The 72,089-nt window shown below is 37.1% G+C and overlaps 1 long non-coding RNA gene across 2 annotated transcripts; it reads right to left on the reverse strand.

Annotated features, from left to right (window-relative positions):
- Positions 1-13,884: 13,884 nt before the first annotated feature.
- LOC106899015 lies at positions 13,885-38,811 on the reverse strand. 2 transcript variants are annotated; one of them, XR_001414006.1, is made up of 7 exons: positions 38,678-38,811; positions 32,117-32,230; positions 26,472-26,650; positions 21,475-21,615; positions 20,320-20,366; positions 19,881-19,972; positions 13,885-15,005 (listed from the first exon to the last, which is right to left on the reverse strand). It is a non-coding gene; the product is annotated as an uncharacterized LOC106899015 (long non-coding RNA). The 2 variants fall into 2 exon arrangements; XR_001414005.1 differs by lacking the exon at positions 13,885-15,005 and having other exon boundaries at positions 19,536-19,972.
- Between the last annotated feature and the right edge of the window lie 33,278 nt (positions 38,812-72,089).

Here is a 72,089-nt window from a genome sequence, read left to right on the forward strand (position 1 = left end):
ATTTACAGGATAATTTAATAATCTAGAAGTCATATATCTTACATGTAAAGTTGATAAACACTAAAACTGTGATAAGAAGTGTCTTCAAATCTAACATTAGCTCACAGACAGAGCTAAGCATGAGTAATGTCTTTCCCCTTCCCCCCCCAAAAAAGGGAAAGTTGTTACAGAAAGAAAGAAATAATATTATATTTTCATTTCTTCTTCTGCATTTTTAAGAAATTAGGTGTCGCCATACTGGACAGAAAGCAGAAAAGTTGCTTTTTTTGGGAATACCTGCACAAGGTATGTAAAGAATTAACACATATGTAAAGATTTAGCAGGAAGTTATGCAAGTATGTGGAGGATTCTACTAATTTTTTTGAGCATGTCATATGGCTTCCAGTGCACCAGGCTTTACAGGGAGCCCTTGAGATTCTAATTTTTTTGAGCATGTCATATGGCTGCCAGTGCACCAGGCTTTACAGGGAGCCCTTGCCAAAAAACGTGGAAAAGCAGAAACATTTTATTTCTGTTCTCACTGTCAAAATTTAGTGGAGTTGAACCCTCCACAAAAGGGTCCTGACAGCTTCCAGGGTCACGCTCCAAGTTCTGCAGTACCCCTGAACACGCAGTGATTGATAAGCACCATCACAAGCCTCCCCCGTGACGTTGCCTTCCCATGGAGAGTCTGCTTTCTGTACGCTCGCTGTCTTACAGCAGCTGCATCTCCCTGCTACTGGGGTGCTGAGAACCAGTTGTTCTGTGCTCATGACATTTGTGCTTAGGTAAAAAGAGGGAATTTGCTTTTCAGGGAGAAAAGATGTATGCTGTGTTTGTAGTCAGAGACTGGGCTGTAAATCCGGTCACTAATACAGGTGCTTTTTGCCTCAGAGTGTTAGAAAGCTATAAAATGCTCATATAATGAGTTGCACAAACAATGCAATATACAAACTTCTCTCAATACAGATATTCATTTATTCATAAATGTCACTGAAAATGGGATAGCAAGAGCATTTGAATGGTGGTGGGGTTTTTTTATGCAGCACTGTATTACAGCATCTTTTCTTCTTTTGCTTCGTGTAGTTTAGCTAAAAAATGTTTAAAGACTACTTTAGAAAAAGAAATGCAATGTTAGAAGAAGAAATGAAGGCAAGGTCTGCCCTCGCTTACAAACCTAACTGACACTACAAACTGTACCAGGTACCTGTTGCTATAAGCTGTTTAATATTTGTTGTGTTTATTTTATTTTTTAATACCAGAGACAAAAGTGCAGCTCCATTTTATAATAAATCAGAAATATTCTTCTCACAGTTTAAATGTGAGTATTGCAAAGGATGACCTGCAGTCTTCTTCCCAACTCCCAGATCCTTTCATGTGTTACATTCATGGAAAGGTGAATGTTTCTTCCTCCTGTGTCTGAAGAGGAGAATTTAATAAGAAATCTATTCTCCATTTTAAAAAGTTGGTTCAGGTTCCTACCTTTCAGTAGAGGAAGGAGAAATGTCATTCGTGTCTGCCCCCCCCAAAAAATATCACTAGAGGGAATATTGTGTTCTCTGCATCCTGCTAGATCCATTATCATTAGTTAGAGCAGGTGAGCAGATGTGCAGGTTGCATAAATGCAGGACAACATTTGTAAAGGAAAATACAGAATAGAATATGCCATTCTTATTAATTTGCACACATGCTAGACTTGTCCAAACACATTAGGTGTAATAGTCTCCCTTCCCAGAGATCTCTGAAGCATACTGTGGTAGACCATAAGGTCAGGAGAAGGGGTAATTGCCAAAGCAGCTGTCATCGAGCAAATGACTTAGCTGAAAAGTTGTACAAAGGCTTCCTACTTTTTCTAATAGCCCTCTACAAACTGTAGCATTTCTTAGCTCAATGTTCCAATTGCTGATATAGGGTAAGCTACAAACATCGCCCAGTTGTGATTAATTTTTTACATTGAGCAGTGGCTAAACATCCTTGGCTATTGTATTTCTGTTCAATAATACCACATTTATTTTAAATAGCTGATGAGCTAGCACTAAGCTTCCCATAGCCCAACAATGTAAAAGGCCATTCTTTAGCTCTCAGTGATGGTTAAATCCAGAACAGCTGGATTGCCAAATCTGGGCAACCACAATCAGTTTAAACTGCAAGGCAGCTTGCAATCAAGCCTTAGGTCTAGAGAAAGGGTTCTTATATGCCTTTAAGCACTGATTTGAAAATAGACGTGTCAATTTTCATTTCCAGAATTCTATCATCTCTGAAGTATCTTAGAAATAGACAATAAGGGCATTATTTAGTCAGATGAGGTGGGGTTGACATTAGAAATTTAACCAGTTTTTCCACATTCAGGACAACCTGTTGCTAATGACATAAAACCAAAAGGCTCTGTAAACATTTGCTTTGGCTGTCCCTAGCTCTGTTGTCTCTTGAGCCACATCAGTCATTTGGATTAGATCTCTTTCAGCTGTGTTACAGGCCAAAATTTCAATGTGTCCTAAAGGTCTGGAAATTAAGTGGTGCAGAAGTGGAGCCTTCTAGTCTACGGGGGCATTGGAAATGCCTGTGAATGGAAAGTCTTAAGATCAATAATCACAGCCTCCAGTGGGCAGATCCAAGGTCACTAAACCAGTAGGGAAGTAGAAGAGTAACTTCTGCATGATCAGAAAGCCATCTCAACGTGAAACAGCAGCACTAGCCTAAGTTTCAGAAACAAACTAACCCTATTGGTATGTGGTTAGATCATAAGTCCCATCCCTGGATTGTATGGAATAACTGCATTTGTTTAGTGTTTGGCTATGAGACTTCCATGAAACTGTTACCTGACAGAATAAATGCATACCCATATGTACTGTGTGTTAGGGTTAAAATGGTTTGTGGTGTGAAGTAAGATGTCTTGTGACGTAAAGGCTTTGTAAAGCATGTGGGAAGGTGACGCTCCCTCCCTGGAATTGCCTGTCATTGAGTGAATACAGAGAGGGCTCCTCAAGGCCTTTGGTATATAATTACTTTTTGTCAGAACCTTTATGTCGCTCTTTAGTCTTCTACTTGAGAAAACTAGAGGATATGGAAAATGATGTTGTTAATTGTGTTTGAATCTCAGTCAAAGGCTTTCATATCTGCACTGTTTGGGGAAATATGTCATGCAGAATTTTGTGGCTGCTTTTTAACACTTCAATCCCATTGGTTTTTACAGTGGTGTCTTCTGCTTCCTTCACCTGGCAGCCAAAATTTTTGTGACCTGTTTCATCAGTCATTTCCGTCTCTGGGAGCAGAAAAGAGCATCTCCTCGAGTGTTTGAGCCAAGATCAGATCAAGAGAAACCAACTGTTGCAAACTGCTATCGGCTGGATAAACCTTAGACCTGTAGAGTTGAGATGCTTACAAACTTCACGAACTAAAGGTATTCAATAATTTAATATTCTCAGGAGTCATGTAATAATGTTTCAATCTTTCTTCTTTTAAGGAATTCCTTTTTATTTAGTTGTTTTATTACATTACCAACCTCAGCAGCATAAGTTGTTATTTAGGCTGGTGTAAAGACAGAAGTCCTAAACTGATGTAATCTACTAGAAGGATTATTTTTTCAGTGCGATAATGCTCAGCCAGGAAGCTGCCAGCACCATAGTTTGATCTGTACATTCCCCGCCCCCCCGGCCCTCACGTTCTCCCCTCAGCCCCCAATCCTTTCTTTGCTTGCTGCTGCTTCCTTTTCTTTTGGAGGTCTAGAGGTGGAATAATTTCTGTGTGTTTTCTCACCAAAGACTAGCATGACACAGATGATTGCTCGCCATGAATCTCTTCATGGTTTTTTGTTTGTTTCTCACCAATAAAACACAATTATCTATCTGAAGCGCAGATTAGTTACTCATTGTGAGAAAAATATCTGTATCAAGAGTGTCCCAAATGTTTTAGACATAACAGCTGTTTGATTTTATAAATGCACAACTGAAAAAGGCTTATTTTTAGTCTGGAAACCTCTGTTGTCCTAAAATCAGTAGGGACTTCTGTCTTAAAACACATATAACATAGTACTATTTTAGAGTGAGTTACTTTCATGCTTTTATCAAAAGTTTCACAATATTTGGTATTTTTCCTCAAGTCCCATTTCCTTGGGTAATGTGATTATGTGAGACTCTTGGGTGTCATTTTAAAAAATTAATTTCTTTTTCTTTTAGCTGAACAGAAAAGTGTCAAAACGTGACCCAAGTGCACGCTAAAAGCGTGAAAGCCAAAGGCAAATTAAAAGAACTCAAAGTTTATGATTTAAAAAATAAATTTCTGTAAATGTGATATTCATGATTTTTGGCAGGACAAGATCTGTTTTTTCAACATCTGTGACAATCAGTTCTACATAGCTATGTCTTACAGTACATATATGTAGAAATAGATTTTAAATTAGCAGAGAGTGTCCTTTCATGTTTGTCTGTTTTCTTAGCTTCCTCTAGAAGAAATTGGTTATTTCTGCTTTTTCAGGGACATGATGCAATTGCTTTTCTCTCATAAAATTTAAACCTTTGTAAGTAATACTGAGCTTTTTCTACTATTAGCAAACTCTTTCTAAATTATGAGATACTAAGCTGGCAGGAAATAAGTCAAAATTAGCAATTAAATTAACATAAATTTTTTAAACTTTCTTTAAATTCATAGGCAAAATAATTATCAGTATTCATTAATATTCTTACTGTATCTACCCTTTCAAGGGTATCTGTCTTTTCAAGGCAGATAACGCCTGCCCACAGACTTTTTTCCCACATGTGTATACCAAAGACAATTCATGAAAGTAGCATGAAAATGGAATTCTCCAGAGTCTTGTGGACTGCTTTAGCAACAGATATTTTTAACTGAATCTGTAGACAGTGTCTTCAAATAAATGCAGATATCAGATTGAGATAGCTATAGCTACAGTAAGTTCAGGATGCAATAATTCATTTTTTTTTTAAAAAAAGCAGCTTATCTTAATTCCTTTATAAAGTGCCAAAACATCAATTCTAATTATTTGTGGTCAAAGTTGTTATCTTTATTTCAGTAATATATGAAAGTAGTCAAATATTCAGTTTCATACGCATGTCAAAGTGCCGACTTCACTCCTAACTTAAACCATCATGGCCATCTGCAATAAAAATCATTCTCGCTTTGGTTTGCAGAACCACTGTTAAGCTCGTAGACTAAACATCTAACTGTTGCAAGCAGTCAGCAGCTTTATTACTTCTCCTGCTCTTGTACAGGCATCCTGGATTCAATTTGCCTAAGTACATCAAAGTATTTTAATTTCAAAGTTCCCCAAGCATTTTCGAAAGTTTAAAGACTATTTGTCTTCTGAAATGCTTGAATGTAAACTAAAATGAAAATTGTCTTGATGATTTTTTTTCTGTTTTAAATGACTGTCACATTTCTGTTCTGAAAAAGACCCTAAGGCTCAGATGTACAATTCCCCCTGCCTCCCAAGTAATTGTAAGTAACCCGGTTTCAAGTTATGTAGGCAGCTTGGCTTCCTTCATTCTGGGAGTCCTCTCTTCCCATACAGTTCAATGAATTAAACACTTACAATGCTATCAATTTGTCTCAACTTCTCTCTAAGCATCTTTTTGGTTTCTAGCACTAGATTGCAAATAATTGATCCATCAGGCTAAGATAACACACAGCTAGAAATGACATGAAGGTCTGCACCGGTTAAACGGTATTCAGCAACCACAAAACTAGATGAAATATGGTTATCTGGCCTGCCAAAGCAGCCACACAATCATTTTTTTTTGAAAATACATGAATTACTTTGAAATATTTGAAAAATTATGGAAGTAAATATTTGGTAATATGGTAGTAATTCACTAACACCTTTAGTTGCTTTTTAAGCTTTGAAACTTGTGTGTAATACATATATATGCATAACCAAAGGTTTATTTTGGTCATTATGTACAGTATTAAGTCAACCGCTGGACAAGCCTCCTGATAGCACCTTAGTCCATTCAAAACTCCTCTGAAGTCATAAAATTCTCATGATACAGACACATATTTTTCCAACCAGGTGAGTGATCTGGATATTATAAATATGTATGCATTCAACCTTACTTATAAAATCATAAGGCTGGAAAGCCATTGTGAGGTCAGCTCAGTTGATTCCCCATGCCCAGGACAGAATCAACTGTGCTCATGTCAATCCTACCAGACATTTGTCAAAACTGTTTTTTAAGAGACATTGGCAGCATCAGAAGGTCACCATCCTGGCTGTCCCGGTGAGTCCCTCTCTCTAACATTTGCAATTTTTTCTCCTGAAATGTAAGCCCTGTCATTTTTCGTTCTGTTCATTAACACATACATAACAAGCTATAAACTTCCTTTCCCCAATAACTTTCTGTGTACTTGAAGATCTTTTTTTTATTGCCAGTCCTTTATTTATGTCTCGCAACCTGTTTTTTTCTTGCTCTTGCTCCTCTTTTTGTCCTTTTTCTCCTCACTTACGGATCATTTTTTACAGTACTTTGAACTCATTGTTCTCCTCTGGACCTCTTTCCACCTGGTTTGTCTTTCTCGAGCATAACACTAGAGCTGAGGCTCAAGGGGAAGGGCACAAGGATCTATCTGCAGATTGCACAAACTGATTTCTCCTTGGCTTTTCTCTTTGGCCTATGAGGGATATATCAGCAGTATGGATAATATATTGCAGCCTACAGTCATTTAAACAAATGGAAATATCTAAATATATCAGTCCTAATTAATTAGAGACAAAGAACCTGATTCACTAGAAAATCCACCCTGCTTCAGCAATCAGAACAGCCACAGAAGCCTTATAAACTTCTGTTTTATGTGCCTTAGAATGAAAAGTTCTATAATCACGAAGTCTCATTTGTGTAATTATTTTTCTTTTAAAAGAAGAAAAGGACAGGCTATTTAAAATTGTTGTGCCATATCCCCTTCCAGGCCGGTAACCTGTATGTCTGCATACCGCTTCAGCCCCACAGCATTAGCTACCACAAAATTACAGACTTGTGAGAAGAAAAATGTAGCAGAATAAGTTAAAGAATGTTTAAATATAGTCCTTATTTTATAACTTGGGCACGATATTCCCATTTTAAACTGTCAATGAAGCACTGGGAATTTTCTTTTTCTTGTTGATCCTCTTTAAGACCTCTATGAATACCACAGAAAACAACTCCACTGTAGTAAAAATGGGGTTTTGTTTTCCTTTTTCAAAATTGAGGCATTGGGTAAAATAAAGGTCATTGCAACAACCTTAGAAAGAGTAATTTTCCCCCTTCTGCCTTTTTACTGGTCTTCAATGCAATGTGAAAAATCATTTTTAAGTTTGCACATCTGTTTTACATAAAACCTTAGCTGACCTTACACAAAGTGAAACAAATGCACAAAAAGCTTTGCTGTTGGGTTCTTGCCAGTAAGACAGAGGAAAAAAAAAAAAAAGAGTATGTAAAGTCAGATCCTGCTCTGGTGTAAATTAGCCCAGCTCCAGCGGGGACTTATGCTGATTTATACCAGCAGAGGCTGAGGCTTGTAGCTCTTATGAAAGCCAGACTTGTTACACCTGGTCCTGTTACTATTGAAATCACCTGAAGTTTTGCTATTGATTTTTGTGGAGAAAGGACACTCACTGGAGGAGCCATGTTTGCCACAGATTAACAGTAAGTATCCATATATGCAGTGTGTGTTACTCAGCACACTGAGCAGAAAGAAAGGTGGCAGTGTAAGTAACTGAGATTTGTGGACTTGCAGGTGTGAAGTGAGGCTGGAGTTGTACCTGACTTTGTACTGGGGTGAGCTCGAGCGCTGTCGAACCAAGCGAAGGAGACGCTTTGACATCAGACTTGAAGCAAAGAAATTCTCAGCAGATGGAGGTAAGGCTCATGTCATGCTGCTTTTCTCTTGTTAGTGCAACGCCTCTCGTGCAGTGTTATCATACAGGCTGAAAGTGAACCCTGAGGAAGGGAGGTTGTGCCATGGAAGTAGGTGAGGCACGCGGGAGCAGAGCACACCGGGAGAAAAAGTATCATCTTTAAATCCTCACACATCTTACCCTGCACTTCAATAAAACTTACATTAGTGTGTCTGAGGGGTGAACCATGCCCATTATATCAACACTCCAATCTAATATGATTAATGGGTATAAAGTAAGGTTCAAGCTTTTAATTAAAAAGGCAATCATAAGTTACTGAACAGTGAAGGTCTAGCTAAGTTTCTCAGAAGTAGGTTATTTAATAGAATGAGATGCCCCAAAGAGGCAGTGGGCCAAAAAATTTCGCCTGACTTACATTTTGTAGACAGGCATGACTTTGATTTATAGCAGAGAGCAGGATTGGGTGTATATAGAAATGAGCACATGTATGTTTGTATTACAATGTGCACATACGGTGGTTCCAACATTTAGAGATTGCCTCAATTTTCCATTAAGAGCTAAAGTTTTTCCCATTGTTTGTTAATTTGCCATACTTCTGAGAATGAAAATTCTTTGTAGGATATCTGACACGTTTTAAAAAATTTTGCTTGTGCCCAAAAAAAGTTATTTTTATATGGTCAAGAAAAGCCTTTAGGAAAGACTCTCTGCGGACTATAGATTTCTAAGTGAGTTTCAACATTTGGATTGAAAGTGGTTGCTTTGTACTTACCAGAGATCTGCTGCTTTTCTCCTTCCTAGTGAAAATTGTCCAAATTTGACCATGTCATGGGTTCACCCATGTCCAATACAGGCTTGACAGAGGTTGACATATTCTGTAATTTTATCACTTTATGTTTCAATTAACTTAAAATGAAATTTACAGTATGGCTTATTCCATAAGTTTTTCTCTGGCCTCCGAACAGAGGAAAATGTCTATCTTTGCAATGATGGAATATTTGCAATGAATGGCCAGTGCTTTTTTGGAAAAAAAAAATCTGACTATAATCATCTACATTCTTAAACACGGTTAATATACCATCAGACATATGTATAAAATGCTTGTAAGAATTGTCATATCTGAATCAACAGTCCATTAAATACAGTGCCTTGTTTACTGAGGATGGCAAGAAAGGTTGCAAAACACCCAAACAATAATTATAAAGTAATCAGACTCCTGGAGAAGCTCAATTTTGAGGGCAATTAATAGATCCCTTCTCTATGAACTTGGAGGTTTGATATTCTTATCTATTTCTATTCTATCTAAAATAGTTATATCCATGATTAAAAGGGAAAACAACTGACATCCAATGCCTTTCACTTAGTTAGTTTTGAGACTCATTTACAGACAGATCTTCTCTTTCAAAATAGAGTGGAATGTTTAGCTTCCTTTTTCTTTTGTGCTATCATGGTGCTACTTAAAGTGGAAGCAAACTCACTAATTTCCATATTCAAAACGTTGAAGCAATCAGAAAACAGTGGGCTGGAGTAGGGGTGAATTCATGGCAAGAGTGAGAGTTGAAATCACTTCCATTTAGGACAGTTTTTCATGTATGAACACAGTTTTCCAGAGAGGTTTCTGTCAAGCAAAATAATTATTCACCTAGAAAAAAGTCACATATGGTAGAAGCAATTAATATAAGGAGGGAGAAAATGCAAAGGGTTTCTGTCACCTGCCAGACTCTGGGTTCAGAGTCACCTAGTTCAGCAGAAGGTTCTTCATTCTTTTAGAGAAAGGAATAAAAATTTGAGGTAAGAACGGGTTTATAGAACCATAGAATGGTCAGCCTCTCTTTCTAATCTGCCTGAGGCTGCTGATGGCAACCTGAGGAGCTGGGGCTTCTAGAGACACATTTAATGCCGTGTGTCGGCATGCTTCTGAAGGTATTATCCCTTCTCTCTCAAATTAGAGGACAAACTTGCAACAGCTACCCGTAACAGTAGTTACAGGGCTGCCAATAGTAAATTGACCAGCCAGGAAATGCTGTTTCTCAACAAGACAAGCTGTTATGGAGAAGCTGATGTTAGCTGCTGCCCCACTGTGGGGTAAAGATTTTTGTCTCCTGCTAAATTTGTGCCCCAATGTGAGCTGGGACTTATAGTTTCACACAGAATTTTTTTTGTGAGCTGATACAGCTCTGCCCAGATGATACCCTTGGAAGTGATTCCTGCTGGGCCCTTCTGGCTGACTTCCAAACCCTGCTCCTCTGGCTGTCTGTCTGAAAGCTTTGGGAGTGACTCTTGCAATTCTGCTTCCGCAGCTTGTCCTAGATTTTCCTGTTGTGCTCCAGACAGCAGAGCACCCTTGTTTAGTTCGCCTTTAGCAGACTGCCTCTAGGCTGTGTCAGTAGTGCTCATGATCAAGTCACCCTGAGTGACCCCTCTTTCAAAGTGTTTGGTCTATGTTGTGTCATCTGTTTCCTCATTGCTATCCTAGTTCTTCTGGTCAATCTACTTCCCTAAATCAATTGAATTCTCCTATAAATACATGAGTGATCATATTCTTAAGGAAGGATTGTTCCAAGTAGGTAGGTCTTGTGGCAGATATCAAAATAAATACACAGTTCACACAAATGGTGAATACTGCACTAAATCAGAACGTTATGCACACATGCTGTCGCTGAATGGAAACATTATGCAGTGACAGGTATTCCCTGTCAGTTCTCAGGTAAATGTAATTCACAAATTCACTCACTGGCTGAATGTGAAAAAAGTCTTAAAGGGTAATTTGCAAATTTGAAAAAAGCAATTAATGGCAATAGAGTTTTCCTGTTATTTTAATCCATATTTATGATAAAGAGCTGAGAATTCTCACTAAGTAACTTTGTCCACAACTGTAGGAATTACCGCTTTCACGTACTTGAAAATAACACCAAGGTAGAGCTTAACCTTGAACAAGTATATATAGAAGATTCTCTTGACAGGACCAACATCTAGAGATTGGGAGGACTGGACGTGGCCCTAGAATATCTGTATGGTTATTGACAAATTCTGTCCCAAATTCCAGTACAGCTGTGGCCATTCAGGGCTGGGATCCTGAGCTCTTTAGAACACCTCATCTCCAGTCAGTGCCCTTCTCCCTTCCACCGGAATGAAAGTGTTAATGGTCCTTCTCTCTCACCTTTAATCTGTCTTTTTGCCTGTTGGCACTGTGTGATCTTCAGGGAAAAGCCCGTTTTATATTTGGTGTTTGAAGAACTCCCAGCCTCAGACAGCCCTGATCTCAGCTGTAAAATGTAGGTCTACTGGAATACAGACAATAAAGAGCTGACTGCTAAAGTATGCAGATGAGTTGAATCCCTGTGGTCTCTACAGGTGTCCCTGTGAGGCAGGTGAATCTGACTGAAGATGAAATAACAGGAAAATCAGAAATCTAGTGTCTATTTGTTTTGCCAAGACTTGCTTAAATTGTAAGTTGCAGTGCTTTGAAAGCATGCTGAGTGGAGCAACGTGCTATTTTTTAAGTGCTGTAGGGCATTCTTCTAACCGTTTGAGGAGAAAGCACTACATATTCTAAAAAAAATATTGTATCCATTCTTGTAATGTAGGTTCATTAGGCATCAGATTGATTTATTGTATTGTTTCCTTTATAAATTATTTTCATTATGTTTTATCACAGTACATGACTACTGCCCTAAGGGAATATGCAGGAATGAGCTGAGCGGCAAGCGTAATAGACTGCTTTAATTAAAATAGTGTAATGCATATTTCAGCGCTATTAACAAAAACAAAATTGATTTTGTTTTCTGGGTAATTGAATATATTAAAGCCCAGGTGCTGTACTTCTATTGTTTAACCCTCTGAGTTCAGCTTCATTTGATGCTTTGAGCAGGAAATTCACTTGTTATCAAGAATTTCATAAGGGGAATTTTCTTCTCTGCCAATTGCATTTCCTTCCTTCTTTCCCCCATCTAGTCCCCTCGGACTGAGGAACAGGAAAGCACAAACATGAATTTCAATAGTGAAAACCCTTGATAATTTCCAGTGGCTTCGAGTGAGCTACAGACAGTGAGGACACTGATCCATGATAAAGAAAAGTCCATTATTCCTCTGCACTTTTTAACCTGGTGTTCTGTGGAGACAGCAGCAGTCTGCCACCAAATTCCATTAGTTAATGAACACTTCAGGAATTTGTCCATCATAAGAAAGACCCTTTAAAATTACAGTCAATCAATGACACCTACGCTTCTAAGTGTCTTCCTTTTCTCCTTTTTCTCTTGATTTATATCAGCTATGAGTCTTTTTTATTTCCTTTACCCTCCAGATACCGAAAGTTTACCTTTTATCAAGAAGATGCATTATATTAGTGACATGATGGACACGGGCAAAATCAGGTTAATGATTTCTGAGTAGAGCAGTCAAATGGAAGGAAGCAACCAACCAAGCTAGAAAATGAACAGTGTCAGGGAGCTGGGCTGCATGACCCATCTGTCTGTGAAAAGATCCATTTTGCCTAACTGTTGTCACCTGCCATAGCCTAAATACCAGAGCCTCCTTCACTTTCATCTGTGGAGTTTTCACTGGAAATTACTGCTTTGCAAGGAATATTGTAAAAAGCAGGGTGTTTCTGGTTCTGCTCTCATGATTCCCTGGCTTTTTATCACTTGTTAGGATAGCATGTTGTATTTCAAATTAAAGGGTTCCTAAATATCTGGTCCCTGAGTCTCTCCCACTTTCACCCTTGCTCTCTATGTCAAGGAAGACACCCATCCTCAGGAGTCTTGCTGGTGCAGTCACTACAGGTAGTTGCAGCTGGGAAAAGGAAAAGAGGAACATTGTCAGACACACATCTTTTCTAGTCTCCACAAAGCCAATTGTAAAAGGGTCGTGGCAAGTGGACAATGTTGGCAGGACTGAAACATCATTACATTCCTCTGGGGGGATCACTGAGGAATAGTTTCTGTTTGTTGCAGCCCAGGGTACTGGGAATCAAAACTGAGAAGAAAGATTCTCCTCAGCAGCTGTCATCAGATCTGAGGTGCGTACTACTTATGGCAGAGATGCAGTATACCTGGAAGATCTTTTTTCCCACTTTATGAGGTGAAAGATTGTGGTTTTCCAAAGGTAAGATTCCCATTGACAGCAACAGGAGGTAGCGCTCTATTTTATAAAGCCTGCCCTATTTTCCCCTATTTTCCAGCCATATGCAACTTGCTGAAAGGGAATGGTATTGTGAAACTAAGAGATAGTAACTGTAATTTTAGTTATTTCTTTTTAAAGAAAAAAACCCAACAAAGCAAAACACAAAACCCCACTCCAACCATACTGAAGCAGCATGAACTATGGTAATGTCTGTCTGGGATATATATAATTTAGGAATAAATCAAATGGCTGAACTGGAAAAAAAAGAAAAAAGTAAAAAACTCAGAAATTCAAAATAAGTAAAAGCCAGACTGCACAAAATCAGTTTCTGCTGATTCATCCAGTTACTCTGGGACACTCAGACAACACTAATTATTGTGGTAGATGGAAGACCTTCTCTATAAATCCTGTACCCCTTAAAATAAAATATGGGTATCTTCTTTTCCCTATCAAAGATTTTCTGTTCAAACTCATTTACTCAACAAGAGCCTTTTAAAAATGATTGTCCTGCTTTTATAACAGAAGAGTAGGCCATAATTAAACTGGTGAGTCATCAGTCCACTGGGTTTCATAGGAAATCCCTTATTACTTTAAAGCACCTGCTGTAGCTCTTTGACTCATTTCCCATAGAAGAGTTGCAGATGCAGATTGATTCCAAATAGTTCCCATAAAAGAACAGACCAGTGAACTGGTTTTACATAAATTTCAGTCTTTATAGTTTCTATTCCTATGCAATTAATGATATCTGGCTGAATCCCCAGTTACTTCTGGGTTGTGATTTATAAAGAACAAGTCTAGATTCAGACATTTCAAAAATGATTTCCCACATTTTAATGTTATTAGCTCACTTCTTACAGTGTATCTCTCCATGTTTCTTCTTCTTGGAACAGGTCAGCTTTAATCAGTTACAAGATGTGTTTAATTATTAACAGGAATGTGCTGAATTGTAGTGAAAAGTATTTAAATACTAAAACATGACAAATGACATGTATGTTGGCTATTTTTCTATTTGGATAAATGGTTATTAACTAATTAACTTCTCCATATTGAATTTAGTCAATACATTAAAACAATCTCTTAACATTCTAATATCAACATATGGACTGTAGATACCAGCATTAGACAGATAAAAATTACTGCTTGCTCATTTGCTCTATGAACTTTTCAGAGAAAAGATTTGTAGGAAACAAGAGAAATGACAACAATTAATTCAGATTTAGTGAATAGTTTACATCAGAAAAAAATAGGGACAGTATTCGGAAATATGCCCAAATATTACCAATACGTCAGCAGTTTTCAAAACTGGTTTTTAGGTGCTGCTCGAAATAAACAATAGTGATCAAATAATCCTAAACAAGATGTGATAATTTAAGTATCTTAAAAATATTTCGGAATAATGAAAATGATATTTTCACTTATAAGAACATTATAAAGCCAGGATGAAGACAGTTTAGCATTGGCAGAAGAAACAGGTCTTCATAATTCATGAACAAACACAATTTGTACCATACCCTCATTTAGATTGCAGTATTTGTGTTCATTATAAATACTTTGAAATAAAGGTGTAAGTGCCAAACTTTAAAGCAATTGCTTAGAAAATAGGTGTTCTTACTGTGAAAAGAGGTGCAAGTAAAAATGGGATCAAAAGGGTTGCATGAAAAGAGGTTTATTAGTTAATTAGTTATTAGAAAAATTAGTTTAGAATTGATAAAAACCCAAACGGTGAGCAACTGCCAGGGGTAATGCATTAGATTTACAAAATGCAGGGTTAAAGACAGTCATTTTTTACATTTAGAGTTTAACATTTCACTTCATTTTGGATGTAAAATAGAAGGGCTTTTTTTAAGGAATATCATAAAATAGTTTAACTCAAAGATGTGGTCTTGGAGCTAAACTTCTGCACTTTTTTTACCAACCCATGTTTGAGAAGTGTAAAAGATAATTCAGTTTGTTCAGAAACACGCTCAAACCTTTCTGGGTCAGCTCTTCACCTTTGCCAGGGAACATTCCCATTGAAGTCAACCTTTCATGGTTTCTCTTCTCTGCTACCCAGCTCCGGTGTATTCTATAAGAAAAAAAGTCCTCAGAAGTCTGTCTGCGGTGTGTTCTATGAACAATAGCTACAAGGAATCAAAAAAGGAAGCAAATATATGAGCATCCCAGGTTGCTTTAGCAGGCTCACAGCTTCTGTCACCACTGAAAGGGAACTGGAATTTGCTCTGAAGCAGCAGCCAGCCTTTAATGTTATGCTTCACTAGAAATAAATCATATAACAAACCCGCATATTTACCTTAGCTTTTTTGATTTGAAATGGTACATTCTTGCCATTTATCTTTTGTTTGCATTTTTTTTAGGTGTCAGTCTTGGAAAATGTTGTCCATTGGCAAAGTTCACACAGGAGTAATCCTGCTAATCACACAGTCCCAAAGGAAGAATATGGACAGTGGCCAACAGACAACGTATACTATTAGGTATGTGTTCAAATCTTTGCAGTCCCCTTAGCCAGTAAAGTCTTCATATTTTTTTTTTAAATTGTATTTGCACAGGTTGTTAAGTGCCCAACACAATGGGTACCACTCCTTGTGGAATCATTACTGCTATCGCGATACGTTACGTTTCCATTACAAAGACCTGTAATCAAGGATTAATAATGTGATCGTTAAGGGTTCTCCTACCAGATGAGACATATTTTCTACTATTCTGTGCCATTACTGAACCTTGGCCTGCCTTTCTGTCAGCCAGCCTTGCTTCTCCCAAGTCAAAATGAAATGGCAAACAGAAAGTGTCTGCTACTCACAGACAAGCTACTAATGTAACTTAATTTTCCATAAATAGAGTCTGCATCATCTACGTTCAGCTATTTCTGTCTGCTATTAAGTCGCACATACTGGCTTGCTCATATATAGCTTCTCTGAAGTTAAATCCACTCCAGCTAAATATGATTTTGAAAGTTGAGGTTTATGTAGTAGTTTTGGCTCTGAGCCAGAGAAGGAACTGGACAGCTGGAACAAGAACTGATCTTGCCATGTATTCAGATATAACTTCTGTGAAAACCTATAAGATTTTTCTGGATCAAATGCAGAGAGAACTGAAAAATAATCACAAAAAACTGTCTCTCAGAAAACTGAATGAAAAATACTGATTTTTTTCTTATTAGCCCTCTCAGTCAGTCAAGGATGAATATTCTTCCCCTCCCCTTCTATTTTTTTAAGGAGAGTGAATTCCAATCTTGACTCTACCATTATGGATCAGGCCCTTATGAAATTAGACCATTAAAATAAATTTACTCAATATTTTAAGAATCCAGTGAATCTCTGGTCCTTAGCATAGTGGTACTTATGAAGGAAATTAGGACACAGCTAGATCCTATGACCTTGTGTTACATTTTAAAGGTCAATTTAAATCTTAGGCTACGAGTCTAGAAAAGATGTGGTGGATTTATCCCGTTCATGTCTAGGCTAAAGTTGAGATCAACCCTATGAATATAATTTCTGACACATTTATTAATCTGTTCTTAAAGCCATGGTGCTCCTACAATCTTTTTAGAGTAGTTGATTATCTATTAGCCTTTCAGGTGAAATATTTTCCCAGGCTAGCCTGCATCTTGTTTATTGAAGAGGTTGTTATTATTTTTTATCTCATTCCCAATACAGTATTATCTTCTCCACTGAAGCAAAACTTCTATGTATGTATGTGAACTCTTATGATTGTCCCTTCTTTTAGACGAGCTCAATTCTTTAACTCTTGTACCTGTTTGTATTTTTTGCTTTGCTTTGAAGTCTCTTTGCTTGCTTCACATTTCCTTTTAATACTCCCATGAGATAGCTTGTGCTCCCTGTCAAGAAATCAGAATCTGTCCAGAGCTTTTATCACACCACCTTTGCAAACATCCATTTTATGTCTGGAAATATATAAAAACAAAAGATGCAAAGCTGAATGAAGAGCAAAAGTAATAAGAAATAAAATCCTGCATTCCTTTCTTCCTCAAACAATTCAAGGTATGTTACATATAAATGGGGGTGAAAAATTATTCTGATTATGTCTTAATCTCTTTTTACTTGCTTTTATATTTTTCATCATTGTTGTGAGACTTTTACCCCCTTTTCAGGCTTTTTAGTAAATAAAAAGGCCTGCAGCAGTATAAAGCAGTCCTAAATACCAAGATGAAACCAGTAAACCAAAGTATTTTTGAGAAACAAAGTAGGAGACAACTGTGTGACACAAGTCTTCTTATAGTTGCATCAGGAAGCCTTATGGATTCAGGCTACTGTCTGAATGGTGGTGTGACAACTATTCCCCTGATGACCAGAAGCTGTCAGGGAAGAAAGGATGTGTAAATCTGTCCACTCTTCATTATCTTGGCTCTTAGTTCTCTCATTGCTTTTAAGAAATACAGTCCAACATGTCAGCTACGGTATTCTAATACATAGACAAAAAAATAAATGATTCAGTTCAGGAATATGAACCATAAGGCTTATCCCTCATCCCGTCTAGAAATTCATATGGAAATACATCATTATTTTAGCTAATACTTAGTTGATTAAATTAAATTCTTAGTAGTATAACATACAGAAAGTATGTTTATTTGTTCATACATTTGGAATAATTCTATCTGTTTTATCTGATTGTGTTCTCACAAAAAGCAATTTGCACTGTCCTTAATCAAAAAAGTAAAGAAAATTAGCTGCGTTAACATAATTTCTAAAAGAAGCTCCTTTTTTTTGCATATTTTTAGGTGTTGGGTATTTTTTTGTGTTTAGCTTTTAGTTTTTGTACAATGTATGTATTTTTTGGAGTGTGGTGGAACAAGTAACTGCTCTACAACTGAAAAAGAAGGAGGTATTTAAAAATGGAAAGGTATGTCCTAGCAATGTATTATCTAGAGGTTTAGAAAACTGATTCAATTTAAATGAAATGACAGAAAGCAAATCTGTCAACATATCTGCGCTCTAGTGCTTTTCTGAGTCATGAAACTCCCAAGCTATAAAGAAAAGTTACAAATGAGACACAAAGAGAAGAAAAAACATTGAGCAATTCTTTAGAGACACAGATTCAAATTTTACTTCTTGATAAAATATGATTCATTGCAGGCAAATTACTACCCATCACGATTATCTATATTGTGACCAATCATAGGGAAATAGCACAGGGAGAGCGTTGTAGTTCAGATTACACCCACTCCTTCTGTATTTAATGTACAAATATATGAAAACAATTACGCACTAATGACATATAAAATATTGAATTGAACCCAGTCATACATAATCCAAGATAAGATACCAGGCATGTGAAGAAATTTGATGAACCAGTAAGTACTTCTATCTACAGCTAATGCCCGTTTATCTGTAAGCCCAACATGACGTGACACGATTCCTAAGACCACTTGCTTTGTTACATCAATTTTCTCAGCTTGACCTTCAGCAGATTAACACATTCATTCTAAGAAAGATGAAGGAATGTAAAGAAGAGTTGCGTGTGTGCATTAGAGAAAAATAACACATTGTACAAGGATTAAAAGCAATAGATTCCCCTTAAGTGTATAATACACGATATTTTATCATTTCTTGCAGGGCTGGAACATTCACAGATTTTTATCTTTTTGGTTTGGACCATGTCATTACAAAGAATATGCATTTCACCTGAGATTAATCAGGTTTGTGCTAATTTACCTGCCCAGTCTTAGACCATCTCACCCACATTCAAAACCAGATGCGTCTTAGAAAGGAGAAAAACACAGTAGAAATTATTTCCTTAAACTGTGATGTTCCTTCTGTTTTCAGATTCAAGTTGTTTTGTACTTGTACAAGGAAACACAGCCTTTTGCTCCTGTCTTACCCCCGTATTTCTGTGGCTTCCAGCTGTAAACTTGTCCCATGTTTGTGTCCCAGATTCTTATAAATGTGTACACATATCATGTAAAACACAGTCTTTATGTCACAGTCTTGCAAAATGTGTTGCTTCGATTAAGATAGATGTGGAACCTTACAATCAGAAAGACAGAACTTGCCCTATACCCTACCAATGTGTATAATATCCTGTTTTTTAATTAGAGAGGGATGGTTTCCTCTAACATCTCACTGACAAGGATAACAAGCCTACAACTCCCTCCCTTGCAGCTCAGAGAGATAAGTATCACTGAATAGCATGGTTCTACATGACTAAAAGCAAGCTTACCAGGACTGGGGATTTAAGAAGTGGATTCCTGTCCCCTGGAACAAATTTACATCAAAATTTTGTTCAGAGCACAATGAAAACCATCTTGATATCATGAGATCTCTTCTGTACACGCTTCTAGACATAGGAAGCTTCCCAAGTGTTTGAACAGTTTTGGAGGTGGTGGCATATTTTATATTATGAGGGATAGTTCAGCTACTTTTGCAGGGCACACGTCTGTCTGGCACTTTTAACAAGTTCATCTCCATAAGGCACAAATTAACAGACAACTTAATTCTTCATCAATGGCAAGGACTGCAATTCTGGCTTGATGATACAGAAGTCATGCAGCTGGACGGGAATTCTTCTACCTGTCCTAATCTCCCGTGTATTTGAAAATAAGGGTCTCAATATTGTCCAGAAAGGTATGGAAATTGGTAGCTTTCACCTCTAAACCCCTGGAGCTTAAAGACTAAGTTTTTAGTTTTTTGCTTGAATGACAACTGAATTCCCCTACAAGCTTATTGTACTATTGTAGACAGAGTATTTATTCTAAGATGCAAAATAACTACTGAATCATTTTATGCAATGGTAGGAAAAAAAAGAAGGTAAATTGTATTCAAAGCACATAAAACACAATTAGAGATGCAGATTAGCCTTGAGGAACAAGCTCAACGAGAAACCGAATGAATCAACTTCAGACAAGTTTCACTAAGGGCTTTATGATATTCAGACTTGAGCAGCATTGCTCTTCAAGACCGACAATTAAAGAATTAAGTCATGGTACCTATTTGCCAGCTCACTCTGGCACTTCTTGGTCTTCTGGTATCATGTTTGTCCCATTTCTGTCCCAAGGATGTCAGCCAATTTTTCAATTCTCTGAAGAAGAGGAGGTGAATCATGGAGTAGGTATAAATGTAACACATGAATCTTGCAGAAACAGTTTCTATCACTTGGTAGAAATAGTCATATCCTAAATTGCTATCTATGATCTGCACTAAAACCGCAATGATTTACTCCAGATTAAGGATTCTGGTCTTTCCTTGTAAATGTATCCCTTCCTCGTGTGACCAGGTTGAGCTGCTGCTACAAGGCAGACAAGAGGGTAGAAGATTACTGCGTTCACTTTTAAAATTGTTCAAAATAAAAGTGGAAGGAACCAACAGCTTTTTCATCAACACCTGATATTTTGTTACATGGAAATTCCATTTCAGGATAAAGCGTACCTGAATGAGCCAGGTCATCCATCTATCTGATCTTCCTTGATATTTTGCTGTGAACAAAAATAAGATACCAGAATGAGCGAAATCAAAACCAGGCACAATGAAAGTTACATCATTTTGAATACAAAAAAAAAAGAAAAAAAAAAGAAGGCACAGTTAGACAGACATCACAAACTGAAACCTTTAAATTCAATTTAACAGTGCATTTTAATAAGCGACAATGCAGGAAGATAAAGAATATACTGGCTTTGCAGACCTGTTGCCTGGAAGTATCGATAACTACTACTACTTGGCTTCACAATCTGTCATATTCTGTGACAAGAGAAGCTGGCTTCGGACCACTAGAATTCACGATAACCCTAGATGATTTGGAACAACCCTTAGCTTTTCAGCCCTATTATGTTTGAAGTGGCTGATGCCTTTTGTCTTATAGCAGACTCATGTGGTTGTAAGTAGATCCTAAATTGAAAAATGTGGGTTTGAATCTGAAGTTTTCCTTGGTGTCTCTCTTTAATTTTGTTAGCAATATATTTAACAAGCTAATCTCATGGTTCCCCTCAGTTGTTAGAAAGTTTCTTTGACTTTCAACGGAAGCCTGATCAGTGACGTTAAAGGAAGTGAGTATCTGTCAACATGCTGCACATGAAAGATCTTCCCTAAAAAGATGTAGAAAAAGATCATTTGAATTCAGAAATTGGTGTCTGAATTAAATTAACAATGATTCTCACACTTAATTTGGTAGGATGGCTTCCAAAACTAAATCACATTAATGCTGAAGGTCTCCCTATTCATTTTGTTGCCTAACATCTATGCTTATAATTTTAAGACCATATAGACTGAAAGGAGAAAGACTCTACAACAAGTGCTTATAATAAACCAACAAAACATCACAAAAATGTGATGATTTCAATATTTACAACTAAATTCTGAATTCTCATGCATTCACTAATTTCAGAATAGACTGACTATCAGTCTAGACCTGAAGGGGATCTTTGAGAAACATGTACTCTTTGGGAAATTTCAAAATGCAGATGAGACACTACGGAGGGATCAAGCGTTGGGTAAATGTATGTGGCATGATAAGAAATAGAAATAGGGGCAACATTTAAAGGAGGAACACCAAATGACAAATACTTTCTGAAGTGATGAGAAACAGACCTGGACTTGCAAAATTTCTTCTGTGCCGTAAGATTTGGAGGAAGGTGTAGGCCAAAGGTTCTTGGGAGGTCTTGCTGGTAGGCATCTTAAAACTCTCATTCAAGGTCAACGCTGAAATGCTGGTATCAGAATCAGGGATGCCTGAAAACAAGAACGACACAGGACTCCGAAAACTAGAATACAAAGCAAAATAGTGAATGCTTTTTAATTTGATCTTATCAAGAAAGCAGACTGCAAAAGAAGAGCTTCCCATGGGAAGTGTATGTTTTGTCACAAGGAGATAAAGTGAGATATTTTGAAATATTAGTGCAGAGGAACTACGTCATGAACTAGCCGTAATAAAAGCCATCATGCATGTTCTGACCTTGAAAATTCCAGTGTCCACAATTGATTTCACTGCAGTACGGCTGTAATACCTCTAAAGGCTTTTACTTAAAGAATTCAAATGTAGTCTCACTTAAAGATGTTTCAACATCATCTTTATGTTTAGTTTGCTGTTCCAAATCCTTGGTACTCTAGGCTAAACCTGGCACTTTGTTACCGAGAATAAAACTTTTCCAAAATGTGAATTTGCCTTCTGATGAAGACATAACCAATGCTGATGATTTTTTTCATGTAGTCTTACTATTTTTAAACTACCTAAACAAATCCTTTAATTCAAAGAATAAAATAAATAAATATAAGACTGTTGACTGAAATGAACAAACAAAAGCAATTAAAAATACTGCTCCGGTATCTAAGGCTGGCCAGGATACTCTTTCTGAAAAACATAAAAAAAAATCATATGCAAAAAAATCACTGCCTAAATTCTCAATCTTCTTCAGGAGCACAGTTTGCTAAGGCTTTCTCTAAAGCCAGTGGAGAAAGAGTGGTACCTCCAGAGAGCTGTTCATCTATCTGACGATGAATATCTTTTTCTACTGATTATAGAGACACCCTGATACATGTACATGCCTGATATATGTTTTTTAATTAAGGGTTTGTTTTAGTTGCCTAACATAGACATCTAAGCCATTCAAGATGCTGCAGGGCACCCCATCTGACCTATTGCTGCTGATCCAGATGCCTAGATTTCCTGTATGCCCTGTGTTGTATCTGCCAGCCCCTTGCAGATGTCCTTGATACCCTAACATATCTCAAATGGTATTTGATACCTGTGTTTAGGGAAATGATTCAAAGGCTACTTATCTAAAGTTAGCTGAGGTTAATTTTTGTTTTGGAGATCATGTTTAGAAAATTTCCCCCTTAATGTATCTGGTTGATATAAACAATTTGATTTCATTTTCACATATCCTTAACCTGTAACTCTGTTTAGGTAAATTGCTAACTCTGCCACCATTACACACACAGACAGACTGTGTATGTCCTGTGTCTGTCTGTCTCTTGGCCTCACCCATGTGCAGTGGAGACAACATGACTACCTCCTTTCTCTCATTTTATGTTGCTTGTTTTGATACTAAGACCTTTGAAGTAAGGATTGTCTTTTACTTTAAGCTTCCACATGGTACTTAATAGAGGAAGGTTCTACTCTTGCTTAAAATAATGGGTGTAATATATTTAGATCTATTAATAGAAAATTGGAAAAAAAATGTATTCAAATAAGATGAACAGAATACAATATTATTTTTTTCTAGGCCAGACAGACTTTCTTCCACATCTTCATTAAGTTTCCATCAAGTTGATTAATGTAAATATTTTATTTACTTCCCAAATTACTAGCCTTCTGCCCCATGTAGTTTCATAGAACTAGCCAGTTGGTGGTTTTGGCAAGCCTAGTTCTAATTATCCTGGCTTAATATCAGGAAAATATTTACAGGAAAATTGTGTTTAAATACTGTCTTTCCTACTATTGTCTGGATGGTAAGAAAATAATGTAATGGTAAGAAATAACTAAGCACATAGCACATCTTTAATAGTAGTCTGCTCCACAATTTTTGTTAAGAATATGAACACAGATAAAAAGACTGATAGGTGCCTACCTACTTGAGTTCAAAGTTAAGCAAAACAGATCTTTGTGCCGTAGGAAAATACCAATTCTTTAGCATGCATATTTTAAGCTAGGAAATATAGTTGAAATCTGAAAATATTCAATGGAACAAATAAAAGGAAAATCAGAATACTTTTCATTTGAAATAGGATAGGAAAAATGTAGGTATTTTCACATTAGCCTGAAATGCCTGGTATCACAAACACACACAAACCTATCATTTAGGTTCAACAGTAATGTATCTTTTCTATTTACTTGCACACAGCTTTCTGGAATTTAAGGTCAAGCACTGGTATCTTTTCTTTTTTTCTTTTTTTTTTTTTTTTTAATAAACACTAAAATACAGCCTAATTCTCTTAGAATACAAGGTGAATCTTACCAGCTTGTGTTCATGACTATAACAAGTCTACTACAGCAAGGCCTTCACTTCACACTACACAGATTCTGCACATGGGCATCCTGAAACAAAGTAAAGCCCCCCAGTCCACTAGATGTACCGGTGACAGCAATGATAGCAAAATTATACAGTCGCTACTCATGGAAATGAGCTCAGAAAGATAACAACAAAAATGCTCAGTTCTGAATGAGAGATTCTTTTTCATAAAAGAGATAGTTAAAAGTCAAAATTCCTAGTCCTGGTCCTCATGGTACACTTAGAAAATATCTTCAGAACAAAACCTAGGAAAAAAACCCACATCATTTTACTGGATACATGGATTAAGTAGAGATACTGAGTTTATGGGGCATTTTAATATTCTCCACTTGCATTTTAACTAGCTCCCCACAGTTCTTGGCTGACTTTTTTTCTTGACCTTGCTGGAAAGGCTAACGTCTTAATATAAAAGATAGTACTCTGAAAGAAGAGATGATTAAATTGTGTAACTGCTTAGCTTTCTTATATTAAAAACAGACCAATTGCTTCTAATCTTTACTTAGCTGGAGGTTTGCTGCTCCTTTTCAGATTGGAATAGGTATTTGCCAGGTATTTTTCCACTTCTATTTGACTAATGAAAGATACTCTCCACCCTATTTTTCTTATATCCTTGGATCATGTTTACAACAATCCTACTGTAATAGATAAAGGTAATTCTATGGTAAAGTCTCTATCTAATCACCTGAGGAAGACCAATAACTTGGTAAACTTTTGCATTCTTTATTTACTGTTTTAAAATCATGAGGTCATATTGATAACGCTCCTGTGCATGGCTTATGGCGTAAGTCCTAAAAGGCCTTAGGGATGTCTTTGCAATGAGAAGGGATAAACTCCATTCTGATCTTGATTAGTGCAGGACAGGTTAGAGAAGGTTTCAGATGAGACCTCAGGTAGTCTTCTGCCTCGAGTACAGACTAATGTACAGAAAGCGCAGTGCTTGTGTTTGGTTGTCTGCCTGCAAACTGAGATGATGCATGACTTTTTCACAAATAATATTCATAACAACTAATATAAAGAAAGGCTTTCTACTGATTTCAGCAGCCTCTGAACCTCTTCCTCAAAGGGACAAAAAGAAAAAAACTTGAATTAAATAACCTATGCTATTTGAATTTTTATGCATCTTTTGCTTTGTTTCAAAAAATCTGGGCCTTTCTAGCCTAAGTGTCACGGGGTTTCTTTAAGACTCAAATACCAATGGGGCACTGAAATGGGATCTAATCTAAATCACCCTTGTGGTTCTGCAAATGTTCACTTGTTTCTTTCACTGGGGTGAGGGGTCAAGCCTGGTTGGGCAACTCAAGTGGCTCTAGGTCTCACCACAGTCTCACAGCACCCACCCTTTGCTGCCCATCCTGGGTAGTGGTCCAAAGCTGCCCAGATCTTTAAGAATAATTTTACCTGCTGAGCTCGACATGTTTTCTCATTTTTCAGTATAGACCCCTGCATTCTGACCACACTTGGTTTTTAATATCTAATTTGCTGTATAGCACAAGCCTCATTGACTATTGTAACACAAGCCTGGTATTTAAGTAAATGAATTATTTCTAATGTGCAGCAAAGTATTTACAGAAAATATGAATTGTTTTATTTATCATTGCTAAAATGCTATTTGAGAAACCTAGCAGGCACTAATTTTAATTAGGAGGATATTATTCTAATGAAATACCTTAATAATAATATTTTTCTGGCATTAATAAAATGTATAAACTTTTATGTTTGGTCTTTGATCAGCCTTTTTCCTTTCAGATGTGCTCTTAAGCTACAATTTGGTGCCACGTATTAATTTGATTAATAACTCCGTACATTTTTGCACAGAAGAGTCAGCCCCTCTTATTCTGAAAAATGAGCTAATTTGAAAAAGTAAGAACTAATTTCAGACAAATGCTTCCACAAGATCATTTCATAGACTTGTGCATGCCTTATTTCCTATGACTTAACAATCATATTAACTTTTTGCTGGCTCCATTGCATTGCTGGACAGGCTGATAGGGTGATATAGAGATGTTGTTCATCTAAACCATAGTCCAGCAAAGCAGTTAAGCATATGAATACCTTAAGCATATCTATACTTCAGTAAAATCAATTCAACTGCTCACAGGTTCACTTTTATGTATGCTTTGTTGGACCAAAGCCACAATTACCAATCTGCTAGAGTGGAGCTTAGTAAAACATATTGAGAGGAACCATCTTTGTGAATAAAACTAACAGTTTGGGAATGTGTTAACTATAAAATGACTAGAGTTTAATTTTCTCTATAATTAAAGAGAAGGATATTAAAAAGTCTTTCCACAATTGGCTCAGTAGTAATTCTTGGCTGACACTTGAGAAGACTTAACACGTAAGTCACCTCCATGGCCTTTCTAGTGATGCCTACTCTCACGCTTTTGGTTTTTCTTCATTTTAACATCATTCTCTCTGTCTTTCTTGACGTCGCTTTCTACAATGGAGTTTGGCCTCTTTTCCAAGACCTCTTAACTGGTCTGTTGCTATTCACTCTCTCAGAAATGAGCTACAAATCTTGATGCTTTCACTCATGACAGTCTTTCAAGAGAGCACACAGCTTTTTCACTTGCTTACCTTGAGGAGGGATATGGCAAACCAGGATCTTCTAGTGCTTGATGGACCTTTTACTGTAGCATCTCTTCTTTCCCCTAATTTTCCAGATCTCCGTTTACTCCTGTTGATGTTTCTTGTATTATTCAGGGTCCACTGAACTTTTCTGAACTTCCAAGCTACCACACATGGAACCTGGTGCACTGAAACAAAAAGCAGGCTTAGCAGTAGCTGTCTAATGAACTACAGTGAAGGTAGGAGCTCTATGAAGATGACTGACATTTAAATTGGGTTGGAAAGTACTTATTCAAAATTTTTATAATTTGGGTTAACTTCCAATATGCTGGCTGAGATTAATTTTATATATTTTAAGTTACCTGCCAACTCCTAGTACTCAATATGCACTGAACACGTACTATGTTTTTCTTTTCCTATCCTTCTATTCCTCTATGAGCTGAATTCTAACTTAAACAGGCCTCTTGGATTTCACACAAATATGTAGTAATATAAAGTATGCAAATCAAGCGGCTTTAAAATATGCCAAGGAATGGTATGCAGAGAGGCCCTTGCTTATACTATTGCTATAACAACCAAGGTCAGCCAATTTTTGTTATTTGCCCCTTAGAGGGTCGGAAACAGAAAAAAAACATAGAAGGGTCACATCTGTGGGGAGGAACAGACAGGACAGATGACCCAAACCTGACCGACTGGGGTATTCCATCCCGTCTGCCCCATGCTCAGTATAAAAGCTGAGGGATCAAAGGGTCATGGTTCTTCCTGCGATGGCCGACGTCCAAAGAGGACTCTGTCTGTTCATCTGCCTTTGATCCCGATCCATGTGTCCCTGACTCCAGAGCTGGAATCCGGTTCCCATCCGTTGTTGAGTCCAGTCTGGGACTTGCCCAGTGCCTGCCAGTGACGGGACTGTCATCCTGGGAGCTTGATACGGTTTCGTATATATTCTATCTATTTCATTATTTTATTCTCTTTTTTTTTTTTTATTTTAATATTAATTCTTCATTAAAGTAGTTTAGTTCATTCTAAACTTTTGAATCTCTTTATCTCTTCCCCTCCTCTTTTGTGGCCGGGGGGAAGGGCCATCTGTTGGTCCAGTTGTGGTGATATCGGCTGAAACCACAACAAAAGGACAGCATTAAAATATATACTGAATGATAGATTAAATATTGAGTTTAAATCTGAGGGGATGGGAGAGAGCTCACACAGAAGTACCAATAATAATGCTGCTGTTCTCCAGCACACAAGCTGTAATGAAATTCTTTTCTTTGACTTTAATAGATCTCAGGTTTATATACAACTTTTTAACTAGACAATTACATCCTCCAGCCAACTGTACCTGTACTTGAGAAAGCATCTTAATGACTCCAAGACTGATAGGATCATTATATCACTCTCTATTACATTTCTGAACTAATCTACAGCTTAATTTTTCTTTGTTTTAGATGGTTGGGTAAGCATTAGAAATAATGTGAGCTGACAAGCCTCAGAAATAAATATGGACTTTCTTTTGTAAGAAACAAGTAGCAGGGCCACCCTGTCTGTCAAGGTCATCCCTTTTCTCTCATCTGTTGGTGTTCATTTCTCATTGTGCATGCTCACTTGAGTTAGAATAATATCATCAGTGTAGGTCACCTTTTGTGTCTGGGTAAGTAGAGGAAGTTGTGTTCTGGTTTCATGCTACAGTAGTGAGAGAGATGTTGACAAAGTTCAGAGTCTGGGTGACATTGAAACATGTGGTCCCTGTCTTCTGCATGCATGGTGAGATTCAAGCCTCTGGAGGTCTGGCTGCAGAGGCAAACCACAGTTTTGCTCCATAGAGCACTAAAAGATGTGACACTGTCATGATGTTATTTACAGACAGTATAAAATTTTAGAAGTAAAAGGGCTCCTTATGAACTGATATCAGCTTCTCTGCCTTTCACTGTGTGTATTGTCCTTTATAATAAAGTTGCCAGGTTTACAGATAAACTTTTCCTTCATAGAGAAGCCTGGAAAATTCTGTTAGCAGAAGAATGACCTTTCTTGGAGTTTATGTGACAGGGAAGTTTTAAATAAACTATACTTCACTGCACCATAGCTCATTATATTTCCATTTTATTTAATTTAAAGCAGTTTATAATCAATGAAGTTCCTTTGCTAGAGAGAAGAGGGCTTTAGCTTCAGAACAAATACACAGCATTTTTTTGTTTCCTTAATCTTGTGCTGTAGGTGGTCAGTTCCAACTGCTGCATTTGGCACTGGAGGTTTGTTTAATTTAAAGCCAAGTAAAACAGACAGAGAATAGCTAAATTGAAAAATTGAATTTAATACATTAAGAATTATGCTGCAGTTTATCAGTGTTCCCTAGAGTTATATATTATTGTTGTAATGTTCGTTGACACAGATTGATATGAGTGAGAAGTGATTAAAGAGCAGGTAGAAACATTAGGTTTGCTCTTGGGGAAAAAAGCCTGAAATAGGGTATAAAATTATTCTGGCTGAGGAATATGCTACTGCAGAGCTCTGGTGATGCAGTGGCAGTGGCTACATGTGGTTTGACAGCATCATGGCTGGTAGAATGATAATTCACAATTTGAGACAATAATATCTGGATTACAAGTGCCTCCTAGCTTTTTGTTTACTACTGACACAGATACTACTTAACTTCCTTTACAGGAAAAAGAGAGGAGAAGTATTTAGCTAAGGACAATAGTTTTTAATCTCATTGCATTACCTCAGGAATTTGGAAGTGCACAGTGACAGGGCCATATTCAGTGGCATCTAATTCAACACACGTGTTGGAGACGATGTCCCAGACAACCAAGCGCAAGGGCAAACAGAGCAGCGCAACAGCTGCCCTTATGACACAGGATCCCTCTAGGAAAGAAACTATTGCCTTTCTTGCAGCAGTGCACTGTCTACACTTTATGATGTGAACATTAATCAACTTAATGTTGTGTGGCAGTCTGTGGCTTTTCTTGCACTTAGGAAGTTCTACAGAACATTGCACAGTTTGTTCTGTGCTGGAAAAGCTGCAAAAGAGCTTTGGTCAACCAAGCCCTCGGACACATTTTAATGCCTTGGGATGGCCAGGCCCCAGCATGTAGAAAACTACATTGAACTATTGATTCCAGTGTAACCGTGGTGCTTCCAGGAGCTGAGAAACCAGCCCAGAGCTTCTGTCTTTTATGATCTTTCTTTAACTGTCATACTAGCACGTAGTCCTTTAACAGACAAGCGGGTCCTTTAACGGACAAGCAAGTCATTTAAGGTACTCCAGAAGGCGAGCTCTCATTGACCAATTCTTCTCAAAAAACATGAATTCTGGAATTGGATTTTTCACTGCTACATATCTGGCGCAATGACCCTATATTTGAAGAATTTGTGTACAACTAGGAAATTACCCTGCTTTCAAGAAACAACCCCAAACTGTCCTAGCCCACTGCAAAGGTCACAGCCTCAAGGGAATTTGCTCCCCTTGAGTCTACGAAACTGTAAGCCTAACGTGGGCTTAAGGGGGAAATGGAGAGTTGAGCCTGGCACCTATTTTAAGGAGAGTCTTGTGTGATTCATTCATGGAGTTTGGATATCTGTCTCACAGACATGTAACTGTTCAGAAAGTTCATAAACAAGAAAGAATAAGATGAAAATAAGCAAATTTGTCTGAGTTTACAATTGTTAACGAGTGTAACTTTTACCTCCAAATTTATTCCACCAGAAGAGGGGCACATTATTCTATATTTATATTCTCATCTTCTCAAACAGTACTTTACTTTAAAACCAAGGGTCTAAATCCACTTACTTTGAATTTGAAGAGAAAAATTCTCATTGTGTTCAATGAGAGGAAGATTAGGCCTAAGTTTGCTATTTCTCCTGAATCATTAAAATGTTAAATGCTATAAAGCTTTTATTTTTCTGACATCTAAGCAGAATAAGTAGATGAGCAAATGATTTTTCCAGTTAGCCTAGAAAAATGCTTGTCTTTTTAATATCTGAAAATGACAGCTTTGCAGTTCTATGCTCATTTTATCCATCATTTTTAATTGCAGAGTAGAGTGCTACTTTCTCAACTGCTTGTAACTTCTGTGGTCATTTATTCCACTGCAAAATGGGTGAAAAAGACACTACTCAATGGGTTTAATTCTTAAACTGCCTATATTGAATTTTTGCCTTTTGAAGGCCGGTATTTATTTTACTCTATCTGTGATGGATAGCTTTCTTAATGGTTATAGTGGCAACAAGAACAGAAAAGAGGAAAGTTATGGTGCTAGGTGAGACATCAAAAAATGTGAAAATTCATCATGCTTTTATTTTTCAGTGCTCCCTGCTCTTACCGATCTGCAAATTTTGGAGATATTTTTGCTCATCTCTATACTTCCCCTGAACTTCCTTCAATTTCTGTCATGCTGTGGTGGCTGCCCTGTGGAATCCACCAGGCAGTCTGCTGGTATTATCCCGTGGAAGTGTTGTATATAGAAATTGGTATTAAAAGATGAATTTTCATTCACTTTTGTTTTAAAAATAGGTAGTGCTATACAGAATTTATAGATAACAAGAATGTTAGGCTCATTTTAGACTTCTAGCTCTGTAGTGGGGGAAAAGTGTATTACAGCCATTGATGGATTATTTTTACCTGTTTGAAAGATGTGACTCTGAGAATTTACATACATTTATCAAGATCAGACACTGTTACATTATTGCTTGTTTTCCTGCTGCTTATGCTGCTGTTTTGTGGTGTGTGGTGTTTAGTGTTCAAATGCTGCAGCTTGGGCACTTCGCATCAATCTCAGTATATGGAGTACTCTTAATTCTCAAAATCAAGAAAAAGTTGTCTTATTTCCAAGTTACAGCTTATTTTAGAATTCTTTAATTATAGCTAAGACCTACTACTGCTCTCCTCTATGATACTAGGATATCACTCTCTGCTACCTTGTTCTTGCATAATCACAGAATCATAGAATATGCTGAGTTCAACTTCTGACTCCACAGTCAGTGCCACGTAAGGCACCTGAAAGTTAAATCATCTGTCTAAGACATAGACGTCTCTCTCTGCTCTCCCTCATGAGAAAGTTGTAGGCAGCAAACGAGTCTCCCCTTCTCTAAGCTGAACAAACCCAGTATCCTCAGCCACTCCTCCTAAGTCATGCTCGCTTGTCATTTCACCATCTTTGTTGCCTTCCTTTGGATGCATTCTAATATTTTTATATCCTTCCTATACTGCAAAGCCCAAACCTGCACACAGTACTCTAGGTGAAGCTCACCAATCCTGAGGATAGTGGGATAATAATTTCTTTTGACCGGTTAGCTATGCAGTGCTTAATGCTTCCAAGACACAGTTGGCCCTTTGACCACCAGGGCACATTGATGACTCATATTGAGCTTGTCATCAACCAAAACCTCCATATCCCTTTCAGCAGGGCTGCATTCCAGCCTCTTGTCCCTCAGTCTTTAAATCTATGGATTACACCATCCCAGGTGCAGAATCTGACATAATTGCTCTCAGTAGAAATTGCTTTCAGTAGAAATATGCAAAGAGTTTTACTGCATCAGTGATCTTCGTTATTTTACAACAACCAAATTATGGTGAAAATGTCTTCCCAAGCTGTAGGAAAATAGAAAATGATGCTTACAGTGAGCATTTTGTACCATAAATCCCAGCAAGCTGAGCTTACCTGTTAACTGCTGCCTCCAGATATTTATTGGCGAACTGGTATCGTCTCATTGTTATCCTGCCATTTAGAATTCCTTTCTTCAGGATAAACAGCATATTTCTTTGTTAGGCATTTCTAAAAAATAAATAAAGCAAAGATTTTTCTAATTTAGTCAATAGATATGATAATGTGTTTAAAATTCACTGTAAGTAATTTTGTTGATGTCAGTATTATGAGATACCCTATAAATGAAATTGTATTGTATTGTAAACCTGTCTAGTAGATCAATAGATATTATGAAGGACCAAACTGATTTATTTTACATTCCTCTTAAATGAAAATCTAAATGGTCTGAGACTGGATTATTTATTTGAAGTAATCTTTAAAGAGAGAATTTCTTTTTTGGTTAAAATTTAAAAAGAAAAAAGAATCAAGAAAGAGATATCTGAAAGAATAATAATTACTCTTTCTAAACCTTATAGGATGACAATTTTACTGTAGCAGAGGAAGTATGTGAGGGAAGAAGGGAGACTGATACTATGGCATGTTGTATATTCTTTGTATCAGGTACTAGATCTCCTTGTGTGTTAGGGCTAAGACACTGATGACTTCTGCTGTAAACAGACCAGGGTAGGAACTGAAACAGTAATGAGAAGATCACATTATTGGTTTTTTCCTAGCTGTGAAATGTGTGCATGTATACACATATGCTCATCATGTCTGAATTACAGCGCAGATTGGTTTTACCTAGCTTTTAGTCATTATTCTCATAACAGTCTATAAAATATTCCAGCTTATCATTCAGCTATTTAAAAAAGAGATTGAGCTAACATTTGGTAAATTAGACATGTAGCATAAAATACCTGAGCAATATGAAAAGATGACTTCTCTTTATACCTTCTTAGTTCCGAATGAATACACTGAAAAAAACCAAGAAACTTTTAACATTTTGTGCCAGAATTTGCTGTCCAATTAACTTCCAAGCAGGGTGGTGGTAGGGCATTTTGTACAATCATGTGAATTCTTTTGTTGGTTAAATATAGAATCCATTTGTCATGTCAGTTCAGGCACAGTGACAATTACACAGTCAAATAGCTACCTGCAATCTTTTAAATATCACACGTATGCCTTCCTATGCTATTAGCAGAGTTAACTAGATTAACTAGACAAAATATTTTAAACATATGAGCTATAGTTACTGCATTAGGCCAAAGGCTACCAGTAGATTAGATCCCAGATTGGCATGCTACTGGTACAGCTTGCTGAAATGAAAATTATGTTTTAAACAGCTCAGTTTTCAGATCTCTGAAATTGGGTGATTGCCCCATAAGTAATTTGAAATTACCTAAACCATTTGCAATTTATCTGTGCTTTGGCAGTACTATGATAAACATATGTGTTTTGGTAAGTCATGGGATACTATAGTTATTCTGAGATGTCTGTGGGCTTTCCATTTCAGAAAATCAGAGCCATTGTTTGTTGGCATTTGAACTGAACACACAGTACTAATTTGTACCAGGAGTGTATTGAATTTAGTTATTGAGTGAGAGGACACCTGGCTAGCTCTTACTTATGTATGTAAAAAGCAAAGTGCATTTGAAGAAAAATTTTCACATTTTATCTTTTTTCTGGAGTCACAAGTGAGTGAGAAAATTATTAGAGTCTCCACAGTCCTTCCTTAAGGGCACAAGTAACAGCAAACTGAATGCAGAAAGTCAAGTCTTAAGGTTATTGTATCCTGTTTTTCCAGTTTATTTTTATTTTCATGGTTATGAGCTAGGAATTGTCTTCAACTGCTCCTTCTCTTAGACATCCACATTGTTTCTCCAGGCTGTGCATAATCTGTTCTTTTTCTGTTGAGATATCTACGCTCGCATCTGCCATATGCTGTCATATCTCCATTGTCTCCTTCTTCCATTGCTGTAAGATCCCACCTCTGTTTTCACTAAATTTCAAAGTCCTCCCTCCAAATCATTTAAATAAACCTGTACTTAAAATATGTCCCTCAGCAATTTTGACTTGATCAGCCTGACCCCTCTGAACCATCAGTTACCCTTGTTTTATCAATCACATTCAGACTTCCTGTCTTTATCTTAAGATATCTTAACTCTTTCTTTCTGCAGTGTGTCTGCTTCTGTCTCCTAGATTGAGATTTATTAAAAGTATTTTGGTATTTTAAGATGAAAGCTCTGACAACCTAATTCCCACTGAGAATAACAGTCATCAGGAGGATCCACAGTCCAGCCTTGCAGAGTCATTCCAGGATCCTCTGTCCTGAATTCTCTCTTCTCTTCCTCTGTCAAGAGCCCAGTTCCTTGCCATTCATGCTGAGGGCAACAAAATTCAGTGCCATCCAGTCTGTGAGAAAGTTTGTGGCAATCTGGAACACTGCTCCACCAAATAGTCTTTTTCTTCCATTTCCAACACAATTTTTCAGAGTTTTCCAAATAACCATAACACAACTGAAGAGGTACAAATCATGAGAAAATTACAAAAACAGAGAAATGACAGCTACAGACCAATGATGGCAATTCCAACAAAGAGCTAGAGGTAAGTGGGGAAGCTTCCCATTTTATGCATTTTTCTCTGGCTTTGAAAATATTTCTGTGTCACTCTAGAATGAAAGCAAAGTGTGCAAAAGCTTTTGGCAAAAATGGGACTTCGGCAAAATGTTTGTGTTTGGCTCAAGAAACTTAGGTTTCCCATCTTTTGCACTCATCTTCCAGGAAGTCTATTCTAGAGTTTAGAAATAAACCTGTCAAAAATGTCACCAAAGTCAATATTTGTTTCTGAAATGTTCCAGTTTTGGCATAATGTCAGTTAGAACAGAAGAAATTTCACTAAAAAAAAATCTGATTAGTTCCATAAATGTCATTACATTCATTAAGTACACATGTAACAGTAGCTGAATTAGCTATCTGTTTACACACATCAAGTCATCTGAAATATTATGAAGTCAAACAGGGCTCAAGGGTTGGTTGAGTAACAGTGTCATAAATTTTAGTAACCCTTGATCTTAACTTGACACTCATTATAACACATGTCTGTGAACAAAACTAATTGAAACATCAGGAAACGGTCAGAACGTAAATGAAAAGCATTAGCAAAAAAAATGAAAGCATTTTAATTAGCTTAGAATAATGCATTAGGGTGACTGGCAAATTAAATTGCAATCCAAGTCCTGACACCCTTTTTTTATTTGAAACCATAACACAATTATTTATCAAATGAATTCACTTTCTGTTGATAGTAATGTTAGCTTTTAAGTAACGCATGAGCATCTAAAAATAGTTTAATAAAAGGCTTTAGGGGTCATCATTCCTAATCCTCTAAAGTTACTATAACCAGGAACACTTTCTCTGAATATGATTATACTGTATTCATGGCAAAATATATATTAATGAAATTAAAATTGGATTTTTTGAGGTTTTTGTACTTTATCTGATTTTTCTGCTATCTCAGGTAAAAGTAGTCAAGTCTTTTGAATCTCAGTCAGGCCCTGTGAAGAAATAATTGTGTTTCCCAGACGGTTACCATTGTATTCATATGTAACTCCTTCTATAGTTACCCTGTTTTCCACGCGTGTGGGTGTGTGCCCACACATTTATTCTGTCTGTCAGATCCTGTATCCATCCGTCTGAAGACTTACACACTTTGGTTGATATTTCTGTCTTTCATGACTGGGATAGCACGTCATGGTGCTATGAAAAATGCACAGAAATAAGATGGAAGGAGCTGGCAGGAACTTTTTACTCCAAACTCAGTATGTTCCATGCTCTCCATGTTTCTGAAACTAGTATCCTGTGAAGTACAACTGTATTTTGAAAGCTATATTGCAATACTGTTTATCTATTAGCACACACTATCAGAGAATCACTTCCTATGTACAGCTGTTCTTTCAAACATGCCAAGCACATTTCTTGTGTCTTAGATATCTTTTAAAATGTTCATTTCTAAAGCTACTCACTATGCTGAAAAATATTGCATATGAGAATAATAGATGCCATTTTCTAACGGACTGCAATTCTCTCACTTGCTCACGCACCGTGCTGTTAGAATACTGTTGAAGCCAGATGAGAGAACCTTTATTTTACTAGCAGAAAAAACAACTGACAAAGACTACTACTCCTTGGCTTGAATGACTTCCAAAAGACAGACAGTCCTTCCAAATAGCCTGTTCAAAAAGTAAGCCAAAATCAGACTGCTCAGGTATATGGTGAGAAAAACATTACCAGAAGTAGAAGGTAAATAAAGAGCTTATCGAAAATTTATTCACACAGGCATGCTTGAAGAATTGTTGTTCAATAACTGAAAAAAATATTTTATAATTGGTTACCTTAAACTGCATACAGCTCTATGTCTTATCTAGAATTAAAGCTGCTTTAAGTTGATTTAGCTTACTCTGCTCCTAAAGCAACATTAAACTACTTCTGTTCTCTTAAAATGTGAATAAATTGGTTTATCAATGTAGAGGTCTAATGCATTTTAACCAATTCGCTGTAAAATTTAGTTTAGACTTAGATAATCAATTGTTTGCTTCCTACATGGAAGAAATTCTGATCTCAAAAAGATTCAGACTGGAATCAGTCCATTTTGTTGCTACTAGAAAGGATCTTAGGATGAGTTAGAGGTGTCCAAATTAAAGCATCTAGTACAGGGGATCGAGCGAAAAGAGCCAATATGGTTCCTGTCCAGCCAGCCAGAAAACAGCACATCACCAGGAAAGTGCATGTTAATTTGGGCAGTTGAAATTCTATCTTCACAGAACAGTCCAGGAAAGCTCTGCTAGAGAAGGACTCTACAAGTACATCTAAACAAGCCTGTCCTACTCAGAGCTTCTGCCCCACTGGGGAAAACAGAATGAGTTAGTGTTGACTAGTGATGAGGATCTAGAACATGGCAGTATGGAAAAGACTGGACAGAGGTGACACAGAAAGAGAGCTGAAAATTTTTCTCATTATTACCCAATTCTGGTACAGAATATCTGAAGAGAAGAGCCCTCTATTTAGACAGGAAAAAGCCTTCCAGTGTAACAGTGCTATAGAGTCCTCGAGGGGAGTACTCTGGTGTACATACACAGTGTAGCTTTATACTGTTCTGGAGACTGACTTTGAGCATCCATGCTACTGTCAGGGCTCATACTAGAGGCTTTTGAGTGAGAGTTATCACATTGTGTTTGGGAAGATCAGGCCAGAATTACAAAGCTGATTCTCTGAAGAATCACTGAATGTCAGAAAGATGAGGTTGGAAGGGGCCCCTGGAGGTCATCTTGTCCAACCATTCTGCTCAAGGAGGGCCATCAAGAGCCAATGGCCCAGGACTATATCCAGATGGCTTTTGAATATCTCCAAGGTTAGAGACTCCACAGCCTCTATGGGCAACCTATGCCAGTCACTCTCACAGATGTTCCAGTTGGAACCACCTGTGTTTCAGTTTTTCCCCATTGCTTCTTGCCGTGTCACTGGGCACCATTATCTTTATACCCATCCTTCACATACTTGTATGCTTTGATAAGATCCCCTCAACCCTTTTCTTCTTCAATCTAAATGCTCCCAGCTCTCTCAGCCTTTCCTCATAGGAGAGATGCTCTAGTCCTTTGATCATCTTTGTGGCCCCTCTCTCCAGTATGTCCATATCTCTCTTCTATTGGACACAGTACTCCAATTATGGCCTCACTGGTGCTGAATGGAGGGGAAGGATCATCTCCCTTAACCTGCTGGCAACACTCCACTTAATGAGCCCAGGATAATATTTGCCTTCTTTACTTCAAGGTCAAATTGCTGTCTCATGGTCAACTTGCTGTTGACAAGGTCCCCTGAGTCCTTTTCTGCAAAGCTATTTTCCAGTCAGTTGGCCAATTTTGTGTACTCAGCACACTTGCAGAGTGTACACTCTGCCCCAAAACCTGGATCATTTTGTATTTTTCCCTTTGTGCAAGCTTAACCATACGTGCTATTTTTGGAAATTTTTTCAAACTGTATCCTAAATTTTGAGGTCCAAAATTCAGTTTAGAAAGTCACTTTATGCTGTGTCTGATACGTGGGTAAAGAAAAGATATAAAACAGGTGCTAAAGAGCTTATAGCTGCCATAACTTTCAACAGTATCATGTACACCTTTATAAATATTGGGGGAAAAAAAGTCACTTTTATATTACTACTACATACCGACTCAACTACTTAATTATAAGCATGCAGGTTTGACAGTTTCAGCTTGGATGTTTATCTGAAATAGATTAATTACTCTTGGTTATGCAAAATAGGCTCAGGTTATACAAAATACATGCAAAGATCTCAAAGAACATTTTCTATAGTTAGCATGTTTGCACTTCATTTCCAACTCAGGAGAGAAAAAAAAAAGCAAATGAAACAATTTAAAATAAATGTAAAGGATTTGTTTCACATCACAACATTTCTGTTCAGGTTTCAGTTTTGGTGAAACACTGGACTGACTAATTTTCCTTGCTTAGGCATACACACACTGTATACATAAATACTTCAAGCCTCAGATGTAAACACAAGTATATAGATCTTAACAGACCTGTCAAGTCTTAAGCACTGTGCATAAAAGCTGAGGTGCCTTACCTGACATTCCACTGCTCTGGATGCCTTCAGCTCACACTGCTGGGAAGATGCTGCCTCCCTCCTGCTCCCAGACCACGCGTGCTGGGCACAGCTCCTCACGTACGGAGAGCTGGCTCTTCGGCTGCAGTCGTCTGTCAAACTCTTGTGACACCAGGAATCTCATGTGCTGGGATCAAAAGGTGCACAGAGATGGTTAGAGATCTGTGCCACTGACACCACATCTTCTGTCTCCAAGAAAATACACCAATAGCCCCCAAGAACTCTACAGAACCTAACTTCATAGAGAAATAATGAGTTAGCACAATTGAACAATCTTTCTGAAGCATATTATAATATATAGTATACACCTCTGTCCCTACCTCAGTCTAAACTAATCATGTGCTCTTACAATTTAAATCTAACCTGAGCTAGTGTTCACAACATTTTGCAGAACACAGTATAAGGTTCATTTAAGTGATGTCATAATGAAAATAGAGCAACCAAAATCTTCAGAAATCTAGCAAAGATAAAAGAGAACATTTGCCATTTGAATCACTGTTGATATAGTTTCTACGCAAACAGCTTCTTTATATATTAGGGATATGATATTCTGTGTCATGCAATTAATCATTAAGCAAGTTTATTGGGGACAATTATGTGAAGGCCTTAATATCAGTGCAGCTCTAGTAGGTGCAGGGCTTGGCTCAGTCCAGGTTTAGGTCTTTACTCTGGGTCTGTTGGAGTATAAAGAGTAACTACATAAGAAAGATAATTTTTACTTTCCCTATTCACTTCATTTTGCAGAAGCTTAAGGGAAACTAGATGAATCAGGCCCTTTGTGTAATATATAATTTACACGATCTCTAGTGAAGGATATTTTCATGTAGGAACTTAGATCAGCTTAAAACTTATTAATGTAGTTCCTGTTGAGACATGGTAGGATTCCAATTGCCCACCTGAAAAAACATACCACGTTATGATTTCTACGGTGTTTCTGTCCTGCAAGAGGCTTTTCTATTAGTGAAAGCGCAGATACATCTGAGTACATAATAAACAGGAAATAAACTACCCCACCCCTTTTCAAAAGAACTAATCAAGTACTACAGGGAAAATAAATGTAAATAAAATATTGATTAAGAACTAAAAGGATTTTAATTATATTACTTTCAGAAATAATTTAATTTAACCTAAACAGACAACTGGGAGCAGATACTTTGCCTTAGCATTTTTCAAATCACTAATTAAAATTTCCAGGAGGAAATTCAAGTTTAGTGTCTGGATTTTAGAGATAAATAATGTTTATTTCTTTTTGTTATAAGCTTATGAAGGTTTATTTAGTGCCAAAATGTAATATTGCATGTGCATTCTTTTTAAAATAATCAGATAACATGGATGCTCTATGTAATACACTGTGGGTATAAAGAAGTTTTTAATTAAGAAAACTTGAACATTGAAGTGTGATTCTAGTTATGTCTGTCACGTGTTCTCATATAGATTTGTATCTACTTTGTTTGTGGAATTGTTTGGAGACAACTGTTTTTTTGGTAAGATAAAAGCAATTATAGTGATGGAGCACTCTTTGTGTGCCCATTGCCACTGAGTGGCAATTTTACTATTTAATGGAAAAGAGATGAATTCAGTTCTTTATTCTCTGCCATAAAACTTGATCCAAAACCCAGTGAGGTAAATGGAAATCGCTCATCACTCTGTAATTTTGTATAGTGCGTGGCTTTGAATGCTGTTTCCTACTTTACACCACATTATCCAGCAGACTTCTGACTACATGCATATACTCTACCAAACAGAATAGGACTGCAATAATAAAGATACACAACATTTCAAAGACTTATCTGAAGAAACTTACACAACTATAAATTCTTTACAGATTCTTTATGTAATTGAATTAAATTTCTTTCAACCCCAGTGAATGTAGAGGGGAAGAAAAGTGTGAAATTTAATGGAAAGGATGCTATTAAGCTCCCTGTCCAAACACTTAAGACAAAATAGGAGAAGAATGAACGTACCCCCACTGATATCCCTTAACTCTAGATTCGGTAGCAAAGAGTCCTTTTTATGCCGACACAGGGTTGTCAGCAGAAACATGTGATGGGGTGATGAGAAGATGCATCCTTAAGAAAACTGTGACATAGAGGGCTCATCTGTCCCCTTACCCAGTGCTTCCTCTCTTGGGTTGTTATAAGTAGATGGGTCATAGAGCATGTGACATACAATTTATATGCATTTGAAACTGTTTCCCTAAAAATTGTGCAATCCATGTCTATGCTGCAAGTGTCGGTTTGCCTATCCAGTCTTCCTTGCAAATTCTGGATCAGTTTCAAGCAACTTCTCAACCAACTTGACAAGCAGGGGGGACTCAAAATATGAAATTCAGAAAAACAGACAGAAACCCTGTTAGAGCCCCTAATAACCTGCAGTGCTGTTTCACAAATTGCTAGATACCAGAAAGAAAGCACAGGAATGCTGTGACGCTCGCAGCCTATGGAAAGCTTTGGCCTGGGCTCACTTTCCTAGACACCAGAAACACACATCTGAGGAAACCAGGCTTCAACACTGTGTTGCTTATGCAACCCATACGATCCTCCACACATGGTACTTTTGCAAGAGTAAGCTCTAAAAGCGAAACTCTTTTTCTCTGTGTAGGCATGAAAGATGCAAATGTGGTGGGTCAGAATCTGAAGGCTATCTCCTCACCTGCTCTTTCTACAACTTAATGCTTCCTTCAGACTTTGAAGTGGCTGTATTTAAGCTCCTTTGTGTACATACAGAGTGATCTCTCAGGATGACAGGTAATATGAAACTAAAGACTGCAACAGTAATCGGAATGTCTGAAGGAACAAGGGAAGAAGGAAAGAAGCACTAGTATTCACAGATAATCGTTCCAGCTGGTTACACCTACATGAAAAATGAGTGCTTGTGTATTTACACAAATAAGCATGTGTGCAAAGACTGTGGAGACGGGGGCAACGCACTAACTGTTTGTTGTGTACACTGAGTGCACACAAGGCTACAATGCAAGTAAATGAGAACGACATTGAGCCACGATGTGTGAGCCAAAGGGAGTGTGTGAACTGCTGGATGTTCAGTGATGTATGGAGAGTCAGATCTTACATTTACAAATGCAAGGTGTATATTCTGTTTTCATTTCTTGACCCTGTCTGTAAAGCAAACCTTTCACCATCCAGGAAAGAGGAAGAAGAGACAGAATGCTGATAGGTAAACTGCACTTGCCTGCCTTTGTTGGGCCCCAGGCTATACTTTCAACCTTCATCTGTCTCCCTTTGTCTAATCTTTACATATACAGAACACATAATTTACACATAATAATGTATAAGGTATTCCTCATACTTCATTACATGAAGTTTTATTAAGAAAAGTTTAATTCCTGTAAGTCATATCCATTAATACAAAGTGAATGTTGCTGAAAACTGATTTTAGCTCATTTCAGTACCTTGATTTGCATTAAAATGGCAGGCTACTGGGTACTTAAATATTTCTCTTGACCCGGAAAACAGTACAACAGTTTCCACCCTCATATTAAAAGTGGTTTGGTCATTTAGAACTTTTTTTTTTTTTTTCAAATACTTCAGTTTCTCAACTGTAAGAACTAGCAAATAATGCCCTATTAGGTGTTGTGAGGATGAATAAATATGAAATGGTGAGATGTTTTGATCCTACACTGATCAGGCCACATGAGCAGGTCAGACAGATGGTGATTCTCATAACGGAAGACCATGGTACTTCAAGGAGTGCTCAGTAGTAAATAATACAGTGTGCTTCCCATCTTGGCCTTTGAACCTGATCAACTGTAGCATGAAGACCCTTTGGGGGACTTGAAGCATATATTCCTTACTCAAGCAAATGAACTTCAGACATTATTATCATACTCCCAGGGACAATCTATGACTAACATAGTCATACAATTGATTTTTGATCTGCCTGAATGAAAAATAGAAGTGATCTAAATACTGGTATATTCTACTCTAAAGGAAGTGTGCATGGGATCGAAAATGTACCTCTAAGGAATAACAAAATAAAAAATCCACAGTGCTATCTGTGTGCAAAGTTCATGGAACATCATAATTTATAATAACCACTGTATTTATTAGACTACTCCATTTATTTTGTGATTCTGACTAACCTTCATTTTTTATTTAATTCCCAATTCTGTCCCTCTATTAGCAGGGGTTGATGAATATGTATGTTTGCAATTTCCTTTGAAATCTGCACAGAAAGCAGGACTGAACCCTAAATTCAAATAAATCACTGCAAAGACTCAGTGGCTGACAGGTATGTCTTGCCTGAATGTGCCTGGTTGCTTGCACATGTGTCTACTCATTCATATGGCTGACAAGGTATCATCTTAACAGCACAAAAAAGACAGCCTTTAAACTGTGACCCAGATGTGGACTTTCCATAGAGGCATTTAATTTCATGAGCTTCTTTTAAGGTGAAGAGAGCATGGCTGCCAAAAGAAGAAGGACGAAAATAATGTGGATGACATCAGTGGGGAATATATATCCCATATTTCCTGAGGTTTTTTGTAAGATTTTAGTTCTTTGCTGTGAGTTGGATGAATCCTACAACAAAAGTTTTCATCAGAATAGCTTTTTTGTTAAAACCATTTTCCTCCACCATTTCAACTGTTTGGCTGTTTTCTCTCTAAAAGTGGCTTAATGATTGATTCCGTTGTGTCAAAGCAGCAAAAGCAAACCAGACTTACGAGGGAGAGCATAATAAGCACATTGGTGAGGTAGATTTTTATCCAAACGTTACCATATTTTTCTTTTTCTGTGTAACATGCTTTTTTCTTTTCTCTCTCAACAGCTTTGTCTCCCTCTCAGCTTGGCCTTACAGCTGAGGTGACTTAAGCACAGGAACAAACATTACTATCACATCCAGTATCCAGTTAGTCACAAGCTACACCACTATGCATTTTCATTCACGATTCTGAGACAAGGAGGTGAATTACACCCAGACTTCAGATTCTTTTAACTGGGAGAAGTGTACAATTGCCAAGTGTACACCTGGGAATACCAATAGCACCATTTCCCAGTCTTTCTGCGGCTGAACAGTTCCTGAGAAAATTCTCATGTTTCATGCCTCACAGGTAAGGTGATAGGTAGGTACCCATGAGCAAGCTATTTGCATACTCGTTACATTCAGTAGAGATTCTTTTACCCTCAAAACAAAGAATCGTGTAGGAATATGAATCTATATATTCATTATGTCACCCAGTGAGTGAGCTGACTAGATTAAATATAGAGAAAATATTAATCATGCTTTCCTTAGTATGAGGTAATGCTTGCCTTTCTTCACATAGCCCTTCAGATTGAGAGGGTAGGAGGAGACGGCTGTACGATGTCGTGGGATCGTCTGCAAGCTGGAACGATACTGGGTTGAGGGAGTGGTTGTGGGATAGTCACTGGGAACATGTGATGGTAAATATTTAGGTTAGCACATTTTTGCAGTGTCTGCAAAATGTTGAGGATGGGATCTGCACGGAGATGACCTTGAATTTAGCATTGGCCAAAAGAGATGTGGTAAGACAGGGAGGATACAGATGTCACCAGGCTCTCTTGCCTGAAGGAGTAATTGTTGAAGGCTTTGGAGACCAGAAAAATGCTTAAGATATTGGGGCTGAAGAGTGCTGCTGTAGTTCTCTCTCTCACAGAATAGTAGTGATAATGAAATTATTTCTGGGTCAGGCAAAATGAGTGAAAGAAACACAGCCCTTGCATTCATGCTGAATTTGTCACTCCTGTCCAGAGTAGACAGGAAGAAAACTGGACCAAGTCTGTCGCTCCTCCCAGTAAAGAAGGTTCAGAAGCCAGGACAGAATGGAAATGATCATTCTGGAACCACAAATTATCTAAAAAGTGTTATCATGTTTAAGTTAGTGCTCCAATATTCACAGTAACATGCTCCGGTGTCTACCGTCTAAGGTATCTACCTTGTAGTGCCTTGGGTATGTGATTAATACCTACCAGTGGGTCTTAGTAGGTTAGTAGGCTATTTAGTAGATTACTAGGTAGACATTACCTAGTAGTAGATAGTTCAGCTAGGTAATAATAATGCCTAATTGTGGTTATTTATTCAAACCGGGCATTTTCTGATTGCTTAATGTAACAGAAACGATGTTATGTATATTTCTTAAAAAGATGGCAAACTTGAATACTGGAAGTAACAAAGAAGTTCTCATGAATGAGCAAAGGTTCAGAACAATATTTGCAAAAAATTATACAGAGCTAACTTTCAAACAAAGGCACCTTACCTGACATTCCACTGCTCTGGATGCCTTCAACTCACACTGCTGGGAAGATGGTGCCTCCCTCCTGCTCCCAGACCATGCCTGCTGGGCACAGCTCCTCACATCAGCTACGGAGAGCTGGCTCTTCGGCTGCAGTCATCTGCATCAAAATCTTGTGACACCAGGAATCTCATGTGCTGGGATAAAAAGGTGTATAGAGATGGTTAGAGATCTGTGCCACTGATACCACATCTTCTGTCTCCAGGAAAACACACCAGTAGCACCCAAGAACTCTACAGAATCTAACTTCATAGAGAATTAATGAGTAGTTAGCACAATTGAAAAATCTTTCTGAAGCATATTATAATATATAGTAAACACCTCTGTCCCTACCTCAGTCTCAACTAATCATGTGCTCTTACAATTTAAACCTAACCGGAGCTAGAACAATGTTTGCAAAAAATTATACAGAGCTTACTTTCAAACAGTATATGGACCACAGAAAGCTGGAGTTTATTCAGACACTATTTCTGAGCACAAAACCCACTGACTTTCAGTGACTAAATTATTCATGAAGAATTATTCACCCAGCCCTGGTGGGATGGATGTAGTAATTGCTTTTCCAATTCAACTCTTTGTACTCTCCCTTCTGCTGTTGAATTTCCATGTGCACTGTGGCATGTTCTGAGATTATATTCACCTTCATGCAGCACCTAGTGATCTGATTTTCCACTGATGGAGGTATAGAGGTGAGGGGGAAAGGAATTTCTCAAGCAAGAAGGCTATCTAGACTAGCAAAGTCAAAATCATGACTGTCATTGCCTTTTTTGTTCTGTACAACTGTGCTGTATTCCTGCAGCAACTACAAACCCTTCCAAATTATTCTGTGGTTATCCGTTATTCCTGTGTCTTTCTCAAGTTGGAAGATTCATAGCCAAGCAGAAAACCTCCCTATATTCAAATGTACAAAAAATGAACTAGGGCCTTCATTACTGAGACCTGTTCATGAGGAATGTCAATCCCATTCTGTAGCTGTATGGCTTGCTTATGATCTTAGTATCTAACATTTTGTTTCACTTCATTTTTTGGGTTTTTTTTTGGTGTAAAATACCTGTCCCACTTACTTTATTTTAAATGTAGAAGAAAGGCTTGCCTATGGTCTTTATTTTTCTCCTGTCTGGCATTTAAAAGAATGTCCTTCTTTCTTTTTTCCTTTTTTTTTTTTGTTTTTTTGTTTGTTTGTTTGTTTGTTTTTTGTTTTTGGTTTTTTTTGTTTGTTTGTTTGTTTGTTTGGCTTTTCATTGGACTGTTTACCACCCTACAATGTGCGCAGTTGTCATTACATTTTGTCATTACCTTTTCTCTATGCTCTTGCTCTTATTACTGTATTCTATAGACAATAATTGTCAGCAAAATGAGTAAGATAAGAAGAAGAAATTGATTTGAAAAATAGCAGATAAAATAGACAGAGTATTTATGAAAGGGAGAATTTCAGGTAGATCTAGCAATACAAAAACTTGCATAAGAGTCACTTTCCTAACATTCAGACCCATGTCCTCTGTTGGATGGGGGTCATTGAAGCAATTTAGCTGTCACATTTCCCACTAGAGTATTATGATGATTACTTATGCCCGAGTTGTGAAACAATATATTATATTCTACAATCATTCATTGCATGTAGCATTTGTGTTACTAAAATCTTTCATTTGCCAATAACTTTTGCTTTATTTTAATTAGCCTCTATCTTTTATATTTATTAGCAGTTGTTACAATCCAAGCCATTCAAACTGTAAAGTTTATTTGAGACCAGTGGAGGCCATCAAATGAATTTCTTCTTTTATTCTTGTTTCTATTATGTTACTATGACATCATAATCTAATGAGTCCCTCAATTATGAGTCTTGTTCTTTATCCATAATGATGAAAGATCAAGATCAGCTACAGAGCTACCTTGTGTACACTTTATGTACGATATTCATAGCACTGCTGCTCTTAATACATAAATAATTCTTATTGTTAAACTCTGAATCCCTGGCTAGGGAAGAAAAACAAGTCAGATGTCCAGATCAGGGTCTGATTCAAAGTTTTTGGAAGACCTAGAAAAGCTCCCAGGGATTTGAGATGATTCAGAACTCAGTGTCAGAGTTCTTTCAGAGACGAGTGGTAGGTACTAACTGATGTTTGTGAACATGCACTGATTACAAAAAGCAAAATTTGTCACATCCTTTTCTAGTTAGAGTCCATCATAAAAAGATAGTAATTCAGTGACATGGTTCGGTCTAGCGTAGATAAAAAATAAGTATGAGAATTCTCTTAAACTGAATTCTCTAACTTTGAGGAATGTTCATAAGAAAAAACATGAATCCAGAAAAAAAAATCACAGGCAGGATCATAATGAGGAAAGGGTACAAAATTACTGAGCATCCTAATGACACTATTGCAGAAAGTATATTACTATAGGACTTTTTAAAGTTATTTGGTAAATTTAGTCTCGGCAGTTTAGGGGTAGGGATGTTCAGTCAGTCACCAGAGAAGTGGATCATCATAAAATTCTTTTATCTGTTCTTCCTTTTTAAACTTTTCTGAGCAACGTTTAGAGGCCAGTCTCCTGCTCCCAAGATCTGGGATGCTTTCCTAGGACTTACAGTTTAGATAAAACCAGAGTTACCATCTATCCTTGCAGTATTATAAGGTGTAGTAACCAGTAGTCCAGAATGGTTTCCCCTGGTATTACTTTTTCAATGAAAGTAATATAAGGTAATAATTGTTACATCCACAACATCAGATTATCAATTGATTTGGAGCTCAAGTGTAGACTGAAGAGTGTTTGGCTTTGGTGAAAGACAGTGAAGCATCAAATGAATTATCAAAAGACCTAAGAAAGAAGAGCAAAATTCAGTTTTGCTCTACTCAACTTGCTATTTGCACTGTCTGTACATTTACATGCTGCACTTGCACCTCTTGGATTTCAGCTGCATAATTAATTAAAATCATAGGGAAAACTATGGTTTTTATGAAGTATCTGCAGAAAAAGATAGCTGGATTACTCTATCACCTTAAGCGATAAATTAAGCATGTCCTTGTACTACAGGCTAAATAAGATCTCAGAGTAATATTTCCCCTACCTTTGGACAGCCTAAGTGAAATATCTTTTTTAGGGGAGGCATATACCTAAGTCTAACTTATTTAAATAGGTTCTTGGTATGGATAAGGCCATATGTGGTCCTTTTTTTTTAGTACTTTGTAGGAAACTGGCTTGATTCCAACGGAAACTACAAAACAAATCAAAAATTTACTTTGGTGTTTGATGGAGTATATATGACCTAATTAAAAACAATGCCTTAGTACCTAAGTACGCATATGAAGTAACTAATGTGGTCACTCTTGAATGTACAGACCACCTCATTGTTCACAACCACCCTGCCGTTTAGCCTTACCACAGACATTCCTGTATCTGCTCTATTACGTGACCCTGCTTTTCTTGGAGTCAAGTTTTGCCAGCATAAGATCATTGCTAGAATTACATTTTCTCTGTGTGTTATATCAATGCAAGGAAGTCCATATATATTATTAATGTTTTCTGCAATATATTAGTGGTTAATATTATTTAATTCACTGTAATCAGGTAATGTCCCTAAGTTCTGTATATTGCAGTTGTGGAACATGAAGCATGAATGCCTTTTCAAGGCTGGATGATTTGCTTGACAGAGGGGGCTGACATTAACAGTGAGTGTCAATTGCTAAAATGAAGGTTCTAGAAACCTTTTAGCATATTTCAGAGCTGGCTGCTATCTGAATAATTCATTCAAAGAGTGACCTTGTGGAGAAAAAAATCTAACTTGCATCTCTGTCATAATTTCACACAAAAGAACAAATTAAAATATTCAAAATATCACCATAAATTGGTGTAATCTGTTATGTTGTCTTGTGGGGCCCTGGCTGCAGTATAATTGAAATCAGATTATTCTTCAATAGGACACTACAGCCTATCTGATGGTATTAATTAAATGAAAACCTCTGGTGGAAGGAGTAATTCTGAGTTCTTTCAATACGTCTGAGGAGCTCAGTAATCACCACTTCAACACAGTCTGGAGAGTCTAATTGTGATGGTGGGACACAGATAGACTTCTGATACATTTCTATCCTTAGTGTGCCCAGACATTCACTCTGAATTCCAGAGTAGCTTGCACACAGGTACAGGGTTCATGACTTGCCCATCCTATTTAGAATGCAGAAACACAGAGCTTGGAAATCAAGCCCTGAATGCTGGCTTGTGTGTGTGGCTTGTGGGCATTCATGTGGAGATTCTGCTCACTGTGAACCCTGGTGGGACCATCCAGAGCCTCAAAGATGATTCTGAAACTAGAGTGGCATTACAGAATTCAGTTGTGGTTTTAATTTTTAATCGGAGATTATATTTGTGAAAACTGAGAATGGATATTAACAAGTTGCAATTATGAATCTCTCAAGCATGTCAAAGTGCATACGGGCTCATGACAAGAATATAATAGAGGCCTGTTAATTGGAAATGGTAAAGAAAGAAAATGGACACTCCAAATGTATGACTTGGATGGAAACTCCAATTCACAAAGGATGACGCTGTCCCACTACAGCGATAAGCCATGAAAAAGACTTATGTGGTAGTAGCTATCAGAAAATATTCATGACCACAACATAATGACCCAGAGAACAGAAAGCACATGAGCCAGATTGGTTCAGCTCCACAGAATGAGGTCTAAAAGAAGACACAGTGGATAAGTCTGCCTTGATGCTTTAGTTTGGAATAGGAGTGTTCTTTAAAGAGAAGCTTCCAATTATCTTCATTTACCATTCTGTGGTTTACTCATTGGGAGTACATGATCTGGATTCTTTTCAGGTTAAATTAAACCTGGAGATGTGGTTCAGGAATGCACCAATCCACTCCAGTTACTAATGGGTATTCAGTCCATAGGATTAGACTATAATTAGTACAAAGTCAAACCACCGAAATACTTAAATGTGGGTGTTGGGTCTTTAGCACCATTATCATGTGCATAGCACTGGCAAGAAAAGGCTTTGGAAACTGTTAGAGCCATGTGGAGTTGGCTGCTGGACCTTAAATATTCTCACTTTTTGGACAAGAGTGCTGAGCTAAGAGCCCTTTCTGAATTTTATATTAAATCAGTTACTTCAACTCTCACCTACAACATGCTAAACACTGGAAATATATTTTACTTTCAAAAGCAAAAGAATGGAAAACCAGACCAGAAAAAAGACATTATCTAATTGACTTAAATATCTCAGCTGGAAGTAAGATGATTAGGGATGGTTTAGATCCAGGCAGTGGAAATAAAACATTCAAACAAGTCCAGGTTTGTGACTGTGGTGCAGGACTCTATTTCTGTTGTTCTCATCTTTTAGAGCAGCATGTTTCCAGACCTTTTTCCACAGTTAGCTGATTTTTCAACAACTTTGTTGTTCTGATTTTCCGTTTGGGCTTCACAACTACTTTTTAATCAATCATATTAATTAGAAAAATTAATGAACCTGAATTGTAATAACATTTAACCAAGCTCTATGAGTACAGCACTCCACAGACCTAAATGACTGTCTCATACAAAGATCACATTCCACTGAATATCATTTAATCAAGGACTACAGACAGTGGAAGCTTGTTAGCTTTGCTAACCATGCACACCAAGCACATATCAAAATCTCTTTTTAATAAACAAAAACAAAAAAGCCCCCTGACTGTAGACAGCTTATAACTACCACATAGACTGAAGCATTAGGCTTTAAAATATACTTAGAGATGAGTGCAATTTAAATGTTCCATGCTATCACGCAAGAGACATCCAATTACTTCTTTCAAAATGTTAAATTAATATCTGTTCAAGCTTTAGAAATATTGGGGAACATCTGATTTATAAGCTTTCAATTCAAAGTAAAATATATACATGTGGTACACACATAATAGTTAAAATGCTTATATGCATGAGTATACTTACAGATGTGGGAAGCAAGAAAAAGGAAAACCAATAAATTCTGAAAGCACAGAACCAAAGTACTCTCTGGCAGATTAAGTACACCTTCTCAGCTAGAAACAAGGTATCTGCAGTCTTGTAAATTTTCAACACATTTAAATGCCTTCAGAATAGACATTTAAAAGATTAAAATCTTTTGAAGTCTTTTAAGGATATTTAGAAGCATTTTTAAATTATGTACAGATCACAGAAAAGAATTCAGTGATAACCAAATTCCAAATTTGGGTATAACCAAATCACAGAACAGGGCTCACTCCTGAGCTCAGGTTCCTGCACAATAGCTTCATTTGAAGGCCACCATTTCCATAACAATGCTACTCCCAGAAGCCTAACTTACTCATTGCCACTGTGACACATCGTGTTATTCCTTGGAACACCAGGGTGCATTGTTCGTGTGTCAGTATATTTGTGATACAATTAAAGTCATTGGCTGAGTCTGACACAGTTTTATGTGATTGTCACCCAGTAGATTCTGTACTGAATGATCCTAAAAAGTGATCATAAAAAAAAAAAATAAATCCCATAGTTGGCCTGGGAGTGGAATAGGTGTTAAAGATCAACTTTGCAACTATTACGTACATTTATACTCTATGTATGTCTATATACATAAAAGAAATACTCACGTGTCTGTATACCGTTGGCTACAAAGAGGTTTTTTAAGTCTTCGCCATTTACCACTCATGCTTATCCTCACAGTACACTTGCCTTAGAGCTCCTGGAAGACATAAATTCATAAACAGGTAAGTGTAATCTGACAGTATAAAGAAAGTGAATTATCATTAAATATCAACCAAAACTGTCCATGGTAAAGTGACACGTGGAAATACATCCCCAACAAAATTATCAAGTCTGCTTGATAATGCTGTCCGGAGCATTTAAAGCGGTACTGGCCACAACAGGATGTTTTCACACTGACGAACTTTAGGCCTCTAATTTACATGATTTAATTTGGAGGAAAGCTCTCTATGCAGTCAAAACCCTGCAAGGAATGAATCAAAACACCTATGAAGAAGCTTATTTCTAAACGATTACACTGGAAATAAAAGTTTATTTAGGCACTTTGGTTAAATGTCTTAAAACAGTGTGAACATCCCCAATACCAGAAAATTAACAATTAAGAAAATCTCATTTAGAATGACTTTTAAAGTCACCTTCTGAGGTGCAAAAAATTTTCACCAAACTTGAATGTGTAAACCAGAGATGGTAAAAAATTTCTCTGAGGCTGTATGATGCCAAGTTCAAACAAAGTATGCATTTAAGGAATAATACCTAATTAATAATAACTCATACCTAATTAATAATTATGGCAAGGATTGCTTTGATCCGGCCAGATAGCGAGTACCTTTGACAAAAACCAGAAACTACCTCAGTGCTTTACGGACTATGTGATTTAGATGGAAAAGTTCTTATCTGGCATATAATAAACTTCTGAAATTTAATCCTAGCTCAACTGAAGCAGTTAAGAATTTGCCATTGATGTCAACAGGAGTGAAATTTTATTTCTAATACATATGTGATTAAGAATTCTTTGATTTTTCTCTGTGTGCAAAGTAAACTAAAGCAGAGATGTTTCCAATTTTAACTTTGCAGACATATTTTATGCCATTTGTATCATACTGTAGTCAGTTGAAAGAATATACACACATTTTCACAAGGAACAAATGAAAAAGAACACAAGTTACTAAGATTTTTATTTTTTGGCATTATTAGAACTATATAGAACATTTTTGTTGCTGTTTCTGTAATATAGGGATCAGTATTACTGAATCTTAAAATAGCATCAACACTTAATTTTTGATAGTGAGAAAGTTAAGGTTTAAGAATGCTGACTGATGAATATCCTTAATTGATAATAAGCACTTGATTAAAACCATTTGAAACCCAACATGAAACATTTAATATATGCATTACAAACCTATGAAGGGTAAAACTCCTCGAGGTAAATATAATCAAAGATTGTTGATATGAAGTTGAGGATTTGGACAGAAGTCTTACAATGCTGACACTGAACCAAGCTTGGAAGCATACTGTCAATTCTCTTTACTGGAAACAGTACTTTACACCCATACATTTCTGCTGAAATTTATACCATGGTCAAGCCCCCATGTGTTTTGTGAGAAATGAATTTTTAGGTGGTTTACAGTGTTTGTATTTTACCCACTGACTAAAAAGAGATCCATCTTAGAAGTTGGTTTGACATGAAGTTAACCTAAAGAAGTTGGTCGAACTAAGAATAGTGGTGTGTGTGTATCCATGTGTTGCTTGTGTTCTGTATACCTTTACATTCTCCCAGTCACATCCACTGCCTGCCTCTCGAGAGTCATCTTCGCTTCCCCTAACCATCAGCATGATGGAGAGATCCCTGAGTTAGTGCTAAACCAAGCCAGTTCCATGTAGGCAGTACAGTCTCATACAGACGGGCCAGTTGGAAGCAACAGATCTTCAGTGCTCAAGAAAAAGTATTGGAAGGAATTCAAATATTGGAAGCAATAGATCTTCTTGCACTCAAGCTGTGCTTGAGATAACAGTTATAGGCAGAGCTTAGTAGATTGGATAAAGGGGTCAGAGAAAGGCAATCTGCTTCAGAAAAAGATAGGTATGAATGAAGTATATAGGTATGAATGTGTGAGTGCCTCTGCATTATATTGCCCAGCACTGCCCATTCCAGGTGAGACTGGATCTGCACACTTGATATTCAGCCACTGAAACAAATGCTCAAATTTAGCTCTACAGGGAAATCATGGTGATACGGGAGTCATAAGAAACATGGGAGTTCAGTGAAGTTTAGGAACTGTAGCAGGTTTTATGATGTTTCCATTTTTAGATATAATACTTGCCAAGCAATCCCAAGCTATTAAACTTGAGTTGTGTATCAGATATTAAGCAATATGGAAAATAAGGTAAAAATACTCAGCCCACAGCTTGGCAGTACTGCAGTTGTTGGATGTAGCAGGTTGTAGGATCAGCTATTTGGCCTCTCCCTTTTTTAAAAAGCAGCAAAATATGCTTTCATATTAGAAATGATGAATCAGCTGATCATAGCTGATCAAATACTAAGCAAAATTAACCATACTTTCTATTACAGTAGTGTATTTCCAACACAGACCTTTGTTTTTAAAAGCACCCCAATCAATGTTATTCTTTCTGAAATGAGTTTCAAACAGCAAATGCTCTTACTATTCTTTTTAATGAATAAATATATTTTGTTTGCAGGAATCAGAATTAAATGCCCAGTTTCTAGAATGTAATTGAGCTTGTGCAGGGAAAGAATTTTAACAACTTGTGTTATTTTAATATGAATGCAAATTCGTAAATCTACTGTGTTTGCTAGCCTTATAAAAGAAGATAGACTTTACAGATATTTCAACCAATTAGTACACATACAGGTCAAACATGCAAACCTGCAAGACAGATGTAGGAAAAATCAGGATTACAAGTACTGTAAGTCTTATCCAAGTTAATGGCTTTGTCAGAGGGAGAGTGAGTTAAGACTGAGTCAGACATAAAACAGATCAACTCTATTAATCTAATTTAAAGGTTTTCAGAGGAAATAGAAAAACACTGATGGATTTGTTAGTAGGATACCAAATCTAAATCCCTTCCAATCCACCCCTGTTATCTTAGGCTCAGTCTTTAAAAATTATTCAGCTGACTTTGGGTGGTTTTGATTGCTTTGTCTTATCTTCAAAGTAGCTATATTTTCACAAAATTCCTAAAGTCTTCTTCCATAAAGAGAAAAACTGGTGATGTTCCCTAAAGGCAATATCCACTGACCTATTGTTAAAACTCTCCATGTTTTAATAAAACTATAGGAATTGGCATTTCTCCAGCAGCTCACAATTCATAGGCTTGATACAGAAAAGAGACAAACAGCTTTGCAAAGCTGTGTGGTATAAAAAAGAAAAGCATTTTCCCTCCTCTTATTCCACAAAACTACCTGATACAAAGAATTTCAGTTTCCTTACCTGCTAGATAAGAATAATGACACTGCAGATACATTCTGAAAGAGAGATTCTTGGTAGCATGGGTTTACTGAAGGGCAAACTACCATTACTGTTACAATGGTTGGTTTCTTTCCAAATGGGTGTTTTTCTGTGGAGATAGTGAAGGCAACCAGCCTGTGCTGTTTGCAGTTTTCAATGATGATTTACTGGGGTTTCCTTCAGATTAATGTCCTCTTTTCTATTTTCTTTTTTTCAGGGATACATAGGTGACTATTTTGGGGCCAGTCTAAAGAAAGTGACTAGTCTCGCTTCCATGAGGACTGAAGTACTGATGTGTGTTAGATTTAGAGATGTGACACTGCAGGAGGTTGGCAGATGCTATCCAGTGATTAAAACCACACTCAAAAGCCCAAACTCAATAATGTCCTTGCTCTGCCCCTGCCATACCAAAGTCAATATTCAGGTCTGCCCTGAAAGTCTTCTCCAGCCAAACCACTTAGCCCATAGATAGACTGGCTTACCTCTTGCCAACTTGTACGTATATTTAGGACTCATTAAACTGTAAATTATATAAGCAATGTTTTCTGGTTCCCTACTTTAAGGAATAGTTTTCTAAAGCAAAATTAATACCTCTATTTGCAAGGGCTGAGGTCAACTGATACGGTACAAAGACTGTGCTTTCAAAAGCACTTTAGTTCCATTAAGTGAGATACAGTAATAGACCAGGAAAAGCTTATGAATGATTTTCCAGTTGCATTCTTCTCACTGTCACATTTCTCTGTCAAACCTGTGATTCTCAGAAAAGGTTTTTACTGACAAGAATCAAGTCCCATTGCAAAGGACAACTGCATTTTCTCGATTTCATTAGTGTCTCCAGCCAGTCAGCAAAACTGGCCACTTTGTAGTTTGTCATCGTCTTGGAAACTAATTTAATACTGCCCTATGAAATGACCCCTTACTACCATGTACTGTATATTGGCATGGCACATGGATTTTCCATCCCAGATATAGCAGAGATCACATAATCACAGAGGAAATAGAGAGAGTACTGTCATGTCAGTCATGGAGGAGGTTATTTTAACTCACACCAAAAATGTTTTGTGCCTCCGATAGAGAAGAATATTTTCTTTTTCCTTGGACATAAAAGAGTCATTGGTTTAAAAAGAAATCAGTTATACACACCCACTGTTCATCAGTTGTCACCTCATCGCAGGGTGAAAATTAGTTTTAGCAGTTCACCCAGACTGGGTGGAGGGCAGACTGCAAGGATCTGAAAAAGCTGAAGTAAAATAGATATGGCATTATGAGAAGATATATAGCGACAAAATTACACTTTGCTTATTGGCTTGTGTAACATGGGGAAGATTGTGCTGCCATTTGAGGGAAGCATGTTTGTAAATGGCAAGGGAAACAAATGCTTGATTCATCCTTACGTTTTCAGAGAAATCTCTTCTTCCTGATACTAGTTTAAATTTTTTAAAATTTCGTTTTATTTTCCTGAATACAGCGTTGATATGCTACATTCACCTAAAAAATTATGCAATTATATCACTGACACCAGAGAGATACCAGTAGAGAGGAGAGAGATAGAAATAGAACTATGGAGACTGAAAAAAAAATAATTAACCGGTGGCCTGTATATTTAAAAAAATCTTTTAGATTTGACATGTATGTGAAAATTAAGGGGGTTTTAGACATGCTGGAGACAGATTATAGTAGTATTTCATGGTACTGATAGTGTCATCAATAATATATGTATTATTCAATATTATTAAATAAAACAGAACATAAACTATACTCCTATTATTTAATATTATGGACAAGTGTTCAATAGAATCTCGAAAACCCATAAAGCGAACATCTATCTTTGTCTTGCTTTCCTTCTATTTTATTTACTTTGAAGGAGACAGGGAGCCAATATTCCATGCCAACTATCCCTTCTCCTCATGGAGAAAAGTCTTGTAACAGGGTTACTATGCTATCTAAAATAGATGACTGTGCATATCTAAGGTCCTGTAATAATAATCCTGTATTGTTCACAAATAAATCCTAGAAAAAAATATCAATATGTATTTTCAGATTTTGTGGACTCACTGTGGCATGCCAATGTCATTTACATGAGATGATGTCATCAAATGTTAAATGATGACCTTTAGGACTGTAGCACTTCTTCAGCATCCAATTACAAAAGGAATAGTTATGAATGCAAATTAAGGTTGTCAGTTTAGACTAAAACCAACCAGTGTTTGTACTCTATAAAGGACAACTGCTATTCCAATCAAAGGGAGATCTGCTACACCTTTTTCATTCACTGCTACTTCATCGATACTATAACAGGCGTTACCTTGGTGTAAAAATGTGCATTTTATTAAATAAGCATTCCATGCAGGATGTGTTGTACTACCTGAAAGGTCAAAATGAGGAACATACAGGTCTAATAATAATTTATGTGAAAGCTTTGCTGATATACACGTGTGAATGAGTGTATATTTACCATTAAAGGAGAGAAAGTTGTTAAACTGGATCAAATTTCAAAATACTCTAATTTTTAAGAAGCAGAAGTGTAAAGCCTGTCTTAATCATATAATTTATACTGGAAAAGAGGGTGAGGTAAGTAATAATAATAATAATTATTTCCTCTCCACCTGCAAAATGATAAGATCTTAATGATCATGAAATAAATGCTGACTGATGAAGCCAAGATTATAAGTATTTTGATAGATTAATAATTGAAACTCAAGACCACTTTAGAATGTTTACTATTAATGCAGATAGTAGCAAGGCAATAATAGGAACTACTTAGCAATTCTTTCCTATAAGCATTTAAAAGAGTATTGATCAGCTGCCCAGGTATTATTTGTGATTTTACATTAGCTTGTCTGAACCTATGTTTCATTACAGCAAATTTTAACCCCAGTGCCCTGGGGTATTGGGAACTACTGATACTTAACAGGGAAGGGTAGGAGGAGGAAAGAAAGCCCAGATGTTTTGTGTGAGCTTTGGGAAGTAGAAAATTCCGATTGCGGACTTCAAAGCTATACTATAATTGCAGTTTAAGGAAAAAAAAAAAAAAAGCCCTGAAAATTGTTCAAAATATTCTCTTCCCTTCAAATACAGTTACAAGGCTGATAGAATGTGAAAGAGTTTGATTCTCACTGATATCCAATAGATCTGTGCTCCTAAACCACATAAGTGGTTCTGAACACTACCACTCGTGATCCCTAATTTTCCAATCATTTACATGAGGCTCCACAGGAACTTCTTTAACTGTTAGAGCATAGGGGGAGTCAAGCCACCAGGACTAAGAAGAAAGTAAACTCCGTTTAGACAAGATTACAATGTTTTGCTGGCAAGAGTCGAAGAAGTGAGATATCCCACCCACACCTACCTTGTGTTATGTTCTGTTGTATCTGCCATGAGGTACAGAATGAGGAAGTAACTACTGAGGGAATCAGCAACAAGTACCGGCACAAGCAGAACTGCAGTTTCAGGTTTTTTGTGTTGCTTACCACACTTGGAATTTGGTAAAGCAGAGACATTTACTGACTGAACAAGATAATGGAAAAAATTCACATTCACAGCATGCAGGAATATGAACTTCAGGGAACCTGACAACTATCTAAACATTTACCTTGATGGTCCGACAAAAAGGAGAGACTTTTACTCAGGGAATAAAGGAGACTATGTTGGAATAAACCGTTTAGAATGTCTGAAAAATATTAGAAATATCTATTTGGTGAAGTTCTGGAGAGAACTGCTTTACTCCTGAATTAGGTTTCCTCATGACCCTCTCTTGTATTCCTAATCACAAGCAGATGCTGGGGAAGACGGGATAGAAAACGCATACGTAAAGAGAGCTGGAGCGAGCCTTGTGAGAGTTTAATAAATGTTGAGATCATTTCTATAAAAGCAGCAGGTTTTCACATGCTCATAAAGTATTCGATCTTTGTATTTGTCAAGTTTTGCTCATCTCTACTGTTATTCCAAAACCAAAGAGCTGTGGTGGTGTAGGAGCACATACAAAAGTCATTTATGCGAGTAAGGGGATCATTGAGAGCATGAGGTTGAGGGGTTATTTTCTTTAGTTGTGATAAAAGCACAAATGGGCTACGTAGAATATTTCAGCTGATGGGAACATATCACAGACGCTGTGTATAGTTTACAGAGAATCTTACAAATTGTATGGGGAAATGTGAATTTTCTTCTTTTTGCTGTTTCTTCCCAATGAAATATCAACTCAGAGACTGATTAAGGTCTAGATATCCCTACTTTCCTGCTGTAAAGGCCCTTTGGCAGCTGGTAGCTATTGTCTTCCAGTTCTGCAAGACTCAGACATTACTAAGTGTGTTGTGATTTGAAAATCTTCTTAAAACAAAGCACACATATTTGATCCTTAAAAAAAAAGGTTGTATTAAAGGCATACATATAATAATGATTGCTAGATTACTATAAATTTTTTCATGATATTTGCTGTACCTTGTAGAGTTTAGATAACCTTTCCTTTTTTCAGAAAAAAAAATTTCGTTCAGATTTAGCATCATTTAACTAGCCTTTACTAAAAATTCCATGTTACCAACTTTTTTTTTTTTTTATCCACAGAGAATGCAAAGGTAAATGTTACCAGAGTGCACTTGAACAGAACACGTAAGATGTTTGTAAGAATGGTTTGTGATACTACATAGCCCTGGATATGTGCTGGCTACTCCTTTAAGATTCTTGCTTGCTTTAATGCCAGGTTGGGGAGCCGATTTTGGACACCCAGAAAGGCAGGGTGGTGGTCTTTCTTTAGTTGCTACTTGCTCCTTAAGACCACTGGTAATTTGATAGGTTGTTTTCTTTTTGTAAAGTCCTTAAGAAATTATCAAGTCAGTTTTGGCAAGAATAAGAATTTGGTGTACACCACATGTTTTTCTGACATCTTGATCATGACTGCCCTGCAAGGTTACATGGTTAGGTGGTGTGCAAGGCTGCTAAGAATCTTGGCATTGTTCTGGAACTCTGAGAACAGTTTACTTGTGAAGCAGAACTGATGCTTTAAGTTCTTCACATTTAGGAAAGAGAGTATATCGTACCACACTTTTACATAATCAGTTTACACTCAAAGAGTAAATTACTGTAACTTCAGCTTGTTGTGGGCTGAGTTCTTTACACAGTGCAGTAAAAAATCTAGAAAGGAAGAAACATTCATCCCAAAGTTTCATTATAAATACTGAACAAATATGCAATACGATAATCCTCATCCCCTTTACCCCCTCTCCAATATCCTGCAGTTCACATGGTGACGTGGGATGATTTGTGCAGGGAGACAGAAATAAAATTTATCCTTTTTTAATCAACTCCTTAAAACACAAATAGTCTGTATTGCAAGAGAACAACAGGCAGCTCAGACAGGAGATGCTTACATTACTGAAAGGTAAAAGGCAACAAAAAGCTTGGAAACAACTTGTCTTTGCAATAAATAAGTGATTTAAGAGGTGAAATGAACACTTTTTCTCACATGACAGCCTTGAAGCTGTGAAAAGAATGGGACTAAGGCCTTGAATTCTTCATGTGCTTGACTTCTCACAGAGAAGGATAGAAGATCATTGGGTTTTGGGATATAGGGATGCTTGCTAAGGGCGAAAACTAGGTCAGCAGTGTCATAATTCTGAGGTCTGGATATGGGTCAGCTGGCTAAGTGCACCTTAACTGACACTACCTGGGCTGTCCTGTATGTTATCTGTTCTCTAAATATAAGATCTGGACCAAGCTTGATTTAGAGCACCTTATTTTAAGAAGCAAGTCTTCTCACTATTGCCTACACACTGCTGTCACCTAGAGTTCAGGAACATCTGCTTATCTCCTTAAGTCCTGACTCAGCAGGCCTAGTGTGTCTTAATACATTGAGTTCAACACAAAACACAGAAGTCAGCAGAGTTCCATGCTAAAATGCTAACAGAGGAATTACTAGTAGCCTTCTATGATATAATTAGCTATAAAAGTGGTTGATATGTTTATCAGGCTTCTGCAAGCTTCAGAGACCTTAACCCACAGTTTCCATTTCTCAAGAGAGCGTCCTAACCACTAGCCTAAGGACAACTCAGGGATCTAGTGATTAGTGGCCTGACTTGGTAGGAGAAAAGGTGTTTGCTTCTGTTAACAAACTTGAAGAACAATCTTTATAAAGACCAGACACTTTGTAGTTTTCACATGAAGATGGAATTCAGACTGCGATAACATCTAGACTTTACCTCAACCTGCTAATATACATGAAAATCATAGACACAGGTTTATCTTGAGTGACCTGATTCAGATTGCTCTCTGAGGCACAGTTTTGTGGTATTGTAACTATAACATTGCCAAGGCCAAAGTTAGTATCTCTGCAATGTTTTGATGCACCTGTTGAGGCCAGTGTGGGTTCAGAGACTGCCACACCGTGCTCTAATTAGCCCCAATGAGAAGCTAATTTGGTGATGATTATCAAAGGGTTGTCTTCTCTACTCTAAAAGCAGGGCATATGCATGGGAAGCTTCCATATGAACTTCCAAATTTTATCATCTCCTACTCACACAGGGGCCTCACTTGGACAGTCTATCAGGAAACACAGTAAATTAGCCAATTTTTGCTAAGTTGTATATTCAACTGTTTAGTATGCTCAGGCATGTCTTCAGGATAATCCATAAGACTCCACTTGCAAAATCATGATCTCTACTCACTGTGAGTGCCTCAAGGTGAAGGTGTCATTCACATTTTACTGTAAATATACTGTTGTCCCTGAGGCCAAATATGGATATAAAAATCTGTGGGTGCAGAACCAGAATTAAAAACCAAACCAAAACCCAACAAGATGATTCTCAGATTACAAACATAATTTTCAGAGCTGTAGATTGGATACAGTCCCAAGTAATCCATAGGTCTCATAAGTGACCCTACTTTGCGCCAGAGGTTGACAGAAATCTCCTGAGAGGTCCTTTCCCACATGAATTAATCTTGTGAGTCTATATAGGTTTACCATGGGATCCCTGATAAATGGTAAATGTTCACTTGCCAGTAATATTTTCAGATTTACTTTGTGGAGTTGCACTTCAAGGAGGTGCAGTCCTTGCCATAAATATAGTTTCCCTGTGTCCCCACCCTTAATGGGAAGCAGATCATTAGTCAATTTAAATTATTACCTTCTATGTTCAATAAAATCCTAATCTGTTCAGTACTCCTCTCTGGAAAACAACTCAGTCACAAACTGAAATGCAATGAAATGAAAATATGGGGGAACACCATTCACTGGTATCACAGAAGAGCAACAGACTGAGACTACTAACCCTTCCCCCTCCTCCAGAGAGCTGTTAAAAGATCAAGGCATAAAACTATTACAAAATAAACAAGCACTACAGATTTTGCAGTAGGTAGGACCATCTGGACCCAGATAATGTCACCCTAAACAATCTGCCATCCAGTTGCAGAGAAGGAGAAAGAAGTTCTTTGTGACTCAGAGTTAAAAGGCTGAGATAGCAATTTGGCTTATTGGCTCCCTGATCCCGTTACAGAAAATAATTCTTATTTATTACTCCAGATAATGCCAGTAGACATGGCCAAGCACCACCCTCTCTGTTCACATCATCTGAATTGTGGCATGTATCAGAAAAACACCAACTGAACTAATAGATGTGTGTTGGTATTCAGATGGCTTTCTCTGCTGCATTTCTGCGGATCTATCAGACCACAACCCATCTTTTTTCTTGGTGTTCACATAGACTCCTACAATGATCAGCATACCATGTTCTGTGCATCATGATTTGCTCTAGACTCAGAGCAAAATGCAGTAGATAGACCTGCTTGTGCCCTGTGAAAGGCATTCTCTGTTTGTGGCAGAATTAAAAACATAACACTGAATAAGTGTGGGATTGGGCTGTAGCATACTACAGTGAAGCAAAGCAGAGTAGTTATCAGCAACCAACCGTATTATCCAGTCCTATACAACTGGTAGCATGCTCTTATTTTCCATTCTTATAAAGTGCTAAAGTCAAAGGGGTTGGTTTTGAGTGGCATACAGAATCACTGATGAAAAATTTAAGCAAGAAACCATAAGAGTATTAGTAGGAGTGAGGCTTGCTCACACCCTGGAATTTTAAGAGCAATTTTGAAATTATTCTGAGCAATACAAGGAGCTAACACTTAACTTCCTGTGCAAGAGCTGTCTTGTTTGAGTCATTAAGTTTTACCACACATAAATTATTACCAATTAGGGGCCATACTTGCTTGAAACCCCAGAATCCTGACTGACTTGTGAGAAGCCAAGTAATTCATTTGCAGCAACAAAAGAAATACTGTAGGGTTTATGTGATACCTTGCTGTACTATTCTTCCAATTGTATGATTCACAGTCACAATTTGAAATCACTAAAGAATACTGAAAGACAGAGAACAGAGCTAGATACTCGTCTGATGTCAACTGATGTCAATGCATTGTGCTTCCTGCTGTGGGGTAGTGCTACATGAAGATAGGGAAGTTTGCAGCAGACCCACAAAATCATTGTATTATGTGGACCTGGACTATTTCAGGTTACTGGTCTCTTGTTTCTCTGATTTTATGTTGATGTTTTGGAGCACAAATTACAGTTTCCAAGGCTTACTAGTATAAAGTATTCTGAAAGGAACAGGGCAGCGTGAGTGCCTGTGCAAGATCTCCCTGATTATTGCTTAGATTATATTGTTTTGATAAAAAATACTTAGGCCATAACTGGGAAAGCAATTCCAAAGGTATTATTATAATAATATAATACTTTTACCCTGAGAGAAATGTTGATATTAGATGAAGGCATGAGTTAAAAACAGCAGGTGTCAAATCTATTACAAAAAAAAAAGACAAAACAATAAATGAAAGAATTGAAATAAGGACTTCATTATATTCAGATTACATGAGTGAAAATTTCCTTTCCTTGTACAATCTCAAGAAAACGTCCATTCTAGTATCTTCCCAGCTAATCACCAAAGCACATTTCACTCCCTGCTTCTACCTTCTCTTTTTACTTTCACAGTTTTACAGCCCAATGGTTGTTAAAAATGTAAGCAATTATCTACTTGGTTATCTGCCGTAATACATTGGATACAGTCAATCAATTTTGACTGCACTCACGGTTAAGAAAGCTACAAATGTCTTTATGCCTTAGCTGCTAGCATTCCATTTGTATGCTGGCAAAAAGAAGGTGCAAATAAGAAAAAGCCATGTGACCGTTTGAAATAGTACAGAGATCACAGCATACTAGTGTGCATATCCTGTCTCTATTATACCACCAACTTCCTCTGCGTTCAGGGATCTATATTCCCCTTGATTCTCATTTTAATCTGATAAACATATAACTGGGCAAGCTTTTGTTTTGACTTCAACTAGTTATTTCTACAGTGTCCCCTGCAAGTATAAACTCATTACTATTTTTACTTTAAAGATATGTTAATTTATTTTTAACAAAGTAAAGGTAAGGAGCAAAATATTGTTTCACCTTAGACTAGTTAGAAATTACATTATATATCTGTGCAAGGATGTTCCCTTTCTTCATTGCATATATCACAAGTGCTAGAAGATGCAGTAACTCTACTTCCAGTTCCCTGTTTGTCACTGGGAAAGGAACTACCTCCAGGTTTCTCTGGCAAATGCATTAACTAAAGGGTTAATGAACCATACCTGAGGTCTCTTTTCCCTGTGAAGCTAATGGCTTCAGAAGAAGGAAGTGACACACTGTACGAGATCCTACAAGAGTTCAATGGGAGTGCTGTCTGGGGAAGCAGGAGATCAAGTTTACATCCTTATCTTAAATAAAAGTGATGCGATATTTTACAACTATTTAAGAAGTTGGTTGTCAGGTTAGGACATATAGCTTTAGCATCTTCTTGCTGTGCTATCTTCTTAATTAATTTCTGAAGTGGGCATTCTGTAATGAAGGCTGCTTAGGATTTAATGACTGGGTATATGAGCCCAGAGGCAAAAATGTATGTACTTCAAAAGTTTTCTTGGTGCTATCTTGAGTGGGAATCAATTTCAGTTGGCAGCTGAGTATCAATTGGACAGAATGAAACTCTGACACATGACAGTTTTAGGAACTCTTAGATGCCCAAGCATCTCGAAAGATTTGTGCTTTAAGAAAAGCACGTCATTAGCTTATTTGCTTCCTTAGGGACCTAGATATATTTGAAAATATGGGCCAGCTTACTCTGGAGCTTCTTTCAGGTGTTGCCTGCGGCTGTTGCTAGTACAGACCATAACGGTTATTCCTTCTTCTTCCCATCACAAATATTCCCAGTTATTAATTAACTGTCTACTAAAGGATAACTGCCTGGAATTCAAACAAATGAAGAGAATAAATTTTGTTTGCTTATTTAATCTTAGTATTTCTGTTGGATTTTGGCCAAGTTGATTTGTAGTTTAATCACTTGTTATCTGCTTTCTGCTCCTGTCACTTAAATGATTATTTTTTGCATTCTGATGCATTTCTCAGAAACATCAAAATATTTTGATTTGAAATTATGACGGCAGAATTTTTTCACTTTGAATTCTGAGATTGGATTTTATATCTAAAGTCTTTCTTGGTGGGAAAACCAAGAAAAATCCTGCACTGAAAAGATTAAATAAGCTCCATTCAAAATCAAACACCAGGCTGGAGAAAAAAAATTATGTTTTCAGTGGAACACTAACAGTTATTTCTTTCTGCTTTCTCAATTCAGGCATAAACACAACATATCCATCATTCTCCCAGTTCTAATCTCAAACTGTACACCGCCACACCTCTGCATTCAATGCCACCTGCTGAACCACTAGCACCACTGCCCATTGCATCAAGGAGCGCTACGGAGATCTTGCATCCAAGTACTAACCGAATTTAGCTAGTGTGAACTGACAAAGTTTCAGACAGCCACTATATGATTTCCTTTAGTGTGAACTGACAGCCGATGGTAATAAATAAAGTTTCAGACAGCCACTATATGATTTCCTCTAGAACTCATTCTTATAGGACTTAGATTAAGGTAACCTAAGCTGCATTATGTCACTACATTAGCTCTGAGATACTGAAATAGTCCAAGCTCCACAGTTTTGCGTGGGAGTTGAGATGCGAGACATGCAAACGTGGCCTGTGTAATACCTGAAAACATGTGAACCAGCCATTTGGATCATTCAGGCCTGCCTATTTGTTGGTTTTCAGTTGTTTTTCCTCAGACACAACTCACCTCTAAGCAAAAATCCAGAAAGTTTCAGTATATTTGATATTGAAGTGAAAAATCCTTTCAATTCCCAAAAATAAGACATAAGTAATAAAGAATGTAAGTATATGGGCTGTTGTGCTGTTTTTTGGTTTTCCTTTCTTTTTAAAATCAGGTACAAGAAAGCTAATACAACTGTTTCCAGCCCTTCAGGGGAATTTATGAAAGATGCAGAGCATCATCTTAGCCAAAACATTTCCTAAATTTGTCTTCTCACAAAAATGAGGCCACCTAGAAGATTAAAAGCTTTCTGCTTTTTTTCTGCCTTAAAAAACATAATTACACTCTAATTTAGAACTCTAATTGAGTGCACTTGTATTGGTACGATGTTCTTTTTCCCTTTAGGGACGATATTCCTATTAGTCACACAAGCTATCTAATCATTTCATGGTCCTTCTTTTTTCCCACCCTACACCTCCATTATAAATGAGAAAATTAAAGCATATTTTTCTTTTTTTTTTTTAAGAGTATCTCAATTATATCCTCATAAATTCAGCAACTGAACATTTTACTTGAAGCAGTAAGCCACATCTTTAGCCAGTGCAAATTATCATTACTCTGCTGATTTCAATGAACAAAAGATAGAATTGTATCAGCTGAGAATCTGACTCATGAAGACAAAGTCACTGAAAAAGTATGAAAATACATTATTTTTTCAAGCTTGAGAATTGGTGTTCTGGCTATAAAAATACACCAGCTCTGCTATTATCTTGAATTTTATTAATATTATAGCTTTTTTTATATTTAAGAATGATTGATCAAAATAATACCACTCAAAGAACAAAGACTGCATCTTCCTGATTATGGTGACCTTAAATTTTCTTAAACTATTGAGTTATAAATGATTTTATTTGAACCTTCATTTTGCAGTCAGATCAAGGAGAGACTTGATGTTATGTCTTTTCCCATAAACCCGTCTTCACTGTATTTAAGCTTGGCTTTCTAGATCTGCCATCTAACCAACTGCTGATGCTTGTGAGACTCTACAAAAGTATCTCTTTAAGATCAGTCAAATCTTTTAAGAGCAATCAGATCTTACCTTTTACTGAGTACTTGAAGATGGTAACATTCACCTGCAGTCACAGGAGCATTTTAATGCTAGGTTATTAGGAGACAACATTGTTTTTCTTCCACCAAATCACCTGGAATGCTGTTAAGTCTTGGGGAAAACAAGTATATGAACTTGATTTTCTAAAGCTAAAGAATTAGTTCTGGCTTCTACAGCCATTGCATAGTCTTTGTAAAACAAAAGACATTTTTAGCATTTAAGAATCATCTTTTATTATTTTTCCATGCTATGCCTTCAGGCCTTAATTCATAAGCATTATCTTTGTTCTAGGTTTAAAGCTTTTAAGGAGAAACAAACTTAATTACATATAGTGTATGGAAAATTCGGGTTTTAACCACTAATCTGTGGGTTGTAATGAATTTGGATGGAAGGAATTCAAGACTCTGAAGTATCATGTTTTTCATGCTTGTCTTCATTGACTGCAAGAGTTCTAGGATTTCTCAGTGAAAAATTATCATTTGCTTAAATGAAAGGCAAATGAGCCACCGTGAATCTTTAAAGTTTTTTAAATCTTCCATTTTTCAGTGTTTTTCTTTAGCAAATACTTATTTATAAATACTTGAAAGAAAATATTAAGAAGGAGAATAGTTCTTGAAATAATAAAAGCTACCAGTGGAAGATTTATTGAAATTCATTGCTGATAAGCATACATCTCAGTATTTTCTGCACTGGATGCAAAAGGATATGCAGATAGTTGTTATTTCTATTCTTCCTGCTTTTATTGCTTTTTAGGTATAAAAACTAAAGATAAACAGAAATAAACTTCAGAGTATTAGGCCAGGTACGCTGGTGAACACATACATAAGTTGACTAACATCAGACTGCTCTCCACTAGCTGAGGATCTAGCTCATGGAACGTCACTTTTCTGGTGCCAGTAATTATTATCCCTCTTTCTGCTCTGTCAGATTTGGATGTGTTTGGTCTTATCTTAAACAAACACATCTGCTGGTGAATCTGAAAAGATGGCTTGTTTCAGACCCTGAACGTCCCTTCCTCACATACATGGACCCTGAGGACGTTCAATAAGATTAAGGAAAAATTCCAAGGCTATAAGAAAGGCTCAAAAAGAATATTATTTTAGAACGCTAGCCCCAGGCTACAGTATTTAATTGAATTTCAGCTAAGCAGGCAGCTATCTTGCTGACCTGAGGGAGGCCTGTATGTATTAATAACATCAATATTATTATTAACAAAGCAGCTAACATGGCACTGGAGACACAATAGGAAGTTTCATATTTGTAGTGAAAAAAACCTCTGATTGATACGACTCCTGATCAGTCATTTACAACTTACTGTTGTGACCTCACTTGACCCTCACAGTTCTGCTGCATTAGATTTAATTGCCACAGTGTGTAATTGCTATGTGCCAATCGTTATCACACCCGCTGTACAAGGGCTATTTATCATCTGACTGTACTTAATTAACAATACAAAATCCTAACTCTATGTCCACTTTTGACTGCCTGAGTTCATGATGAATTATTGTTTGTTATTTAGCTATTATGATACTGTGCAAATGACTAGCTGTCAGCTTAGAAGGAACTGCCTAAAGCACATTGGATGTCTGTGGTATGCCCCGTGAACAAACTTAGCAGAATCATTAGGAATTAAAAATGCTGAAATGTCATCAGTCAGCTCTCATCTGGTCATCCAATGGCTCCATAAAAGCCATTTAGAGGAACAGTTTAATTTTCATGTGTGAACACGTTCATTTTGGAATTCCCTTAAAACTCACAGGAAGTACTTGTTAGATCAAGTTTGAGAGAGGATGAAATACCAGCTGAGCTTATGTCAGAGGAAGTACTGGGTAGGGAATTTACAGAAAAAACTGACATGTGCTGCTATAACCAGTAAGAGTATGAAAGACAGAGTCTAGGTATTCTTTTAAAAATATCTTGAAAACTTGCAGCTGCTCTATCTCTGCCATTGCCTCCCCCTCGTCCTGAAAAAAACACAGTGTAATTTGTGTGGCCTTAAAAAACTACTGTGAAAACCCCCAAAATTCAGAATCAAGAAATAGTAAATGAAAGCAAAAACATTACGGAGAAAGTGGGCGATTGCCTACTTATATCTGAAACGCGCTTTATTTACTCACAAAACTGGCTCAGTCAATGATGGATTCTCTGTCACATATCAGCAACATCTGCCTTTGCAGGTTTTCTTGAGAGCTCCAAATGAGCAATGCTCACAGCTAAACATTAAATCCATTGTACTGATACCCACTGTGCAGACATCACAGAGAAGCAATGCATGTCAATGACCCTCAACTGCAGTGTGTTTCTAAAAGCAAAACTTATGATTCTTAATGACATCTATATAATGCCTTCCCATGCATATTTATTGTCAAGAAAGAAATGACACTTTCCAATAGTCTGCTTGGATACAGAGTGAAAAACTTGGCTTCTTTTCCATGTCTGGGAATGTGTAAGTGAGAATAGTTTGGAAACATTAAGAAGCATCTGCAAGAGGGGTTCTGGCACTGCCTATTCCTGTGTTGTTGTGACATTAGCAATCCTTTAGAAGCACCACAAAGAGACTTTCAGGCTTGAGCTCCCTGCAAAGAGGTGGCATCATCAGTCTAAGTCAGAGGTGGCAGTTCTGTCATTTTTTTTATAATGAACTGGAATGCTTAAGGCAAATGAAGTTCCTACAGGCTGAGTAATGGCAGTGGTAGCTTATGGAGGGGGCACCGTTTCTCACTGTATCAGCTTCAATAGACACATCACAAATCACGTGGCATTGTGTGTTTGTTTTTTGGCATTATCTCTTCTCAACTAGCCAGCTCTCAGATGGATTCAGTGCACCTGGTTAGCTTCTATTTGTCACTGTTGTGACAGTATAGAAATATACTCTATCCAGCTTGGCATTGGCATCCTTATTCAGCAGTGAATGTTTCTTAAAGCCTTAAAATCTAAGATCTTTAGCTGTTACAGATATGCCACAGAATGCAGTTAAATGTATTCTGTGTATTTCTTCTGCAAAGCAGACAGTGATGTCATAGAGCAGAATATAACATTTAATTTAAGTATAATAAGATATAATAGGCAGAGATAATACCACTGAAATCCTAAAGGTTTATGCTGTGTGTCAAGCTGCATTCCCACATATATGAAACATGACAGAACCTTTCAATTATGTGGTGTGAAATATCAGCATATAGTAACAGTAATGGAAAACATGAAAGCTGTGGCACTGCCTTCTTCATGTATCTCTTGTGTGTATAAATTGCACAAATGATAAGAGATTATTGTGTCAAGCTACTTTTGTAATGCACTTGAAATCTTCAGACAAAAGATTTTTTTCTCCTGATTATTTATTGTTCATGGTTTATGAATTATCATCTCTCATCTATAACTTAGGGCAATGTTTCCCATCTTTTCTGCTGGACAGAATATGCAGGCTTTTTGCCATGTCAGCCCAAAACCACAAGGCAAATACAAATTCCTGCTCCATTAATATGATTATCAGTAGAAATACTGGCATTATTGTGCCTGCTCAAATTAAATGTACTGTGAGTGCATTCAAAATTAACGTCTCACCTAAAACTTAGGAACAACTGGGAAAGAGGGTGGCCAGGGACAGGCTGTCTTCTGTCACAATCCACTCCTAGCTATTCCCTTTTATTCTCCAATGTGCAGCCTTTTGAGCAGTATTGCTAATGCAAAGTAGGAAAGCCATATTGTAATTTTTGATGAACCATTCCAACTTCTTCAGTTATATATAATTATCTGTGAGGCTATTCTCTAATATTTTATGGCAACAATGTCCAGACTCTAATTTTATTACTTTGATTGTTTGTTTTTCATGATGATCAGCTAGATCACACGTCATAGCCTTACTTTCTCACTGTGTTAGACTGGAGCAGGAAATGAATGCAAGCGCAGCAGCGAATGACACACACTGTACTTTCACGATGGATTTGAGCTAGAATGATTCACAGCTACATTTATGAAGCTTTAGGGATTCAAAATACTTTCATAAACATGCATCAGTCACTCATCTACTCGCTAATAACAAATAAGAAAACATAACTGCAAAGACAGTATTTGGATATCAGTCCTGAAAATATTTGTGAATTTTCTTTGCCTTATTTAGCCAGTCCTATCTGCATCAAGTTTCTTTACAAATATTAATTCTCTAAAAATTAAAGACCCATCTTACTATTCAGGCACAACCATTTCATGATTTTAGCAGCTTTACAACTTTGCCTGATGCTCTCATATTTGTGTATAGCATTCTTCTCCTCACCTGCATATAAATATTTCCCCTGATTTATCAGTCTAAAGCAATCTGGCTCATTAGATAATTGAAATTACTCACTCTCAGTATTTCTAATTCTGTTGATATGCTATTTTTCTTGTTTTTATTGACACTTTCATACCTTTTGAAATGAAACTGGGCTAATGAAGTTATTAACTTTCTTGAGATAATTAGTAGCTTGTCATTTTTTCTTTAATTTGTTTTCAGGAGCAATATTTCTTATAAAGATCCAATTCAGCAGTTGTCTGATTTCTTCCCTTGATCTCAAGCTAGTCTATAATACAGCCAAAACAGCATGACTGAGATTACTAATTCAAAATTTTGCTTTTCCAGTATCAACCCAACCAGACAATCTACTTTCTATAGAACAGCCATATTTCTGAGCTGCCTGATACACTAATGTATTTTCATTTAGTCCACATCCATGCAAAACACTGAGCCACGTGTGAGGCCACACCGTCAAAAACTCTATAAATTTAAATAATAGTAGAGAATAATGTTTCTGAGAAACAGGGTTTAATAACTGTTTTTTCTAAGAGCAAGCACTTCAGAAAAAGACCCTCTATATTGCAAAAAAACCCAAAACAAACCAAAACATGTTTTAGGAAGCTTGAGCTAAATTCTGAAATTTGGACTAATTG

Source organism: Calidris pugnax, unplaced genomic scaffold (genome assembly GCF_001431845.1).
Source record: "Calidris pugnax isolate Ruff unplaced genomic scaffold, ASM143184v1 scaffold398, whole genome shotgun sequence".
NCBI lineage: Eukaryota > Metazoa > Chordata > Aves > Charadriiformes > Scolopacidae > Calidris > Calidris pugnax.